General features: G+C 40.3%; 1 pseudogene; it reads right to left on the minus strand.

The window, feature by feature from the left end:
* Positions 1–37,551: 37,551 nt before the first annotated feature.
* On the minus strand, positions 37,552–37,905 carry LOC149997533 (ribonuclease P protein subunit p14 pseudogene; annotated as a pseudogene).
* Positions 37,906–72,089: the final 34,184 nt, after the last annotated feature.

Consider the following 72,089-nt stretch of genomic DNA (forward strand, 5'->3'; position numbering starts at 1 on the left):
GGGCTAGAATCATGATATATGTCCTCATTGAGCTGTTGCCAGTAGACGTTTGACTAGCACCCCTACGCATGACATTTGTTTGTTCAAATGTCACACAATTCATGGTCCGTAGGGAGCACAGTGGTGCTGTGACACTGAGCAGCTGAGGACTCCCAAGCTTGGCAGCCTCCCGGGCGTGCTGCGCTGTGGCATGCGGCCAGAGCCTTGCATAGAAGGGTGCGTGTGTACACATGTACACACACAGATGCACACACACATATACACTACACGCATGCTCACACATGCATGCATATGCACACACAAGAGCAGGTGAGAGGCACACTGTTTTGGGGAGATGCTTCATTTCTTTTATGTAGTTTATACCCCGAAACTGTGCTATGCACAATCTCGTCCTGGGGACTTGATTTCTTTCATGTGGTTCTTCGCGCTAACGAGATTAAATCAGTTCCAATAGGTACTGGTTTAATGGAGATGATAAACTTTTATTGAACTTGAGCACATTAAAATGAAATGTAAGCAATAGGTGATTTTGGCATTCTCCTGGGGTCTCTTCCAATTTGAATAAAGACAGCATGCTTTCTCTGGAAAATAGCAGCTCCTAGCCCAGCTCACTTTATGTGCTTAATTAAAATCTATTTTTGTGGTATAAAAAGAAGCTAAACAATGTCATGTTCCTTCTTTTCCATACAAGTCCAAAGAAATGATGTTTTCAGCTACAAAAGCAGAGATGGGCAAGGCTTTTCTTAAAAACAAGTCCTTTCTTAAAAACAGAGCTTTACACTTCAACAAAGAGCAGGTAACGCGCTGTTTTACAGCAAGCTGTCTGCTAATCTGTGATCTGTTTTGTCTGTGAATGGGATTATCATGGTGGTTTATTGAAAAAGAGCCAAAAACGATGTTAAGTAAACTGTTTACACAAAGCCACCAGGCTGAAATATTCAAACTCAGACTCATTTCAGGTTTTAACCAAAATAAACTTTATTGTCGTTTCAACTGGACAGTTAAACCTTTCAGGGTCTGTTCAACTTGCTGAGTGTGTAGAACACAAGACCACAGCTCTTGAAGAAATTATGAAACTGTAAATATCGTGGTTAACCTCTGGAGGTTGCCTCTCTCTGCAGCGCTACATTCGGCTTCTATTTGGGCCAGGACTTCAGCCAGGCTCCCGGGCCAGGCTCCTGTCACCGTCTCTGCCAGTCCTGTAAGTCAAAAGAGGGAGGTTTGGCTCCCCAGCCTGGCAGGGGGTCGGTGTGGAGCTGTCAGTAACCCCTAGCCTGACTCCTCAGGGAAGACATCTTTATTTCTCTGTGGGGCTGGCAGGGATATACCTGGCCTCCTCTGACCCCACTGGTGGCGGTCCAGTTCAAAAGGGTCAAAATGATTTTTTTTATTAATGTCCACTCTTGACCTTTGTGCATCTTAAATTCTAATTCAGGGCCAGAACATATCACAAGCCGTGCTTTGATCTGCTTGAAACAGACAGAAGACTTAAAGAATAGAAACCTCTACCAAGGAAGCCCAACCTGAGCACGTGGTTTTGTCCCCTTGCGAGTTCCTGTCCCTGGTTGCCACGTCCGCGGAAGTAACTTGAGAGATCCCTTCACCAGGCCTTTTAGTTTATAGATCAGGAACTGGGGCTCATGGGATGTTTCTGCACCATTACATTTTTCCCTCCTGGGCCTAATTTTTCTCAGAATTATCCTCTGGAGCCCCTTGGACTATAAAAAGGCTCTGTCCTTTTGACCTCTCACCAATCAAATCTTTATCTCATTCATTCATTCATCCATATGATCCAGTGTGACAGGAGTTACGTTAGACACGGGTGATGCAACGTAAGTCAGGACCCGTGCCCCCAAGGGCTCACAGGCCAGCTGAGTGTTGGGTGGACAAACAGGTGATTGCAATACAGAATGGCGCCTGGCTCAATAAAAGAACTAAGTATTGTAGGAAGATAGGTGCTTCTTGGTTTCCACCTCAGCTCTTCATCTTCCCCCCACCTCTAGATGCTGACCCTCCAGGCTGCATCCTGGGTCCTCTTTTCTCCTCTATCAACACGCTTCCCTTAGGCCATCTCATTCAGTCCCACAGCTTTGCCTATTGAAATTCTGCCTCCAGCCCAGACCCCTCCAGGGGGTTCCACATTCTTATAGGCCTCTGGCTACAGCATCAGCTGCACCTGAATGATCAGAGGCATCTCTGGCTCAATCACAAATAGTAACTCTTGACTTCCACCTTCCCACAGCACCCTGCCCACCTCCTGCCCAGGGCTTTCCCCATCTGCCTAGTTGCTCCAGGAAAAAGCCCAGGAGGCAGCCTTCACTCTTCCTTTTCCTCCCTTCTCTAATTCAAGCCCTCTCATCCCATCTCCAAAGGCATCTGGACCTGTCTTCTGTCTCCATGTTCCCTGCAAAAATCTAGCTTCAATACCATCTCTTCTAGCCTGCATTTTCCCTGCGTCTGGTCTCTTTTGCTCACTGCAGCCTGTAAGGTCACTTTAAACCTCAGCTGGTATAATGTCACTCTACCTAAAATCCTTCAAAGGGATGAGACTTCCATTTCTGAGAGACATGGGAAAACAGAGTCTAGATTTATCCTCCTATATAAAATGACTTTTAAAAAGGTACATAACATATGAAACAATTTTTTCCATAACAGTAGATATAAGCCAATGAAGAAGAGTGAGAGCTGAGAGATGAGAAACAAATAAAGCCCTAGGATTGCCCCTGCTTGCTGCCTGAAGGGCACTTTGAGGCCATGGTACAGCGACAAGGAAGCAGAAAGCTGGGTGGTCTCGCCGAGTTGAGGAGACAGTACTAGGAGTCTAAGAGGCCAAGGACACCAGAGTTCAAGGGCGAGTACTGGAGAAAAGAGAGTTTCACAGAGAGAGAGTTCCAGAGGCCTTCAGAGGGTCTTCCCTGAGTTTTGAGCTGAGTGCTGCTCAGTGAGTCCCTGTGAGAAAACTAACTGAGACGTGGATCAGGGGGAATAACTCCTCAGAGGCCACTCAAGACCTGGAGGAATCTCTCTTCCACTAGCCAGAGTGAAAAAGCCTGAAGGCGGGTCTTATATCTCTGACCATAGCTTCCTCCTTAAAAACAAAACATACACCCCAGAAAACCTAGGGGAATAAAACAATTTAACCTCAAGATAATAGAATAAAGAATAATAAGAGCAAAAATCAATTAAATATTTAAAAAAAAACACATAGAGAAAATGAGTAAGACCGATAACTAGGTATTTGTAAAGATCAATAAACTTGACCCACCTCTAACCAGACACGTGGAGAGCAGGGTGGAAAGAGAAGGACACTTGAATGATACCAGGAATGAGAGGGGGGACATCACTACAGGTTCTACAGACATTAAAATAATTACTGTTTTTGAGCAACTTTATGCCAAATAATTTGTCAACTTAAAAGAAATGAACAAACTCCTTAAAAGACGTAAGACTAACACTTGCCCAAGAAGAAATAGATAATCCTACATCTATTTTTAAAAATTGAATTTATAGTTTAAAACTTTCTAACAAAGGAAACTCCAGGTACAGGTGGCTTTTTTGATACGTTCTACAAAGCTTTAGGAAGAAACAGCACCCATTTGAACAAACTCTTAAGAAAATTGAAAAGAGGAAATGTTTTCCAAACCATTTTATAAGAACAGCATTGCTCTAATATCAAATCCAGAAAAGGATATTACAAGGAAAGAAAACTACATAAGGGCATGTTTTCTGCACAAAACCTTTGCATACCTAATCCAACAACATATAAAAAGAATAATAAATCATGATCAAGTAGGGATTATTTCAGAAATATCATTTTGGTTTTAATCAATTATGTTGTTTTTTTTAAAAACGATGATCATCTCAAAAAATTGAGAACAAACATTTGACAAAATATAGCACCTATTCTAAATTAAAAAGAAGAAAACTCTCAGGAAAATAAGAATAGAAAGGAACGTTCTTAACCTGATAAGATGTATGAATGAAAAACATATAAGCCACACATGAGCACAAAAGTGCAGACTGTAAAGACCCAAGTAATCAGTCTTATTTACATAAACTGCTAGAAAATGCAAACTAATTCATAGTAATAGGAAATCAATGGTTGCCTGAGATTGCAGTCAGGAATGGTTCTGAGTGGGGCTTGAGGAATATGTTTATCTTGAGCATGATGATAATTTCATGGGTGTATGTCAAAATTTATCAGCATGCACTTTATATATGTTCCCTTTATTGCATGTTAATTATACTTCAATAAAGCCATGTTTTAAAAATCCTTCAAAGAATTTACTTTGCTTTTAGATTAAAATCCAAAGTGACCATGATTCAACATGCTCTGGAGCCAACCTACAACCTACCTTGTCAACTAATCTTTTATCACTTCAACAAAAGTATCTCACACATATAAAGCTATTTTCTGCCACAGGACCTTTGCACTTACTTCCCTCTGTGTTTGGAGTTCTCTAGCACTGTACTTATTTAGCTCTTTCTCATTGTCCAAGTCACAATTCAAATATCACCTCCTTAGAGAGGTCTTTCCTGATTCTCTGTGTATTAAGTAGGTTTTTCCCAGATACTATCACCTGCTATTACCTTATTTATCACTTCTACATAACCTCTCTCACTAATTTTCTTAGTCATTTATTTACTGGCTTATTATCTATCTCACCATGAGAATGTGAACTTCTTGAGTGCAAGAATATGGTCTATCGTGTTCCTGCCAATGGACCTAGTACAGTGTCTGTCATATGGTACATTCTCAATAAGTATTAATAAATAAATATGAATGAATAAAAATGAGAGCAATAAACTTGAAGGAGAGTTCATAGAAAAGTGACATATAAGTTCAGCTGGGCAGAACTAAGTATGTGACATCAGTCAAGATTTTTAAAAAGTACTTATTTTCCTATAGTATATAAAATAGGGCCACAAATAAGTATTTTAAAGGACTACTAAGAGATATGAATGTATACACTTATCGTAGTACCTGAAACATAGCAGCTCACCAAATAAGTTCCCTTTCCCTTCCCTAATTCAGGGAACTACATGGGGAAAAGCATGTTCCCATAAAAGGGCATAGCATATTTAGAGAATCACGACAAAATAGAAAATTTTAGGGGGAGAAGTGAAAGTCAAACTGGAAATAGACTTTAGCACCAGGTTGTATAGGAACGTAGTGATATGACCATTCTGGACTTCTGTCTGAGAATAACACGAAGCCTTAAGGGTGAGGTGGAGGTGGAATGGGGACGGTGGGGTCGGGGAGAATTAGACTGGGAAAATATACGATTGGCAAGAGTAACTCTAGTCACTGTGTCAGTAGAGAAGTGCAATGAGGTGAATGCTGGGAAAGAAGACTGGAAGCAGAAAAAAAGAGGTACAATTTTTTAATTGTCTAGAGTCCAGGGATGATGAAAAAGAGAGGTATAAATTCCTCCTACCACCCAAGATCCTCACCTCCAGATATGTGTTCTGCCTTAGCCATCACCACCTACTTATCTTAGGAGACCTTCAAATAATTCTCAGCATCAACTCTGGCCAGTGTGGCTGAGGTTGTTGAGGTGTCATCACATAAACCGAGAGATCACGGGCTCAATTCCTAGTCAGGACATATGCCTGGGTTGTGGGTTTGGCCTCCAGTTAAGATGCACACAAGAGGCAATTGATGGACATCTTTCTCTCACATCAATGTTTCTCTTTCCCATCTCTTTAAAACCAATAAGCATATCCTTGGGTGAGGATAAAAATAATAATTATAATAATAATAATTCTCTGCATCAGAGCTGAGACTGTAAATTAGAACAGAGAGAGCTTTTTACCATTGGTTGAAGACAAAATCAAAATAGCAGATCAGGAAAACATTACAACGGTCATGAACTTTTGATGTAATTTTTCATACCCAGAGGATACTGATGGGAACCACAGAGAACTCCAATTCTCTGATTAAGGGGAACGAGAAAGGGGTGAAATGTTTAAAATCCCCAAGGCTACCAAGACACAAAACAAGAGAATTGGCAGCAGAGACCTAAGTAGTCAAGCCTAGTAAAGAACAAGTAGATAAACTGGTTAATAAGGGACTTAGCACTGGAACATAGAAACCGTGGGGTTGAAGGTTATGAGTCAGGCTTTCCTAGCAACTCTGTTACACAGGGACGTTCCATAACAACAGATTCACCAAGGAGCCAACTGGTCAACCTGGAGGCGGTTTCACTCTTTAGGAGCAGAGAAAACTAAGAAAGAAAAGAAAGCCCTCATGATAAGTACATAGAAATAAAACTTAGCTGGGATTTACTCCCCATGGGGTGACAGGGAAACTAATGTGTTGTGAGTTTGAATTTGCAGGACTTGCCCGTCAGAGGCTGTTGACATCCTTTGAAGGGGCACTGGAGTTTCTGACTAGCTAACCAGGAGGCCCGTGGACCTAGTTGTGTAAGTGAACCACAGGTGATGCTTGATAAAGATGCTGATGGGCTGGAGATTCTGATTTAGCGGGTCTGGAATAGAGTCTGACATCTGAATTTTAAATAAGTTCCTCACGTTATACTGAAGTGCTGCCAGGTTTAAGAATCACTAATCTAGATCATGGCCATATCCAAACAGAGAGATTTCTCATGGGCCTAGAAAACCAAATGTTATAAAGGCTCGCCAGATTTCTCTTCATAATACATTCGTAAGGAGAGCCATAATACCCACCTACCTCGCTTACATACAGTAATTTTTAATATATATAGTGATGTAATTGAAAGGAATATCATTAAAAACAGAGGTATATTAAGAATTCTCATTTTTATTTCACTCTTAAAAATAGCTTATGTGATGTTAGAATGGAAGTTTTGACAATGAGACCGGGATGATAAAGGGTTCAAAGGAAAGTTCTAGGGAGAGTGTTTCCAAAGCTCTGTTTCAAAGAGAAGGGAAAAGATTCCCTGGGAAAATGATGGCGCTGAGGTGAACTCCACTGCCCAGCAATGCGGCAGCAAGAGGGGTTCCTTCCAAGCCTGGTGAGAGGGACTCAAATTAAACCACTCACAGCGTTAGAGATGTGTCTGCTGTAGCTGGAAAGAGCAACATGGAACGGCGAAGCAGCCCTTGGTTCTGGGAGGTGACTGGGCTCCTCTCTAATGGGAGGGGACCATATGTAGCTTCTAAGTAGAATGTTGTCCTGGAGCTGTTTTAAAGCCTGTCCAACAGCACTGCTTCAAAGCGCAATGGAGTCCAAGAGAGAAAGTTTTGTTCAGAGTGGACAACCAGAAATCTAGGGGCAGAGTGTGGAGCAGCAGCCAAAAGAGGTGCCCAGGATTTAAAGTCAGAGGGCTTAGAAGCCGTAGAGTCTCTGGAGAGCTTATAAGAGTGCCCTTCGGAGGAAGAGTCGGCTTTAATCCTTGTCAGGTACACAGAGAGCAAAGCCATCTTGCGATAGTATTCGTCACTTAAGAAACTTGAGTATTCGTTTCAGTTCTCTCTTCCTGCATTCCGGCCTGCGTGGTACACAAGCTAAACTTAGTGAGATGATTGTTGAGATGAACCAGATATTCTTTTTAAGCTGACTGCACCTCGCTCCTAGGCAGCAGATAGTTAGAAGAACAAAAATGATACAATGCTAAGTCAAGTTTGGAGTTTGGGCTATCACATGAAATTGCTCCTTTAAATAACTGAACTCAGACTGGCACGTAAGAGAAAGTGCTCAACCTTGGTTGTTGCCAATGGCAAAGGCAAAGGGATTGTGGGAGATAAAATAAAGATGTTTTTAAATTGTATCTCACAGGTTGAGTGTGTTCAGTACATGGTTACTAGAGTTTATTCTGACCCCTGTCTTTCCTAAATGCTTCCTTCCCATTCCCGTTAAGAAAAACAAAAGCCAAACCATTTTAAATTTACTATCCACCTCATCTCACAATTATAAATCCCTTAGCTTGCAGGTATAACCCTGATTCCAGATCAGCGGTAAGCAAATCAGAAACAAAAATCTAATGATGTAAAACAAAAGGAGAAGAAGCAGAAAGACTAGAGAGCTGCTCTAAAGGCTAGAGAAATGACTTTCCAAAAAAAGATATATACTTTAAGGATACTTAGGTTTTGTTTTGACAGGTTATGGTAAGACGTAGACATTAAAATGACTCTCATGAAGAAAAGGGTCTTTTTTGTTTGTTTGTTTTTTAAGTGTATTTTATTGATTAGGCTATGACAGCTGTCCTAACATTTTTCCTTTGCCACCCTCTGCTCAGTACCCCCCTTCCCGCCAGAAATTCCCCCCTTAATTCATGTCCATGGGTCATGCATGTGATTCTTTGGCTTCACCCTTTCCTATACTATTCTTTTTGTTTTTTTTCAAGATTTTATTTATTTATTTTTAGAGAGATGAGAAGCAAGAGAGAAAGAGAGGGAAAGAAACATCAATGTGTGGTTGCCTCTTGGGTGCCCCCAGCTTGGGACCTGACCCACAACCCAGGCATGTGTCCTGACTGGGAATCAAACTGGAAACCCTTTGGTTCTCAGGCCTGTGCTCAATCCACTGAGCCACACCACCCAGGGCTCTAAACTATTCTTAGCACCCACCTATCTACTTTGTCCCTACCAATTACGCTTGTTGATCCGCATACCATTTCCCCATTTCTCCCCCTCCCCCCTCCCAGCTGCCCAGACAAGGTAAAGCTAAAGGAGTTCATCATCACCAAGCCATTATTATATGAAATGTCAAAGGGAGTTATTTAAGAAAAAGAAGATCAAAACTGCAAACATTAAAATGATGACAAACTCACAACTATCAATAACTGAATCTAAAAAATAAAAACAAAAACAAACTAAGCAAACAACCAGAAGAGTAACAGAATCATAAGTGTGGGGATCATTGGAGGGTTGTCAGCTGGGAGAGGACTTTATACTCACAGATCCAGAGAAGGGGAGGCCCAGTGAGCAGGCCCCGTGGGGAGCACCAGGATCCGTCAGGGCGTAGGGAGAAAGGGGAGCTGTGAGCAAGTCTTGTTGTGGTTTCTGTGGGAAAGAACGTGTGAGGTAGGTGAGCAGGCTTAGGCTGGCTAGTCTGAGTCATTTCAGCAGTCCCCGAGCCACCAGGGGTGCCTCTAGATGCCCCTGGGGTGCCTTGGCAGGTGGCGGGGGCCCTGTGTGTGAGAGCCTTACAGAAGAGGTGCTTGGGGTTTGCACTTGAAAGGTACCTTTGAGAGCAAGTTGTTCACTCTCTCTAGGAACTGGCAGCCCTGGGAGGGGCAGGCCCTCCAGAGTCAGGGCCAGCAAATCCCCAAGATCTCAAAGCATCAAAATAGAAAATAAATAGACATGGTTAATACAACTTAAAACAATATATACCAGGGTCAAATGATGCCTAGAGCTGGAGGAAGTGGTGTAGGCGAAAGTCACAAGCCCTTTGCCGGGGGGCCTGCAAGCGGGCCCCCCTACCCAGGTGTCCTGTGATCTCAGCCTGCTAGAACTTGTAAGCGAGTCTTGCTGACGCCAGCAGCTGCACGCGGCTCCTGGTGACTGAATCACAAAGCCAGGGAACAAAGAGGGCTGAAGACCTAAGCCTCCTTCCCATAGTGATAACATCGGATGTGGTACAGACCCTTGGATCCTTACCCACGCACAATTCCTGGGGTCCGGTTTACAAGTCTCTAAGAACAAAGAAGCTTGAAAATTAGTGTCTCCTCTCTCCCATAGCAACTATATCAGATGTGGGACAGACCCTTGGACTTTTTGGGATTTACCGCTTTGCTCTGTAGCCCTGTAGGTTAATGTTTGCCCCTCTTAATGGAATCACGTAAGCTTGTTAGCTTTGTGGCTCTGTAGGTTAATGTATATCCCTTTTAGTGGAAAGAATGTTTGTTACCATGTAAGCCTTTTTAGTTTCTATTTAGTTTTACCTTAAAAAAATCTTTTCTGCACCTCAATAAAAGGAATGGTAGGGCTGTGAACAATCGCTGGTCACCAGAGCGAGTGACAGCCCTCCGTTCGTCGCTGGCCACACATCCTGCTTGCTGGACTTAATCTCAGCGTCTCTTTCCACAAATATTAAATGCAACAAGTGGAGTTTTACAAAATAGGTATTAGATTTTCCAGCTAAGTGGCTACGGGGATCACTTTCAGGAAGTGATTTGGGCAGGGTATTGTGGACAGAAGGGATAAGGAAGAACATCGTTGGTTAAGAGACCATGTCAGATAGTGTAGAGTCCTCTGCACATATGAGTATACGATATAAAAAGGAAAGGAAGAAAAGCAGTGTGACTACCGTAAGATAGCAGGATAAGAGAAAAGTTACTTTGTTTTTGTTTCAGTGGGCAAGAGAGGTAAATATGCAAACCAGGGCAGAAGGAGACAGCCTTCCACCAGCTTTGACGTCCAACAGTGGGCAAGTGAATGTCAGGACTTTCCGCAAGGGGATGCACTTGTCCATCCTCACTGGCAGTCCTCAGGGCTAGTGCAGGTTCAAGTCCCCTGGCCGGTACAAGGCTTCCTTGAGGGTGTTTATCTGCAGATTATCCTTATTGTCAGTGTCTAGTTTTCTACAATTTTGGGTACAGACGACTCAATAAATTAAACAAAAGAGTGAGATTTTTCTCTGAAGTGGAAAGAGTACACTTGTGTCTTCATCCCATTTTTTCCATGTTGAGACTGTGTTTACAGAGGTCAAGCTCTTAGGAACCAAGTCCAGTAAAAAAAAAAAGCAGTCAATGTTTGTTTAGAGAAATGATGATGTGTTAGCAAAACCATACTGGTTTAATTAAGGGAGCCCTCTCAAGAACACCACCTCAACAGATGGACATCTTAGATGGCAGGACCTATATTTGTCCTCAGAGCCAACTTATAATTGAAAAATACACCCCCATCCCCATCAGAGCATTTCAACTCCATTATACCTTATTGCAAAAATATTAAATGACCTCACAACAGATACATTAATTCATCAATTACATGTAAGAAACAAGTCTTACCTATTTGTTTGAACAACCATTCTATAAAGATTTATTGTTTCCAGTTCATCAAGAAACCACACCAAACCTGACGATAAAGACAATATGAAATTTCCTTGTATAGATTTTTTTAAATTACCAAGCATTTGCCAATGTTATTTTATTTGAAGCATTGTGAGCATAGTCATTGATGCCATGATCTCCATTTTATAGAGGAGATACCTGTGATTTGGAGAGCTTGATCTGCAAAAAGCCCCAGGGCTAGAACTTAGTAGACGGTTAGGGTAAAGCTGGGATTCAGATGCTAACTAGTGGAACGGGTCTAGGAGATCACACCACAGTTCCCCTTCCTCAGAGGCTTCCTGAGACAAGAATAAATGTGGGGAACACGGCACCCAGGCTTGTGAGCTTCCTCTCTAAGGCTGAGCTCTCTGGGCTAATGCATGTGCAGTGGAAGAGGAGACTGGAGCCAGAGAGAACCCAGACTGTCAGAGAGGGGTGTGTGTTTGCTCTATTTGCCACTAATAACGAAGGCTAGTGTGGCCTGTTTGGCATGGGGGTGATGAGTATGCAGACAACTTCCTCATCCTTCTCCAGCTGCCTAGGAGGAGGAAGTAATGGGGACATACACACATGTATACATACATGCACTATAAACACACACATGCACACACAGGCTCTCACCTGCAAATTGGGCCTTTTTACAAGTGGCCCAGATGGCCCAGTGGCCCTCATCTCTGCAATCTGAGATAGCCGGATCAGGACTGCCTTCTCCTGGGAGGAGCTAGAAAGTGTATGGAGGGAGTATTTCCCTCCATCACATTAAAACTAGGATGCTAAGCCTGGTCCTCTGACTCAGATCTCGGATTTTTTTCTACAAAGAAGACAAAAAGAAGTGCAATGCAGGGCCTCTGCTGTCAAAAAATGAACAATCAGGAGAGGAAAGAATCCAGCAAAAAGGGAGCCCAACAAAAGTGCTCCAAGTCAGTAACACAAACCAGCAGTTCAGGAAACGGAGGGCCCCTTTGGCCCCAGCTGGTCAAGAAGGCCCACAGCAAGAGGTGGGGCTCATATTAGCATCTGCCTCAAAGCAATGGACACAGTCTCTGTTCACCCATTAAGGGCCCCAGCTTTACCAAGAGCGAAGCAGACGCTGGGGCTGGTTTCCCACGCTGCGTCCTGCCTCCCGAAGCTCTGTGAGAGAGTGCTCCTGCCTTAGGAAGCCTGAGTATGAACAGCAAGAAAACCTAAAGTTGGAGGGAGCTTTCCTCCTGGAGAAAACTAGCCGTGACAGAGTCTGGCACGGAGCTGAGCCCTAATCATCCACAGGCTTCGTCAGAACCAGTTCTGTGCCTTGGATGGTTCTCGAGAAACAAAGGGAGTGGATCTTCCTCCTCTGCAGGGCCCCCCGTGCCCTGTTCAAATTGGCCCTGACTAATTGTCTTCGGAGGTGTTGGGTCAGACTCAGCAAGGGGTCTGACTAAGGCGGCTTACTGGCTTTGTTTACACTGCTAATTCTATCACTGCTTGGAAGGCTAATGGTATTATTTATACTTTAACTATGGTAAATGTCCCGTTAAAGCAGGGTTGGGGCAAATGAAAGACTAATACAACAAACTCAGAAGATTTTTATATAGGAAATATTAATATCCTTGAGTTCCCCAATCTTTCCACAATCTTGTACTTGAGGAGGATAAGCAGTCCTTCTAGTCCAGTGGTTCTCAACCTTCCTAAGGCCGCGACCCTTTAATACAGTTCCTCATGTTGTGGGGACCCCCAACCATTAAATTATTTTCGTTGTTACTTCATAACTGTAATTTTGCTACTGTTATGAATCGTAATGTAAATATCTGATACACAGGATGTATTTTCACTGTTACAAATTGAACATAATTAAAGCATAGCGATTAATCACAAAAACAATATGTAATTATATATGTGTTTTCCAATAGTTTTAGGCAACCCCCGTGAAAGGGTCGTTCGACCCCCAAAGCGGTCACGACCCACAGGTTGAGAACCACTGTTCTAGACAGTGATTATCCCAGTCAAGTCTCTGGATAACCAGCATCAGGATCTGAGGAGTGCGAGCTGGGGCGGGGGGTGGGGCCCAAGAATGTGCCTGTTAATTCCCAGGTCTGGCTGTTGGGAGTGAAAACTTTTTTAAAAGATTTTATTTAGTTAGTTTTAGAAAGAGGGGAAGAGAGGGAGAAGGAGAGTGTGAGAAACATCGATGTGAGAAATATCAATAGGTTGTCTCTTGTACATGTCCCGACAGAGGACCAAATCCACAACCAAGGCGTGCTCTGACTGAGAAACCAACCAGTGACCTTTCAGTTTAGGGGATGATGCTCCAACCAACTGAGCCATACTGGTCAGGGCTGGAGTGAGAACTGATGCACCATCTCCATGGATAATGATGGGAACTATGGAGGAACGAAGAGTCCAGACAATGACTCAAAACCAAGTTGTTAGTTATGTTTGAAAGCCATCTGGTCCTGTTTAAGACTTAAAGGATGGCTTGGACTTAGAATTATCTGTGCTATAGAACCATGCTCGTCAAGATTTAATGTGTACATCAGTCACCTGGGACCCTGTGAAAATAGAGATTCAACAGATCCAAGGTGGGGCCTGAGATTCCTCATTTTAACAAACTTCCAGGTGGTGTCAATGCCATCGGGTCATGGACCACACTTGGAGTAACAAGTCAAGGAAGATTTTGGAGGATCAGGATATGAGTCAATGTATTATTGTGTGTTGGCACAACGAGCATCCCCAGCTGGATACTCGAGGTTGCTCTTTCCACAGCTCTCCCACTCATAATCTATTCTCCCCAACAAAATGGGCTACTCGGCGCATTACAAGCAAGCCATGTGTCTCCTTCTGCAAGTGAGTGCTCACGTTATTCTCCCTTTCTAGACAAGTTTTCACCTGGCTGGTTCTAATTCTATAACTTTTGCTCAACCTTCCAGATCTATCTCAAATTCTTCTTGCCTTGTGATGACCCAGCACCCATCCTAGGTGAAGTTTTTTGCTTTCTGTTCTTATTTATTTATTTATCTTTATAACCAGAAGTTTGTACACATACACATGACCTCTAATAACAACAAACCTGGTTTCTTTTTCTGTTTGTTTGAGTTTTTCTAAATTCCACATCTACATGAGATCATACAGTATTTGTTTTCATCTGACATTTCATTTAACATAATGCTCTCAAGGTTTGTCCATGTTGTTGCAAATGGCAGGGTTTCCTTTTTATGGCTGAATAATATTCCATTATTTATATATAATTTCCTGAATCTCTTCATGCACTGATGGGCATTTAGGTTGTCTCCATGTCTTGACTATTGTAAATAATGCTGCAGTGAACCTGGGAGTGCAGCTCTCTCTTCAACAAAGGAATTTTGTTTCCTTCAAATATATAGCCAGAAGTGGCATTGTTTGATCATATAGCAGTTCCATTCTTAATTTTGGAGGAACTCCATACTGCTTCCACGGTCACTGCATGCGTTTACAATCTCACCCACAGTATACAGAGTGTTCTTTTCTCCACATCCTCACCAGCATTTGGAGTCTCTTCTCTTTTTGGCGATAGTCATTCTTACAGGTGTGAGGTGATAGTTCATTATGGTTTGACTTGCATTTCCCTGATGATTAGTGATGTTGAGCTGAGTGAGGTTTTATAAATGCCACCCTACCGTGTCCCAGACAACAGGCAAGGAAACTGTAAAGTGGCAGAGCCAGATCCTTATTTCCAGCCTACTTATTGGGTAACTATGATTTTAAAAAACAATTTCAAGATAAAGCAGGATGAGCCAAGGGCTGAGTGAATTGTACAGCCCATGGGGTGTTCTGCAGTGTCTACATGGTCATTGAAGGTTGATGAAAGAGGTGGGGAGGGTGACAACGGAGGTGCCTGCATCCTAAGCCAAATGGGTAATGGACTACCGCTTTATTAGAGGGTGGACAAGAACCCCAAACCTGAACCTCACCCCACACCTCGCCCACTGCAAACACACACCAGAGCAGAACTCTGCTGAGTAACATGGATCCTGAGTTTGCCTGGTCAGGTGCACATGTTGTATTATCTCCACCCCATTTAGGCAGTCTTACTTCAGGAGAGAGAAGAGAAACCCTCAGGGAGTTTCCACCTCCGTCTACAACCCTTACTGAAGAGCCCTGACACTGGGGATTGTGGGTTGCTCAGCTGTGGCCCTTGTCCCTCGTGTGTTGTGACCGGATGGCAAGGGAGGCCTGTGACGTCTCTGGCAAACCCACCGTTCTTCACTGTATGTGCTCACAACCTCTTCTAGCCTCTCTGACCAGGATCTGCTGCAGGAGCCTGGCCGTCTGAAATTCAGGGGTCACATTCCCCAGCAAAGAATTCCGTTTTGGTGGGTGTTTGTGGCAGGTGGGAGTGTGGAGTGAGGTTGGGGTTCGGAGATCTTTTCCCAGCCTCTCATCAATCAGGACTTCTGTTACCATCTCCCCTAGCATATGAGTGCTCCAGCCAGCCATCAGACCCCTGGTACCTCCATCTGTCCTCTCCCATTTCACTGCCATTAGCCCTCAGTGACCATTTTCTCCATTCCTGAACATCTTTATCATCCGTGGCCTTCACCACTCACCTAGCCCTTGGCTAATTTTGCTTTACTTGAATATTGTTTTTAAATCAGGTTTACCCAAAGAAGATTACAAATCCATCACTCACAGAAACTACGTCTTAGACTTTTCTGTACCTTCAGTTCCCACCCCCATTCCCTGAACATGAACAGGGCTCAATAAATGTTTTAGTGACGATGAAGAAATCATCATCAGAGGACCTAGAAAACAACATACAATGGGTATCACATGAACTCGGAAAAGGCAATGAAAAAAATCTCTGTCTGAAAGATAAGAGAGAGCTGAATCAAGATGGGCATGCCGAAGGCACACAAGTGGCGGGTTTGTGTGTGAAATTCACGTTAGCCTGCTCTGGAGGACCGGCCGCCTTTGTATCCACACTCCCACAGGTTGGCGTGGTCCTCTTCTGGCCTGTGGGAGTTACATTTAAAATTCCAGGATCCTTGCTGTACTAACTCACATTGGAACCCCTGTTCCTGGACCAGATTCTGGGGTGGAAGAGTGTCTCCAATTCCTGCTAGATGACGAAGCAGCAGCTACACAGGACTCTTCGCAGGAAGCAGCTGCAGTCTGGCAATTGCTTATGTCACAAGATTGTTTTAGAAACACGGATTCCTTGGAACTAGACAGTCACCCTATGCTTTCGCACAGATATGTTATGTCTAATCACATGTCCTCCTTTCTCTGCCCCAAGTGCCAGACTCGTGGTGGGAATGGTTGTTTGCTCTGGCCTCTTGGGAGGTCCCTCATGCCTCCTTGGTGACCGAGCCATGGGAATTCCCGTGTATTTCATTCATGTGAGTCACCGTTTGGGCAAAAGAAGAGCTCTCTCCAGAATATAGAAGCAAGCCCACTAATAATACAAATTAACCATAGGCAATGTACTTGTTTATAAGTGTTCAGTAGTTAACTAAATATAAGCTAGGGTACTTACGAAAGTGTTCCCCATTGTTGAACACCACAGAGAATATTTTGGCCAAGACTTGCATAAAAATCATTCAAAGTACAAAAGTAATTCCTAGCAAAATTTTGTAAATTCAGCATCGGACTGCTCACATACTTATATTTTCCACAATCAAGTTGTGCTGACTTTATTCCTAAATCTATGCCTTTCTGTTCATTAAAGTATTCTTCTGTGTCCCTCAGGAAATTGCTGCTCTTTGTACTATTTTTGTTGTGGGTTTTATTTTGGTTTTAGTTTGTTAATTACTCATGCGAATGCGATCTTTTCTCTGTAAAATTTTTTAGAATATAATTGTTATATTATAATGATACTGGAATTTTCTATATTTATTTCATAATTAGCCTCATTACTGTAGTTTCTTTCCTATCGTCTAGTATTTTTAAATGTGTGTATTTTTTCCTTACATTATTATAGTCAGGCATACTTGTTATTATTACTTTGATTTTATTAGTTAAGAAACTGAGGTTCAGAGCTGTTTTTTCAATATACAATTAGAAAATGATAGAAAATAGAACAGATTTTACATTCTGGGGATTAACTGTCCCTTGAAAGTTTAAAAGAATTTACCTATATAAGTGTCTAGAATCGACACATTTATTGTTGGTAATAGCTTAACTTTTTAACTTTTTAAATATGTTTCTTGATTAAATATTTATTTCACATATTCTACATTAAACGTTTTTAATTTGTATTTTCTTAAGTTTTCAAATCTATTACAAAAACTTTGTGCTTTATAAATATTCACTTTCTTAGTATTTTATCTATTTGATATTTGTGATTATACATATTTTCTAAGGCCTAAAGTTATGTTTTTGAGTGATCTTTTTATTTTACATTAGACAAGCTAAACGTTTTTCCTATTCATTATTTATGAATCCTAATTTATTAATTTATTTTGTTATTTATATATTTTTAGTTTTTGATTTTTTTTATATTTCCATTTTTCTCTTGTTTTGTTATCTTGTTTATTTTCCAGTTCTTTGTGTTAGTACATTTTGTTTTCATTCCTATTTGTCTGGAAATGAATATGAATATGAATATGAATTTTTCTTTAATACTGTGCTAGCCATTTCCCATAAGCTTTAACTTGTAGTGCTCATATTATCATTGTTTTCTAAATATACATATTTTAACACTCTAAGCGCCATGTCAGTCACCGGTGACTGACACTATACTAAATGGAAAGGAAGACAACACAGGCTTGGCACTTAATTTAAGGATTGATGTTTCTTTTCTTCCAAGAGCTACTTAGGACAGTACATTAAAATTTCTGAGTGATTTTGAATTATTTTATTATGTTTCGGTTATTTACTTTTAGCTTTGTAGATTCATAATCAGAACGCATAGTTCATATAATTCTGTCTAATAGATAACATGCCTATGGAATTCACATTACTAATTGTATTATTTAAATTCTCTCTCTATTCTTTTCTCCTTTGTTTTCCTATTTGATTTTATAATGGTTATTGCCTCAAAGGTTACCAAGTTTCTGGCAATTGTTCCTGCAACTTAAAATAATTTTGATTTATCTATTTTAGTGGTGTTGGAAGGCACAAATATTCATAATTTTATATTTTCCTTGTGGACTATAACTTGAATTAAGAATATTCATTTGATATATTTTTGCTTTGAATTTTGCTTTTGTATTAACATCACAATGCTCTTACTTGGTTTATATTTGCATAATTTATTTTACCCTTTATGTTTAGAGTATCATTTTAAACAAAATATTTTATTTCAGTAATTTTAAAAGCCAAATAGTGTTAAAAGATACACACACACACACACATACATATATTTAACTCAATCTTACTCTTTTTCAAGTCCCCAGAAGCAACTTCTTCAAAGGGTTACAAGCTTAACTGTTACTGTGATTTACTCTCACAAAATAATAGAAATGCTCTTTTTATTCATCTGTTTCAGATGTTAACTATGGCTCCCTATTATTTAGCTCACTTATCCTCTTTGCCTACCCTCATTCTACCAGTATAATTACCATATTTTAATTTGTGTCAAATCCATATTCAATGTTCTCATTATTATAACTATAAATATTTTTTAACATCAAACAGATCTTGTACAACTTTTTGTTTTTTTCCTGAGGTTAATAATTGCTTCCATTTTTTAATTTGTTTTTGCCAAGCACTCGGGGTATCTGCCAATTTAGCAACACTATAAATAAAGTTCACAGCTTGAAGTTTTTTAACGACCCAGATGATGTTATTTTAAATAACAAATCCGTGCGAGTGCACGCTTGTGGTTTCATGCGTGGGGTGTGGAGCCTGGTGAGAGGTTTACTTCTGTCACCCTCCCTGTCAGGATACGGCTCCACAGTAAACTATTTCCCATCAGCATTCCACCATAGGGGGGTCCTAGGGCTTAATTCTGTCTTGCTGCCCCTTCCCTCTGTATCCCATAGGGACAACCTACCCTTCTCCTCATAGTTTAAGTCATTCATCCTTCCTTGTTCCGCTTTCCATCTTCATATATTGCAGTTGCATGTGTTACTCTTGTCACCTAGCTTTAACCAAGTAGAATTTGTGATTTGTTTCATGTCTTAGTTTTTGAAGCCTTTCTGAGAGGAAAAGAAAGCAAAAAATGTGTTTAGGTAACAATATTAACACAGGAATCCCCAGTCTCCTCATTTAAAAAAATTATAATATTTGTAAAATCATAAATATTGATCACTAAGTCATAAATATTTATTTTATATAAATAAGATAAAAATAACAAAGCAAATAAAATGCATGCTGCAGAACATTACATATAGTATTATATTATTAATGTAAATGTTTTCAGACACAATATACACATATGTTTACATATGAGGATGTGTACATATGTATTTACAGATTGTATGTACTCATATAGCATATATACACACAGACATATGTATATGTGTGTATATACATAGTTATATATGAAAGTATAGAATTGTAGACTGCATATTACCAAATTCCTGATGATATTTGCCTCTGAGGAACAAGTAAGGATGGAAATAGTTATTTTAGTAATTCAGACATGACAAGGACTGCCAATTAGTTATCAGCAGGAGTAAAGAGGAAATAAGTCTAAGGATTATTTGTAAGGATTAATGTGTAGGACTTGATGATACTCCATAACAGAAATAAAGAAAGTAGTATTTTTAGCTTGGAGATTAAGAGATATAATGAGACCTGATTTTAGGAGAATGGTAGTGAACTTAGATACGTTTATATTTTAATTACAACAGTCAGTCAGTCAACAAGTCTTTACTGAGCACAAATGTATATGCAGAGCCTAGCACAGTGCCAGGCACATATAGTAACTTTTCAAAAATCATGAACCAAGTGGTCAAGGATACAATGCGCTATACTAGTGGTTAGATATACAGGGGCAAAGCAGGCAGGCTTGGGGTTGTCCCCATGGAGCTTTAGAGCCTAGAGGATAAGAATAAACATTATAAGGACACATACAGATGTGTTGGGTGTTTAAAGAAAGACTCTGCAAGGTTTCTATAGAGGCCAATGCATGGGAGGTGAACCGGTCTGGGAGGCTCAAGGAAGCTTCAGGATGGAAGAAGCCATTAAGGAGAGGTTGACTGAGACCCCACCTGCCCTGTCCTGGGCAGAAGATCCATGGGAAAGAATAAGGGCTTGAGCCACGTGAAACGTGTGGTAGAAATGGCCACCAGATAGAGGGAACACCGTCATGAAGACCCTGAGGCAAAAGACAGCAAGAAGTGTAGGTAGTGCTGACTTGGAGAAGAGGCAGAGGACAGGGTCAGGAAGAGCTTTCTCTGCAACCTCCACCAAGGCCATTCTTGGTGCATGCCAGACGTGCGTTGACTATGAGGGTCCTTGCCAAATATAGCGGCACTTGAATGTCTGGGTGATGATTTATAGAAGAAAATTCAGCCTTCTTGAGGTCAGAGTCCCCGTGAAGAACCAAATGTTTTGTCCCGCTGTGCGAACACTACACTAGATGTGTTCTGAGGCTGTCAGTGCCTCGTCAGGGAAACGAGAGAGGGAAAGAGCAAAGGAGGAGAAACAGCTGGGTTCAGTTACACTTAAGATACATATAGTTTAGAAATAAATTATCTGTCAAAGCATGTTTTGTTTCTTGCTTATTCCAACATGTTTGAAAATGTTTGAATTGTTTGGCTGCGGCCAGAATCCTCTACGGATCAAGCTTTCACTTCACTACATGTGCCTGTTAACACTTACGGCCCTTTTCTGCGTGGCCTCACAGGATCTGAATCACACAAAGTAACTGTCTAACCTAACCTACAAGTGGATGAAGCCTGAGATCTCCAAAATAAGCTGTAGCAAAATTGACACGTATCCAACAGCAAAGACCAGTGGCTCTACCTTCCGAGATAATGCAGGATCCAACAATTCCTCATTACCTCCCTCCCTTCTGTTAACAGGGTGCAGACCACCATTAACCCTCTCAATTATTGCAGTGTGTTCCCAAGTAGTCTCTCTGCTTCTGCCCTTGACTCCTTTGTGGTCTGAATTCAGTACAACAGCCCAAGGTATATTTAAAAGGTTAATCAGATCCTATTCCTTCTCTATTTATAATCCTCCTGTACCAGGGTTCTCCAGAGAAACAGAATCAATAGGACATGTGCAAAGGTAGAAAGAGATGTCTTTTAAGGGATTGGCTTATGTCATTATGGAGGATGACATGATCAAAACCTTCAGGGTGGGAAAATCTATAGGCCAGAGACTTGGGGAGAGCCAGTTTTTCAATTCAAGTTAAAAATCTATCTGCTGGAAGAATCCCCCTTTACTCAAGAGAGGTCAGTGTATTGTTCTAGTTAGGCCTTTAACTGATTGAATGAGGCCCATGTTCATTATGAAGGGCAGTATGCTCCATTCAAAGTCTACCAATTGAAATGTAACCCCTATCCGTAAAGCCCTCATGAAATACCCAGAATATTGTTTGACCACATACCTGGACACCATGGCCCAGACAAGCTGACAGACAGGATTAGCTATCACATCTCCTAACAATGGCCTGCAGGGTCCTTAGGGATGGGTCTTAGTCCTGGCTGCACAAAGGAATCACCTAGAGGGGTTTAGAAACCACTGACTACTGTGTCTCAACTCCACAGAGTCTAGACAATGATATTTTTTAAAGTTCTGCAGGTGGTTTTCATGTATAGCAAACTTTGAGAACAACTGACCTGCATAACTGGCCCCTCCCACCTATATGACCTCCTTTTTTCCTCCATATTGGATTTCCTACAGCCAGGCCAGCCTGTTCTTTGAACACTAAACACACAGACTCACACACACATGCACACATACACCTACTGCACACACCTGCCAGGGAGGCATGGCCCTTCCTTCAGGACCCTTCTCTCAAATACCATCTTCTCTGTGAGACCTTTCTTGAACACGCCATACAACATATCAGCTCCACTGCCTACCCTGGTTTATTCTTCTCCATTACACTATCACCACCTGAAGTGTTATTATGTTTGCTTATTTATTGTTTTTATGTCTGTCTTTTTTTCTGCTAGAATATAAGTTCCTCAAGGATAGAGAATATGTTTGTTCGACTTATTGCTGGATCAATCCCCATGGCTTAGAACAATTGCAAAGCTTTAGTAATATTTGTTGAGTGAATGAATGAGTGATGGATGGTTGCAGATTTTTTCTCCTATTCAACTTTTATATACCCTAGAATGCCTCATTGTTACGCACTTGAACCCATTTCTGCTACACTCCCCAATGGAAAACCATGCCTTCAAAGAGAACAGAATGCTGGCTATCAGAGGAAGGATGGAGGGGGAATTGGGGAGGTGTTGGCCAAAGAGTCTAAAGTTTCACTTATGCAGGATGAATGAGTTCTGGAGACCTAATTACAGCTCAATGATTATAGTAATACAGCTGCATTACACACTGAAACATGCTAAGATCTTAAGTGTTCTTACCACGAAGAAAAAATGAAAGAGAATGGCTATTATGTGAGATGAGGAATATGTTAATCAGCTGTATTTTGATGATCTTTTCACAATATATACCAACATCAAAACATCAGGCTGGACTTCCGGCTAAGGTGGAGGCCTAGACAGACACCTGTGTCTCCTTCCACAACTAGGAAAGAATACAACTACTTCAAAACTAGAAACAGCCAGAAGTTCCAGAAAATCAAGGTGCATGGAAATCCAACAAACAAAGATATAAAGAAGAAATACTCAACCAGACAGATAGGAGAGGTGGAGCCAGGGAGGAAAGGATGTGGTGGTGGTGGTGGTGGTGGCGGCGGTAGCAGCAGCGGCAGCAGCAGGCCCGCAGAAAGCACAGTCAAACGTTTTAAAAAGTTGAGAGGGACACTTGGGGAGGGATCCCAGCACCAGACCAAACCACATGGCTCACGGTTCCAGTGCTGGGTAAAATAAAGCCCCATTGCTTTTGACTGTGCAAACCAGTGGGGGTGAGGTGGAGGAAGAAACTGCTGGTTTCCCAGCAGAGTCTGTTTTTTTTTAACAGGCCCCCACAGTCCTAGAACATCCGCAGAACCACCCACTTGGGGAAGGATGGCCAGGGCAACAGCTAGAGAGGCACCAGTCCCATATAGAAGTGGGAGAAGTGCCTGGAAAAGGGGTGAGTGCTGAGCAAGTGGCATTGTTCCCTCTCAGACCCCTCCCACACACACGGTGCTACAACATGGTGAAACAGGTCACCCTGTACTGATGAATACCTAAGGCTCCACCCCTTACAACATAACAGGTGCGAAAGCTCTACTTAAGACACAGAGGCAAACAAATACAGGAGCCTGTCAAGATGAGGAAACAGAGAAGTATGGTCCAAAAGGGGGAATGGATCAAGGTTCCAGTGGGAGAACTAAGTGATGAGGAGATAGCCAACTTAACAAACAAGGGGACAGACAACCTAACAGATGCAGAGTTCAAAACACTGGTGATAAAGATGCTCACAGACTTGACAGATACACTTAAGTATGACAAATGCATAAGGGAAGAAGTGAAGGCTATGCTAAATGAAACAAAGGAAAACCCACACAAAACCAATGATGAAGGGAAGGAAACCGAGGTTCAAATCAATTATTGGAATATAAGGAAGGGAAAAAAAAAAAAAACAGTCAGCCAGTACAGAATGAGGAAGCAAGAACTGAAAAACATAAGGAAAGGCTTAGGAACCTCTGGAACAACTTTAAACATGCCAACATCTGAATTATAGGGGTGCCAGAAGGAGAAGAGGAAGAGCAAGAAGTGGAAAGCTTGTGTGAAAATATAATGAAGGAAAACTTCCCAAATTTGGTGAAGGAAATAGACATACAAGTCCAGGAAGCACAGAGAGTCCCAAAGAAGCTAGACCCAAAAAAGGACCACACCAAGACACACCATAATTAAAATGCCAAAGTTTCAAGATAAAGAGAGAATCTTAAAAGCAGCAAGAGAAAATCAGAGAGTTACCTACAAAGGGGTGCCTATAAGACTATCAGCTGATTTCTCAAAAGAAACTTTGCAGGCAAGAAGGGACTGGCAAGAAGTATTCAATGGGATGAAAAGCAGTGATTTACAACCAAGACGACTATATCCAGCAAAGCTATCATTTGGAGTGGAAGAGCAGATGAAGTGTTTCCCAGACAAGGTAAAGCTAAAGAAGTTCATCATCACCAAGACATTATTATAGGAAATGTTAAAGAAACTTATTTAAGAAAAAGAAGATTAACACTATGAACATTAAAATGACAACAAACTCACAACTATCAACAACTGAATCTAAAAAATAAAAACAAATACAAACTAAGCAAACAACGAGAACAGGAACAGAATCATAGGTGTAGGGATCATTTGAAGGTTTATCAGCTGAAAGGGGGAAGGCGGAGAAATAGAAAAATGGTGCAGGGATGAAGAAGCATAATTGGTTGGTACAAATTAGACAGGAGGAAGTTAAGAATAATATAGGAAAGGGTGAAGCCAAAGAACTTATATGCATGACACATGGACATGAACTAAGGGGTTGAGATCGCTGAAGGAATGGGTGTTACTGGGAAGAGGGGAGAGAAGGGAAAAGAAATTGGGACTACTGTAAAACATAATCAATAAAATATACCTAAAGAACACATCAGATTGTACATCTTAGACACGTGCAATTCCTATTTGTCAACTATATGTCAAGAAAGCTGAGAAAAAAATAAAAATAAAAGTCACCATGATATCAATATAGAATCTTGAGTTATTTCATTAACCCTTAGTTTAGCAGAAGCAGAGGCTGAATCAGGAAGAAATGACCATTTTTTATTTGTATTCTAAAGTTCTGTCTTCTTTAGCGCAAGAGAGGAACATCTCCATTATACAAAATACCACAGCTGGAAATCTAAATTAACTAGTGACCATATTTCCATTTTATTGCAGTGTGGGTTGGCTGGTTGAACAGGTATGGCTGCTGTGCCGACTGAAGAACCCAGCTTGTCATCACAGCTGGGAATTTCCCAAAGGTAGCACCCTCCCTTTCTGCAACTTATCCCCCCTTCTCACCCTATGGAAGGCTCTCACTGGGCACTTGTTAAATTTATGTGTTATTCTGTTTAAATATTTCAAAAACTTTCAGAAAAGCTTTGGAAGGAACTAATAACTAGTTAGAGTCAGAACTAGAGCTTGGATGGAAGAATCTCGGCTGTCAGTGGACACGCAAAGAAACTTCTGGGCTCAGAGAATCCCAACCCCCCCCCTTCAAATGTACCCCAGGAGGACATTCCTAATAAAAGATTTGCACAGGATCCTTGACTCGGGTCTTCGAGGGAAGAAAACCTGAAATGTCTAGCGCCAAATAAAAAGCAGTTGTTCAGTATGTTTTTCTATATGAGTAAACAAATGAATGAATGATTTTTTAAATGCAGACTCAGTGTAACCTTGTAATAAAATTCCTTTCTTAGAAAAATTGGCATAAGTGATAATACACATATAATTGAGGAAGAGATACTTTTTCACAAGCTGTACATGATTACATGCTACTTTCCTGAAAACTTAAGCTTTTCTTTCTACCCTGGTTTGTTCTTCAGTGCATCAGTCAGGTACTGCAAATTCTATCAAATTACCTACTCATGTGCATGAGGGACTTACCCATTCCAACTCATGAAGCATAATAGCTCCTGAAAAGTCGAATCCATGTGAAGCTGTAAAATAAGTGCTTTGGAGGTACCTCCTTCAGACTCTTGCTGCACACCCTGACTCAGCTCTCCCTTGGTTCTAAGACCTAGGGAACCATCCCATACCTCTTTCCCACTCTCAGCCCTTACTGTCTTCTGCAGTGGCACTTTGGGTCACCACGTCAGATATACCTGAGTAGGATCCAGAGTCTCTGTGTGAATGTGTTTATGTTGGGGTGATGTGAGGATATTAATAATGCATAGAGAAAGACGGCTGAAATCCCAGAGCCTCACAGTTAAGGAGAAAAAGCAGTGAGTTCTGGATTGGGGTCTTGAAGGAGAAGATGCTGTGGGTAAAGACAAAGATGAGGGGAAGGTAATTTTCAAAACCAGCAACCACATGTGCAAGAATTTGGGGTGTGTAAAAATGACAGAGGAGTTGGGCTGGAAGAGAAAATGAAATAGCTAGAATTTTCCCCTAAGTTTATTCCTGCTCTCACATTTCACTCCTCTTTGCCCCGCATTTTCATCAACTACCCAGCTTCTTTTTCAACTCTTTCTCCCTCCACCCCCAAGTATGGTAACATGGGCTGAGAATTGTCCCGCACACACATTTTTGACACCACATTCTTGTACTTATGATGTGACCCAGATCACACTTGCCAGCACAAGGCAGGGAGGAGACACAGAGTCAGGTGGTAAAGAGCAGAATGTCCTGTGTCAAATCCTTACAGTGAGGGGAGAAGTGTAGACCCACGAAGGGAAGAAGGGGCCAGCCAGAAGTTTGTGGTGACTGTGGGGCCAGACATCCAGCAGAGATCTAAAATTATGATGCAGCCCTGGTCAGGTAGCTGAGTTATTTGGAGCATCACCCCATACACCAAAAGGTTGCTGGTGCAATCCCCAGCCTGGACACATACCTAAGTTCTTGGTTTGATCCCCAGTTGAGACTTGTACAGGAGGCAACTGATTGATGTTTCTCTCTCTCTCTCCCTCCCTCCTTTTCTCTCTCTCTAAAATCAATGGAAACATATCCTTGGGTGAGGATTAAAAATAATATTTAAAACAATTAAAAAGAGATGCAGTATTAAAGGATACTGGCTTCTGAGAATACAGAAAAGACTCTGAAGTCATATTGGGATAATTATACTGGGAAAGTAAGAAACGACATGATTCCTAATATAAACTTCCTTGGGACCAGGAGTGAATAACAGCGAGAGAGAAGTAGGATGGTATGCATTAGCATCTCTAACGGCAGTAACTGTCTGGAGCAAAAAAGATGGCAGAAAGAAACAAGTGAAGTCCAAGGCAGAGGATGGCAGTGTCTCTTCATGGAGGGCACCAGAGGGTTGTACCTTGCTGTCCCATATCTACTGAGCATGACAAAATAATCCAAAACTCAATAGCTAAGAACTGCAACCAGTCCATTTATTTGCTCCTGATTCTTCACTTAGAGCGGGGCTCAATGTGGACACTTTGTAATGGACTAAACTGTGCTCCCCAGAAAGATACGTTGACATCCTAATCCCCACTACTGATGAATGTGACTTAATTTGGAAAATGGGTCTTTGTAGATGTAATAAATTGAGATGAGGTCATTGTGGTGAGCTTTATCTGATGACTGCTTTCCACATAAGGAAAAGGAACTTCAGGCACAGACAGAGGGAAGACGGCCAGATGGAGATGGTGGCAGATTGGAGTGATGCTGCCACAAACCGAGAAAACCCCAGGGCTCCCAGACTTGGAAGGGGTGAAGGAGGCTCCTCCACTAGAGCCTTCAGAGGGCACATGGCCCTTTCATCTTCTTGACTTCAGACTTCCACCCTCTGGAACTACAAGACAATAAACTTCTGTTTGTTTTAAGTCACCCGGTTTGTGGGTCTTTGTTCCAGCTACACTGAGAAACCCGTACAGAGTTCATCTGTGGTCCATGTGGCATGAGCTGAGGAGGCTGGAGTAGGACACGAGGCTCCCTCTCCAAGATGGTCCCACTCACAAAGCTGAATAGTTGCTGTTGGCCACCAGCTGGAAGGTCTTAGGGTAAGACTTGTTACATGGTGGATGGCTTCCCCCAGACCCAAAGAGCAAAGCTTCCAGGCCTTCTGAAGGCATAGGTGAAGAACTGGGTCTGCATCAATTCTACCACATGCTGTTGCTCACCGGGCAGCCAGATTCAATGGGCCAGGACACACTGCAACATGAAAACCAGGACAGGTTCACTGACAAGGGTGTGTACAGACAGCCAGGATGCCTCGCTAAAAGAAAATAACAGTGATGGCTACTTCTGCGTGAGTGCTCCCTTCACTTGATGACCCATAAAGGGTTAAGTCCACTGCTCAGGGGCACAGTGCCAGTAATCAGCAATAACAAGATTGGTACCCTGGTTTGTCGAATTATGAAGCTCATGCTTTTGACATTGCAATGCCTCTTAATATATCATATATTATTCATACCCACCAAACATAATTATGTTTGCCTTTTGTGCATTACTGTTGATCCTCACCATAACTCTGAAAGATAGTTTTCACAGGTGAAAACTCATAGATCTCCAGTCCTTAAAATTAAACCAGATGAGCATGTCCAGGCCTTGAAACAAATTGATCCACATTTTTCTCTTGGCTAATGTTCAAGAAATGAAAGAATTCATTCCCTTCCAACTTGATAATTAATTACACTGGATCAGTGGAGTCTAGGTAAGATCCGAAAGCATTTCTTCCCATTCAGAACTATGGATGATTGTTTGAGTAGCTGAAACATGTGTCACGCAGAAGCCTCCACTTGCAGCTAGATGGTCCAGGTTTCGAATCTAAATCATACAAACTACGTCACTCAGGGCTGATCAGGTAGCCTCCTTGAATTTCAGTTTTCTGTTCTGTAAATGAAGAAAATGATGCCTGCCTTAGAGAGCTCACCAAGAGGCTTAAAGTCTGAAGTAAGATAGCACAATTTTGGGATTACAGTGATATTCCCATAATGTTCACTTACTTACGGTCCAGGGATAATAACATTTGCCCTGTCTTTCCCCAAGCATTGAAAGAAAAATAACATGTTGTAGCAGCTATAGAAGTATGTGTATATGTCATATAAATGAGAACTATCACTGTTATTTCTTTCCTAGATTATAAATGAAAAAGTATATCGGAGTTGGCACATTGGATCAGGATGAAGTCTGTGAAAATGGCAATAAGTTAGCTTTTTTTTGGTTGTATTCTTGAAGTTCCAATAAGAAACAAGGCTAACCAGAGCTGGTTTAGACAATGAAAATGAAAATGAAAAGGAGTCTCTCCTTCACCAGGCGTTTTGAATCCATGCCAAGTGACAGAGTTTCAATGAGGGGATGAGAATCCACAAGAGGTTTCCCAGATTTTGGGCTCTGCATCTCCGACCAAGAATTGCCACAGCCTCTTCTCCAGGCTGGGGCCACAGTCCTCCTACAGAGGTCACATGTTCATTCTCTCAGCTGCCCCTACCCGGCACCCCCCACAAGAGTGCTAGCACACTGTCACGGTCATTTTCATAGATGTTTCTCCCATCTTTTGTGCCCTTTGCCCCAATGTGGCTTCTGAGTGCCTTTAAATTTCAAATGAGAATTGTTCTCTTTCTGAAAGGTTTTAAGAGGTTTTAGTCAATTAAGTTCAAGAAACATTTGTGACCACCAACGTGGTGTCAGGCACTTGAATACTCTCCTTGGCCAAAATAAATGTATAAGTCCCGTCTGTGATAGTATCTAGCAGCCTCAGAGAGAAAGGCCATGAAAAATTTACACTTTTCTATTCAGGGATCACTTTCTCCCCCCAGCCCATAAACATCCATTTCACATGTAAAATGTTAACATTCCACATGACTGAGTGACAAATAAATATTTGGAAGAAATCAGGATTCGCTTGCACCAAGAAGAGGCCCAGGCAAAGGCTTCAGAGCGCCTTCCTTCACGGCCTTCGGTCCCAGGAGTGTCTGTTCCTTCCGAGGCTGACGACCTAGCACAGTGTGTCCCCCGAGCATGGCGCTGCCGCGGTGGAGGATGTTTCAGAGGTCCGCGGACATTCTGGTTGATAGTTCTGTACTTAATTTAGGGTGGGTCTAAACATTATTACGAGCAAATGAAGTCAATTTTATCTTCAACATTGTTACTTAGAATGAGGTTAATAAAGTTCGTAGGTTCCTACAGAGAGTCTGCTTCAGGAAGAAGATTGAGTAAGTAATCTCATAGGTGGCACAAATGTAAGAAACCATGAAGGTGGCACACCGGTGACGAAAGGTTTGGAACTGCCGCTGTAACGATTTTGCTGGAAGTTGCAGTATCATGTCGGCATCTCTGAAGTGGCCGCAACACCTGTGATACATGTGAAAATACCTCTGTTATGGTGACTATATAGGTCACATTTTTTTCAATCTTGATTTTAAATTTTCTATGCATTATCCCCATAAATTATTGAAACATCCTGGAAATTTAGACATTTCAACATCTAAACTACAGTTCTGAAGCAGACAGTTCAAACAGAACATACATCCTTAAAAATCCCTGCACCCTGAGTTTTGGGAATGTAGACATGTCCACATGAAGTCTTCAAGTGTTTGCTCATGAGAGCTGGGATTCCAGTTCATTCTAGTTGTGCATGTGGCAAAGTTTCATGTACCCATTCTACCCCCCTCCACACGGGAGTTTTCCATTCCTCTCAGGCTCAAGATAAAAGGAATTTTAATGCATTTTTTTCAAACTAAAATAACTGTCTGCTTTACTTATTACAAAAGAAAATTAATATATAAAAATTAGACAACCAATATGAACAAAAGGGAAAAAAATTAAACCACCTCTTAACTCCAATACCCAGTTCACCACTTTAAAGATCTTGGTGATTCTTCTTCTTCTTTTTTTTTTAATTAAAGATTTTATTCATTTATTTTTAGAGAGAGGGGAAGGGAGGAAGAAAGAGAGGGAGAAAAGCATCAATGTGTGAGAGATACATGGATCAGTTGCCTCTCGCACGCCCCCAGCTGGGGACCTGGCCCGCAACCTAGGCACATGTCCTGACTGGGAATCAAACCAGCGACCTTTCAGTTCACAGGTGGGAACTCAATTCACTGAGCCACACCAGCCAGGGTGCTGATTGTTCTTTAAGATTTCTTACTACACATGTGTTTCATACACATGTATTCATACAGATCCTTTTAATAAGGCCCTTCTGAACTCGCAGCTTTGTAACTGGCATTTCTCACTCAGCAAAATGTTATGCAAATCTTTTCATGTCCTTAAGTACACTTGTATAACAGATTGATGTTTCTTTCATATGGATGAACCATACATAATTTAAGCACACTTTCCAGTTGAAGTCATTTCAGTTTTACTCCATTATAAACAATATATCAACAAAACCTTTGCACTCCTATTTATTTTCCCCTGATATATTTCTTTTTTTTAATGTGTTTTATTGATTATAATGTTACATTTGTCCCAATTTCCCTTCCCTCTACTCCCCTCCACCCGGTGGCCCCCCTCCCTCCAGTTGTCCCCCCCTTTTAGACCATGTCCATTAGTTGTGCATATAGTTCTTCTCAACCTCTCTCTGTCTATTCCATTCCCTCCTACCATGATCCTTAATTTCTATATCATCTCCCTCCCTCTCTCCCTTCCCCCTCCCTGCTGACCTCACCCCAATATGTTCCCCATACCTATAGTTCTTTTTCCACTCTCGTTGCCTGTTTAGTTTGCCTTTGTTTCAGTTCCCTAGCTTCTGTTGTTGTTTCTTGTGATGCAGTTTTCATTTTAGATTTCATAGTTTTGATCCTCCTTTTTCTAAACCAGTCCCTTTAACATCTCATGTAGCAGTGGTTTGGATCTAATGAACGCTTTCAGTTTTGTTTTGTCCTGGAAACACTTTCTCTGCCCTTCTATTCTGAATGACATTTTCGCTGGATAGAGTATTCGTGGTTGTAGGTTTTTGCTTTTCATTACTTTGAATATTTCTTGCCAGTCCCTTCTTGCCTGCAGGGCCTCCCTTGAGAAGTCAGCTGATAGTCTAATTGGGATCCCTTTGTACATGATTCTTTTCTTCTCTCTTGCTGCTTTTAAGATTCTCTCTTTATCTTTAACTTTTGACATTTTGATTATAATGTGTCTTGGAGTGGTACTCCCTGGGTCCAGTTGTTTTGGAACTCTCTGTGCTTCCTGGACCTGTAAGTCTATTTCCTTCCCCAAGTTTGGGAAGTTCTGCTTTATTATATTTTTACTTAATTTTTCAATTCCTAGTTCATCTTCTTCACCCTCTGGCAAACCAATGATTCTTATGTTGGGCCTTTTATAGCTGTCCCAGAGGTTTCTGATCCTCTCATCATTTTCCTTGCTTCCCGTTTTTTCTCTCTGCACTGGTTGACTGTTTGTTCCTTCTTTGTGTTCTGGTTTGTTGATTTGAACTCTGGATTTTATTTCCTCACCATCTGTCTCGTATGTGGTTTTGTTCCTTTCATTATGAGTGTTTTTCGATTCTTTCTCATCTTTTTCCAGATCTTTTGTTAATTCTGTAAGCCACCTGATAACAATGGCCCTGAACTGAGCCTCTGACAGGTTTCTTATTTGTTCATCTGTCAGATTCTTCATCTGTTGCCTGGTGAGCTGCGCCACCGGGATTTCTATAGTTGTCTGCCTCATTTTGACAGATGCGTTTTGTTTTCTTGGGCCGGCTATAGGGGGCGGTGCCTGTGTACTCGTCACGACCCAGCGACCGGCGCCTATCCACAACCTATTTCGCAGCCCTGTGGCGCCTTGTGGGGGGGCAGGGGTCCAAGATGGATTCACACAGTTATTCCACTAGGAGACCGGGATCCGTCCTCCCTCCCTCTGGGCCTCATTCTTCAAGGCGATGTGGTAGATGCTTTCCCCAGTGTTGGGGTTGCAAGCTGCCGGGGTTCGACTGCAGCCGGGATTGTTCTCCCTGCCGCTGTCCCTGGTGCGACCGCAAACAGCTCCGCCCCCTTTCGCTCTTCCTACCTGCCCAAAGGGCGCCGCTGGTTTACAACTTCATACGTTGGGCTTCCGTGTAGTTTTATTTTCTGGAATTTCTAGTTATCTTTTGTTTCGAAGGAGTTGTATTCCTCTCTAGTTGTAGAGGGAGACCGAGCGTGTCCGTCTAAGCCTCCATCTTCTCCCCTGATATATTTCTGAGAGTAGAATTGCTGAAGCAGAGGGTCGTTGGGTTGGGTGCCCTGGGAACTGGGCTAGGAGTGCGATGTGAGTGCAGGAAGGTGTCTGAGGGGAGGACATCTGTCCGGTGCTGAGGAGAGAAGGAACCAGAACTGGAAAAAGCAAGTTGTGGAGCTGTGATGCAGCAGATCGCACAAGGAGCTCGAGACCTCCGATGGCCCTTCAGAACTGCCCCACACTGCGGCAAGGAGGGCCGGATACACACCCCACACGGACCAGCCATAGCTGCAGGCAGCTCCCAACTGGGTTGGCTCTTGGGCCACAGGCAGTTCCCACAGTGCAGCCCAGCTGAGAACCAGCTGTAGAATCAAGAGTCCCAGCAGCTGGGGAACTAAGCGTCCGCGTCCTGCGGAGGTGCAGGGTCCTGGGGGGGCAGCTCTGAGCTGTGCATCGCGTTACGGTGTGTAGAGAGGCAGATATATTTAAATTTTGATGTTATCAAACTGCTCACCCGAAAGTTCAATCAATTCTCATTGCCATTACTGCATGTATGAGAATGCCCTTTTTCCTGCTCCTCCATACAATCCAATGAGTGGAAGACAGAAATCTGCCCGGGGACCGGGTAGCAGAGAATCCAAAATTACCAGCAGCCTCGCTCATTGGTCATCTTTAATGATAGATTTATGGGTACTACCTCGCTGAAATAAATGTATGACTATAAACCTCAGATGGACGCTCAGTGCTGTTTCCAAGCAATGGTGCAAAATTCAGTCGTTCATTCTCTCCCTCACTCTCTGAGGCAAACAGTTTAATCCTCTCTCTCTTCTCGGCACCCAATGTCATAACCCGTCCTACTGCACTGAGAAAACCGAAGCAATCAGTATAAACTTCCAGAAACTCCCATCCAAACATCTCCACATCTACCAGGATCTATAACCTGTATCTCTTTCATTAAGGGGATGAACTCTGCTTGCTCTTATCTAAGGCAGAAATGTCCCTGGAGATTTATGCCCATTACTTCTTGACCACAGTAGGAAGCTATTGAGGCGATAAGTCTCCTCTCTGTCCTCTGTATTTTCCATTTCCTTCCCTAGGGGCTCATTCCCATCAGTAGACAAATTACAATTATTTCTCACAATAACAACAAAAAAGATCCTCTCTTGACTCCCCTTCCCATCTAGCTATTACTCCACTTGTCAACTCTTCTTTGTAGCAAAATAACTCAAAGAAGCTGCTTCTCTTCCTTGTTTCCAATCAATTACTCTCCTTCAATTTCCTCTGAAACCTGAGCCAATCTGACTTCACATCCACAGCTTCTTTTGGCTTTCCTCCTTCTTCTCTGGCTATACTTTCACTGTCTTCTGTGTTGGCCTCCTCTTCTCCTGACTTACAAATGTTGCAAGGCCTCAGAGTTCAGACTTCGGAGCACTTTTCTCCCTCTCCGTCCCTCCACTGGTGATCTCACTTGGTCTCACAGCTTTGAAGTAAATCCATATGCTGAACATCCCCACAATTACATCTCCAACTTGGGCCTCACCCCTAGACTCCAGGCTTAGGTCCAACTTCCTACTTGGCATCTTTTATTTTAGGTCTACTATTCACTTCGAACTATAAATATCCAAAATGGAATGCTTGATCTTCCTCATCAAATCTTTCTTCTACTTCCCTCCCCGTCCCACTTAATAGCAGCTCTATTAAGTGAGACCAAAATACTTACAACCCTCCTTCACTCATCTCTGACTCTCATAATTCACATTCATTCTACCAGGAAATCCTGTGGGCTTTACCTTCAAAGCATACCCTGAATCCATGCACTTCCTGCCACTTATGCTGCAGCTACCTGGAGCCCAGGTATCCTCATCATCTCTCTTACAGTTGATTCTCAACCCAGCAGCCAGAATGATGTATTTAAATGTAACTCAAGTTTACATCACTCTTCTACTGAAGACCCTCCAACTGTTCACCAAATGTCTTTAGAGGAATGCACAAGGCCTACATGATCTCTTTCCCACTACCCTTAATTTCACCTTTTATCGCTCTCATTAATGATCATGTCATTCCAGCCACCCAGGCAAACCTAATTAATATTCTCCAACCATGCTAGACATCCTCTCACCCTGAGGCCTTGGAACTGGGTCTACTCCAGCATGGACCCCTCTTTTATCAGCTCATCCCTGACCTCTTTCAAGTCCACTTAAATATCACTTGCACAGCAGGGCCTGCAATGACCTCTCCACTTTAAATTTCAACCCTGCAGTGGACACATTTGGGGGTATACGATGCCAATGCCTGTTGCCCCCTTGAATTCAGCATATTGAAAACATTTCCAGTGTTCTAGCCAAGTATGCGCACTGACACCTCAGTGCATTGCTGCTGTGGAGCCCCAGAAGACCTTTCCTTCTACGCATCTACAACCTGAAAGTTTAGAGGAGTTTAAGTGCACCAGGGGCAACCCTTAACCAACGAAGGGTAAGAGCCCCACATTCTCCATTTTGCCACAGCACAATTCCCCAGAGGGTCCCCAGTTGGGCCAACCAGTTCTTCAATGTGCTTTTTATTGGCCTTTCTCCCTACTTTAGGTCACTTTCCCCACTCCCTCATTTTCCTTCCTAAGATCACCTCCCAAATAAACTACCCACTATCAGGTGCTAGTGGCAGGCTCGGCTGGGGGAACCCAAACTAAAGCAAAACCTCCTACAAAATTTCTGAACTCCACACCTAGCTCTTTTTGTTTGTTTGTTTGTTTGTTTTTTATAACACTCACTGACTTCCTACCTACAATGTAACTTACACATTAATTGTTCATTGTCATTCTATCGCATTAGAATATAAGTGACATGAGGACAGGGAATTTTGTTTGTTTTGTCCATTGACCTACCCTTAGCACCTAAAAGACTTCCTTGTACATAGTAGGTTCTCAATAAATATTGATTGCATGTTAAATTATCTTGCCCCCTCTTCAAGAAAGGATACCCTATTCTAACACAATATTAGATAAATTTCATATCTATCACTTATTAGCTGGATGACCTTGAACAAATTGACCTCTCTGATATTTAGTCTTCTCCTTAGTGAATGGGGACAATGGTGTTTACTTGGCCATAAATGCCTTTATCTGAAAAAAGAATCTAGGAAAGGTTTCAGCCAACAATGACAGTTCCCTTTTTTCAACCTGCTCCCCTTGACCAATAAATCATGGCTTAAGAGAGTTAAACCCATGACACAGCGTCTTCTCCTTCTGTGAATTTTGACTGTGAAGATTCTCCTAGAGCATCTTCTTCCACACAGCAGAGGTCAGGAAGCCAGGCTTCTTCCAATCCCCCAGTGAAATGCCAATTAGAAGGACATTACCAGCAGGAAGAGCTACTGGAGAAAACCACACGCTTGTTCCAAAACAAAGATCACTCTGTATGTCATAAAAGCTCAGAAATGTCTTCCAGATGTTGCATACTGGGCCTGCACAGATGTTTCCGATGTCAAACCATAAATGTTGGAAACAAAACATTTGTGCCCCACAGATGTAGAGATTTAATTATATAGTGAATGTGATAAATCTTTGGGTAATAAAAGAAGACCACAAACTGGCCACATTACATTTTTTTAATCTGATTTCTTTTCCCCCTCCACCCTAGAGTTCTGGGTTACCTTAAGGTATATTTTGTTTGTTGGTTGGTTTTTTAATTGGAATGGACAATCACAGGGGAAAAGTTGCATTTGCATGAAAAGATGTATTACCAACAGTTCTGAATCCTTCTGGCTTGATGTCTAAATGGTCTTTGACAGCTAGGAAGCAACATCATGACTGATGATGGGTGGCTTCGTGGCTTCCCGATGTCAGGCAGTGTCCCTCTGTGAGAGTGCCCAGTCACGTACAATGCCATCTAACTGGACTCCCTGAGCACTGGGAATGGGTTCCACCATGAGCTCAGCCCCAGCTCACAATTCCCTGTTGAAGCCACTCGGTTTCTGACATCTAGAAAATCAGACCTTTCATCACCTCAAAGTATGTAAATACATGTGTGTGTATCTATGAAAAGGAAAGACAATATATGTATAATATGGAGTTGGTGTGCACTCTACCGCCTACACACACATGCATGCACACACACACAAACACTTCACATGGAGCCAACATAACTAAAGAAATGTTACCCACCATGCACATGGGAGGGTAAGACAAGAAGCAAATACAAATGTTACCATATGACCTAGCACATTTTCTCAGTGATCTCCCTCTATCCCAACACATTCTCTTCTCCTTTGACCAATGAATGTCTAAAACACTGCATTTATTCTTGCATGCTTTTGTACAGCTTCTCCAACCTATGACGGGGCTGGAAAGTTAATTTTCTGGGAAAGATATGCACAGCCTGGCCCTGACATTTTATATTGTACCTAGGAGAGCTGAAACAAGTCCATTGATCAAAACTCCATGTACAATGATCTTTCCAAACTTGATGTGTTTTGCAAAATCTTCATTTAAATGCAAAGGATTGACATCACCCCTTAATTCTCAGAAGGCAACCACATCCCTGTGTGTGGAGGCCCTGCTGAGTTCCACCTAGTCTCCTTCTGTGGTGTGCATGTGATGAAAGAGTGGCCTGCTTAGTTAGCACTGGCTGGTTCAGGCAGACTCTCCTCTGAAGCCCACCCCACCAAAGAGATGGCTGGAAGTTGCTGAGAACATCTTCAGCACCCTCAAAATCCATCAACAGGTGCTCTTAGCCTGCTTCAGTCTTCAAACACTATGCTGGCACCAAAAAGTACTTTTGAGGTCAGAAAAATGTTTCAAAATTGAAGACTATTCAATCCAATACTAGTTTCTTACTAGCACCAGATAACGCAAGTGGAAAAGGGGAACCTAAGTTACTCTGAAAACACATTTCTTGCCTCTGTATGATCTTAACAGGGTCGAAGAGCGCCACAATTTGACAAGACCATGGCTATATATTCTCAAGATGGCTGACAATGTCTTCTCTTGTCGGTTAGGATTGCAACGGTGAGGCACATCCATCTCCCAATACAGGTCCTTCTGGGCTGAGATAAGCAGCCATTTGTGCAGTATTCAATCCAATCCCACGGACTTGAAGTCCTAGGCTGACTTGCATGCAGTGCTGCTCAGAGGGATTCTTGTCATACATGGCAGCTGGGACTGGCATCTTTTACAATGCTGGGTACACCTGGTGCCAGGCACCTGCACTCTGCCACTTCAGCTTCCATGACCGTGTGGCGATAATTATTCTCTTGTTCTTCATTATAGTCAGTTATATGAAAGAAAAAGAAAAAGAAAAGAAGGGATATGCTAAAAACACAAAGAAACACCTGAAGAGATACTAACAATGATACTTGGCATGGGTTGTACCGGGCACAATGGCAAGGGTGTCAAAAATATTTTTTCATTTATTTCTTGCCTTCTCCCCCAATCTTCTGTGATTTAAGGCATGAGGAGAGCATTTTACAGATGAAGAAACTGGGGCCCATGAAATAATAAAGACATTTAATAACTTACCTTCAGTCACACAACTAAAATGTGAAATGTCACAGACAAAAAGAGATAGCCCTTTCTGCAAAGTATCCTTAAGCTGTCACCTGTTAAAACACTGTAACTAAGGGCATTCCTTTTTATTTCTTAACAAGAGAAGTTGCCAAAGCGCGTCAATCCCCCAGGAGCTTAGAACCTCCACCAAGACACTTGCTGTCTCTGTTGATTGCTGGCAACACCACCTCCCACCACACAATTACTGGCATACAACAGTCACTTAGAAAATGTTTACTGAGTCAATAAAATATTATTCATTAACCTCTTAAGTCTCTTTTGGTAGCCCCTGCACCAATTCTTCCAACCGCTCCTTCATTGTCCCTCTGCTCTGATCCTTCGTTCTGGTGCGCAGTGTCATCACTGTCCCAGTAAGATGCAGTCCAAGAAGAAAGCAGTTACAGGCTGTAAAAATGGTAACACCCCAAGGGCTCTGCACATCTGTTAGCCAGTGCTGCAAAGAAGACAATTTGGTGACAATAAAATTCTTGACCCAGTAGTCGCTGTTTTCTTTTTGGTTTGATCCTGGCTGGGAAAGGCCAAACAAACATGAATAAGAGAAAATCCAGGACAGATGCAAACATGTAAGGGAAGTGTCAACTCTGCAGAACTTTCTCTGCAGTCCTGAATGAGCCCTTCTCCCCAGCTCCAGCCACATACCTCAGGACAGAAATTTATAGCCTAAAATATATGCATCAGAAAAGAATAAAGACTGAAGACAAATTAGCGACCCATCACAAAAAGCTAGAAAAACAACAACAAATTAAATGCAAAGAAAATGGAAGACTGAAAGTATCTGAGATAAAAAGGCAGAAGAAAATAGAAAGGTTAAAAGTACAATACAAAAATGATATGAAAACTTTGTGCCAACACATATGAAAATTGAGATAAGCAAGAATTTCCTAATAAAATCAAAACTATCAAGTGGTCATAAAATATAAATAGTTACATAGCTTCTAAAGAAATTGAGTCTGTGATTCAAAATCTACTAGCACAGAAAACTCATTCAGATAGTTTTAGCATTTTATGTTGTCAAATACAAAGATAAAATAGATCAGTCTTATAATTCTTCCAGATAATTGATAACATGTCGAACTTTAGAGCTCCTGTTGTTATAAGACCAACAAAACCTTGATGTTGATGAAGACAATCTCAGAAAAGAAAATTATAGGTCAATATCTGTCATTAATATAGATACAGTAATCTAGATAAAATATTAGGAAAATAAGTAAACATTGATTCTGAAAAAGAATAGATTACGACCAAGCTGAGTTTATTTCAGAAATGCAAGCTTTGTTTAACATTCAAACATCAATCCAAGGGGGACAAATGTTAATGTAAAAAATACAATAAATAACATTTTAAAAATCAATACAAGTAAATAATATCATTAGCATAATAAAGGAGCAATTTTGTGATCATCTCAAGAAAGACAATAAAATTTTGACAAACTTTACATTTCTTCATGATTAAAAAAAACACTTGGCAATTCAGGTACACAGGGAATTTTCTTAATCTAACAGAGGGTATTTATTGAAATACACAACGAAGATCATACTTAATGGTGAAGTAATGAAAATTTTCATCCAGAAATCCAAAACAAAACAAGCTTGTCTAGACATATTATACGAGAGCTCATCTAGGTCAATAAAGGGAAAACAAGTACACAGATTAGAAAGAAAGAAAGAGGAAAAAACTATTCACAGAGAACATGATTTTGTACTTAGACAATCCTAAGGCATCTACAGCCACTCTACCAGAATTAAGAACTGATTTCACCAAAGTTGCTAGATACAAGATTAATATATTAAAAATCAAATGCATTTCTATATATTAGTAGGAAGCAATTTTTAAATAATATCATTCAAAACAGCATTAAAAAAAACTAGAAACCAAATACCTAAGAATAAATTTTACAAAAAGCTGGGCAAGACATCTACACAAAATTAAAAAATAAAAAAACTACAAAACATTGAGAGCTAAGTAAGCTTAAGGCAATAAAGGGATATACCATGGTTGTGTATTAGAAGACTCAAGAGTGTAAAGATTTCATTTCTCTCCAAAGCAATGTATAGATTTATTGCAGTCTCAATCAAAATGCCAACAAGATTTTGTGTAACTTAACAAACATATTCTAAACTTTGTATGGAAACATAAAGGGCCAAATAGGGCCAAGACAATCATGGGAAAGAACAGAGTCCAAAGACTAACACAACTAGATACCAAAGTTCATTATAAAACTTCAGTAATAAGACAGTGAAATCTTGAGAAAAGGATAGAAAAATAGAACAATGGAACAAAATGGAGGTCCCGGAAGAGCTTCACATATACGGACACTTGACTTGTGACAAAGAACAGGAGAAACAGTCTCTCCTATAAAATGACGCTGAGTCAAATGGCTATCATCCCAGAAAGGAAAATATTGACTCTACATATCCTACTCTGAACTCAGAGCTAGCAAGCAATATTTACATTGCATTTACATTGTTATGTACTTTTCAAGAAATAGTTTGTTTCCAAATGTATTTTGTCAATTTCCTTTGTTAATGTACTTACTAATTGAATTAAATAATGTGTACTGGTACACACACATGTGTACAAATGTAAACAATACTACATAATAGCCCAAACCTAAAAGCAACTCATAGGTCTATCAAAGATAGAATGGATTGATGAATTTTGGAATATTTACTCAGTAGAATATTATACTGCAATGAAAGTAAATGAACAACCTCTATTGCAAAACATCGAGCAAAAGCAGCCAGACAGGAGAGAATTCATACAGTATGACATCTGTATAAAGATCAAAAGCAGGCAAAACTAACCTGAGGTGTGTTGAGTCAGAACAGTGGCAGCCTTTCAGGACAAGGTTCATAATAGCAATTGGAAGGGTTGGCCATAGGGCTACTCAGGTGCTGCCAATATTCTATTTATTGATCTGGGTGACATTTAGATGACTATTTCCACTTCTGATCATTCATCAAGCCATAGACTGAAGATCTGTATACTTTTCTAAATGTATGCTACACTATAATTAAAATGTTTATTAAAAACTAAGTTCACATTTGTCCTATTCCTTTCAATGTTATTTTCTACTATGCATGAGAGCAGTTTTTGAGACTAGTTTACCTGTGTGTTCATGTCTCCCAGTGAAACAAAGATGGCTCACTCTCAACCAAACCTGCATTCCCCTTCAATGGTACACGACAAAGCTGAGAAGTGACTGTCAGCTAGAGATTACATTTTTCCCACCTCCCTTGCAGCCTTGACTGACCATGACTGGTTTCCACCAATAATCAAAGGGAAACGTGCCTCTTCTGGGCCAAAACTTCAAAGAAACAAAGTAGATGTGTCTCCACTACACTCTTGTCCTTTTCAGCAGCTGGACACAGACGACGATGAAAAGTGGTAAGAGAAAAGTCTGAACTACCACACAGAGGAGAGCTATCAGCTGACCAGAAACACCTTGCTGGAATGGTTATGTGAACCTACTGAATTCGGAGTATCTTGGTGTATTGGGGACATTCACTGTAGCCTCTCCTACTCAAACCAACTTTTCAGATTTTTTTTCTTTTTCTTTCCTTCTCTTTCTTTCCCTCTTCCTCTCCCCACTATCCCCATCCCCCAAACACACACTTCTTTTTCTCTCCTCCTAGCCTGGTAGTCTCACTGTGCTGCACTGCTCTAAGGTCTGATTCACAGTCTAGTTCACAAACCCTTCAGTCATGGCTATTCTGCTATTAAACTCATTGATTTAATTTCTACTGTCAATTATTTTACCCTTTTCATTGCTGTAAATTCCATATGGTTCCTTCTTGAGACTTGAAAGGTCAGGATTTTGGAGTGTTCTATTCCCGAAGGATATTTCTAATCTTGTCTTTTTAAAAACTAAATAGAGAACATTTTTTTTATACTGTGTCTGGTAATTCCAATATCTAAACACATACGAGTCTGTGTCGGCTGTTCCTGCTACTGCTTGCTCATGGTATCTTATTTTTTGTGTGTTTAGTTAGTATTCCTGTAAGCACTTACTGGAACTTCATGAGGCAGGTTCAGATAAAGAGAGAATTTGCTTTTTTTTTGCCTGTCAGAAGCCTGGAATACTACGATTTCTGGACAACTTTGAACTAAATTAACAGAACATGTTGTTTTTGACCATCACGTATATTGGATGTGTGTGAAGCAAGGAGAGAAAAAAATATTTTCTACTATCTGCCTAAATTCTGCAGCTGTGGCCCCACAAATGGAACTGACAAAGACAAATGAACAGGGAAAAGGGGAAAACAAACAAGTGTATTAGCATGTGTATTGCGTATTCACATGGGAGTACCCGGAAATGGTGGTTAGAACTGTACTTACCTAACATCTTAACAAATATATATATATATATATATATATATATATATGTTTTTATAGAAATGAAAAAAAACAAAGAAAGAGGTCTCTGAGTTTCTAGGGTGGCAATTGTGGAAAGACAAACATATGGGAGAATTAATAGGAGATAGGGCAAATTAGTAAGTTTTGTTATGTGGATTCTTCTGGTGCTGTCACTGGGTGATAAAGGTCTCATGTTGTCTCTGCTGATTAACTTTGTCCTTGGTAAAGAAGAGGGACATTTTTACAAAGTTATGCCCTGTTTTTAGGCAAATAGGGAGAGGGAAGACAGCTTTCTATTTTTTTCCTTTTTATTGAATTGATTGGGGTGACACAGGTTAACAAAGTGACACAGGTGTCAGGCACACGGTTCTACAACACATCAGGTACACTGTATTGTGTGCTCATCACCCAAGCCACATCTCCATCCATCACCATTTATCGCCCTTTATTTACCCTCCTCTACCTCCCCGAACCCTCTTCTCCCCTGAGAAACCACCACACTGTTGTCTGTGTCCATAAGTTTTTGTCTTTTATTTTTCTTCTTTGCTCAATTCCTCCATCCCGCCGCCCAGCCCCACCTCCCTGACAGCTGTCAGCCTGCTCTCTATCTTTGAGTCTGCCATCATTTTGCTTGTTGGTTCATGTTGTTTATTAAATTCCACATATGCGTGAAATCATATGGTATTTGTCTTTCCCTGACTGGCTTATCTCACTTGGCGTAATGTTCTCCAGGTCCATTCATGCTGTAGCAAAGCGTAAGATATCCTTCCTTTTTACGGCTAAGAAGTACTCCATTGTGTAAATGTCCCACAGTTGTTTTATCCACTCACCTACTGATGGACACCTGGGCTGCTTCCAAATTTTGGCTACTGTAAATAACACTACAATAAACATAGAGGTGTGTCTATTCTTTCAAATTAATGTTTCAGTTTTCTCCAGATAAATTCCCAAAAGTGGAATCACTGGGTCATAAGGCACTTCTATTTTTAATTTTTTAAAGTATCTCTATACTGCTTTCCATAGTGGCTGCACCAATCTGCATTCCCACCAAGGGTTCCCTTTTTTCCACATCCTCGCCAACACTTGTTATTTGTTGATTTATCGATGATAGCCACTCTAACAGATGTGAGGTAATACTTCATTGTGGTTTTAATTTTTCATTTCTCTGATGATTAGTGACATTGAGCATCTTTTCTATGTCTATTGGCCATTTGTATGTCCTTATTGGAGCAGTGTCTATTCAGTTCTTTTATCCATTTATTAATTGGATTGTTTGTTTTTGGTGTTGAGTTATATGAGCTCTTTATAAATTTTGGATATGAATCCCTTATCAGATGTATCACTGGCAAATATATTTTCCCATTTAGTGGGTTATCTTTTCACTTCGTTGATGGTTTTCTTTGCTGTGCAAAAACTGATGTAATCCTATTTGCTCATTTTTTGTTTGTTTGTTTTCCTTGCCTGAGGAGATATATAAGAAAAGATACTGCTACAAGAAATGTCTGTGACTTCATTGCACATGCTTTCTTCTAGAATTTTTTATGGTTTTGAGTCTATCATTGAAATCTTTAATCTATTTTGAGTTTATTCTTATATAAGAAGGTGGTCTAGTTTCTTTTTTTTGCATTTATCTGTCCAATTTTCCTAACACCATTTATTATTAATAAATATATTATCTTTACCTCATTATATGTTCTGCCTGCTTTGTCAAATATTAATTGACCATAAAGACATGGGTTTATTAATCAGTTCTCTATTCTGTTCTATTTTTATAATTCTGTTTTTATGACAGTTCTTTGTTGTTTTGATTACTATGGCTTTGTAATATAGTTTGATACCAGATAACATGATTCCTCCAACTTTGTTCTTCTTTCTCAAAATTGCTGTGGGTTATCACTTCTTGGCCTTTTGGCTTAGATCAAGTGAAGATTGCTGTGGCTATTTGGGGTCTTTTGTGGTTCCATATAAACTTTTGGGATTTTGTTCTAGTTCTGTGAAATATATCATTGGTATCTTGGTAGAAATTGCATTAAATTTACAGGTTGCTTTGGAAAGTATGGACATTTTAATGATGTTAATTCTTTCTATCAATGAACATAGTATGTGCTTCCATTTATTTGTATCTTCTTCAGTTTCTTTTTTCAGTGTCTTATAATTTTCTGAGTACAGATCTTTTACATCCTTGGTTAAATTTATTCTAAGGTGTTTTTATTTTTTTAATGCAGTTATAAGTGGGATTGTTTTCTTAAGTGCAACTGCTTTCTAGGTATTTATTTTGTATCCTGCTACTTTACTGAATACATTTATCAGGTCTAGCAATTTTTTGGTGAAATCATTAAGCATTCTCTATATACAGTATCACATCATCTGCAAATAATGACAGTTTTACTACTTCTTTTCCAATTTAGATGCCTTTTATTTCTTTTTCTTGTCTGATTGATGTGGCTAGGACTTCTAGTACTATCCTGAATAAGAGTGGTGAAAGTGGACATCCCTGTCTTATTCCTGATCTTAAGGGAAATGCTTGTAGTATTGCCTATTGAGTATGATGTTGGCTATGGCTTTGTCATATATGGCCTTTCTTATGTTAAAATATGTTCACTATATTCACACATTGCTGAGCATTTTTATGATAAATGGGTGCTGGATTTTATCAAATGCTTTTTCTGCATCTATTGATATTATCATGGGTTTTTATACTTCATTTCGTGTATGTAGTGTATCACATTTATTGGTTTGTGGATTTATACAAACCTTGCATCCCAGGAATAAAGCCCAATTAAGCATGGTGTATGGTCTTTTTAGTGTATTGCTGGATCCTGTTTGTTAATGTTTTGTTGAGGATTTTAGTATGTATGTTCATTAGGGATATTGGCTTACAATTTTCTTTTTCTGTAGTGTCTTTATCTGGTTTTAGAATTAAGATAATGCTAGCATAATAAAATGAGCTTGGGAGTATTCCCTCTTCTTGAATTTTTTGGAATAGTTTTAGAAGAATAGTTGTTAGTTTTAGTTTGAATGTCTGGTAAAATTCACCTGTGAAGCCATTGGATCCAGGACTTCTGTGTTGGGAGTGTTTTTATTATTATTATTATTATTATTATTATTATTATTATTATTATTATTATTTCAAGTTCACTAGTTGTAGTCTGTCTATTCAAATTCTCTAACTCTTCCTGATTCAGTTTTGGAAGATTATATGTCTCTATAAATTTATCCATTTTCCTCAGATTGTCCATTTTGTTAGCATATAGTTGTTTGTAATATTTTCTTACAATCCTTTGTATTTCTTTGGTGTCAGTTGTTAGTTCTTTTTCTTTTCTTTTTAAAATTTTATTTAGGTTCTCTCTTTTTTTTTCTTAATGAGTCTGGTTAAAGTTTTTTCTATCTTGTTCATCTTTTCAAAGAACCAGTTCTTAGTTTCATTTATCTTTTGTGGTTTTTTAGACCCTATTTTGTTTATTTCTGATATGATCTTTGTTATTTCCTTTCTTCTACCCACTTTGGGCCTTGTTGTTATTTTTCCAGTCCCTTTAAGTGTGAATTTAGATTGTTAATTTGGGATTTTTCTTGTGTGTTGAGGTAGGCCTGTAATGAGTTTCCCTCTTAAGACTGCTTTTGCTTTTGCTATATCCCATAGATTTGGGGTGGTTGTGCTCTCGTTTTCATTTGCTTCAAAGTGTCTTTTGATTCCTAGCCTGATCTTATTGTTAACCTCTTCATTGTTTAGTAACATGTTATTTACCTTCCATGTCTTAGTGTGTTTTTTTAGTGTTCTTTTGTTTTGTTATCGATTTTTAGTTTTATACCATTATAGTTAGAAAAGATATTTGATATGATTTCAATATTCTTAAACTTATTGGGACTTGTTTTGTATTCTGTTATCTATCGTAGAAAATGTTTCATGTACACTTGAAAAGAATGTATATTCTGCAGCACTGAAATGAAATGCTCTGAAAATATCAATTAAATCCGTCAGATCTAGTTTGTCATTTAAGGCTACTCTTTCCTTGTTGATTTTCTGTCTGGAATTTCTATTAATGTCAATAGTGTGTTAAAGTCCTCTACTATGACTGTATTACTGTCAATATTTCCTGTTACGTCCATCAAGATTTGCTTTATATACTTAGGTGCTCCTATGTGGAGTATATAAATGTTTACAAAGGTTATATCCCTTTTTGGATTGCTCCCTTTACCATGATGTAATATTCTTCTTTGTCTCTTACTATAGCTTTTGCTGTAAAGTCTATTTGATCAGATGTAAGTATTGCTACTGCAGGTTTTTTTCTTTCCATTTGCATGAAATATCCTTTTCCAACCCTTTACTTTTATTCTGGCTGTATCTCTTGTTCTGAGGTGTGTCTCTTATAAACAGCATATATATGGATCTTTTTTTTCTTATCCATTCAGCTACCCTAAGTCTTCTGATTGGAGCATTTAAGTCATTCACATTTAAAGTGATTATTATAGATACAAATTTATTGCCATTTTATTTTTTTAACTATTTCTTCCTCCTCCTCCTCCTCCTCCTCTTCCTCATCCTCATCCTCCTCCTCTTCCTTCTTCTTCTTCTTCTTCTTCTTCTTCTTCTTCTTCTTCTTCTTCTTCTTCTTCTTCAAGAGGACACTTCAACATTCCTTGGAATACTGGTTTGGTGGTAACAAACTCCTTTAGCTTTTTATTGTCTAGAAAGCTCTTTATTTTTCCTTCAATTTTAAAGGATAGTCTTGCTGGGTAGAATAATCATGGTTGTAAGATCTGGATTCTCATATCTTTAAATATTTTATGCCAATCCCCTCTGGCTGGCCTGAAATGTTTCAGTTGGGAAATCAGCTGACAGTCTTATAGGAGCTCCCTTATAGGTAACAGACTGTCTTTCTCTTGTTCCTTTTTAGATTCTTTTTCTTTAACCTTTGCTGTTTTAATTATTATGTCTCCTTGTGTGGACCTCTTTGGGTTCATCTTGTTTGGGACTGTACACTTCCTGGACTTGCATGTCTTTTTCCTTCACTAGGTTAGGAAAGTTTTCAGTCATTATTTCTTCAAATCGGTTCTCAATCCCTTGTTCTCTCTCTTCCTCTTCTGATATCTTTATGATGCAGATGTTTTTACACTTCATGTTGCCTGAAAGGTCCCTTCAACTATTCCTATTTTTTCTTTTTCTTTTTCATTTTGCTGCTCTGATTGGTTGTTTTCTGCTACCTTGTCTTCCAAATCACTGATGCAATCCTCTTCTTTATCGCATCTATTTTTATCCCTTCTAGAGTATTCTTCATTTCAGATATTATATTCTTCATTTCTGTCTGATTCTTTTATATGGTTCCTATTCCTTTCTTGTGCTTTTTATCTCTTTATTGAAGTTCAAACTATGTTTCTTGAGTACCCTTATACTATTTTTTAACTCTACAACTGGTTAATTTTATGCTTCCATTTCATTTGACTCTTTTTCTTTTTCTTTTTCTCCTGATTTTGATTGCCTCTGCTGAGCCTTGGTGTGTGTGGGAAGGGCCAAGCTGTACACCAAGGTTGGCTTTGACAAGCATCAGGCCCCAGGGCTGGCCAGCAAAAGTTTCATGACACCTTGAGATTCACCTCTGTGTGCCTCCATCTGCTGGCTGCCGAATAGGCTGTCACTGAAAGTGCTTCTTGAGGTACTCAAGTTGCATGGTAAGTTCTCAGTGAGTCACCAAATACAGGTGAGTGGTGTTCACCAGATTGATGCATGTTAAAACTCAGTGCCAGTATTGTGCAACCACTCTATAAATGTCCCGGAGTGTACCAATGTAGCTGTCATTTGTTAGGTGCCTGCAGAGCTTTGTAGTGGACAGGGTTTCAGAGAGCCATCGGGGTGAGGTTGACAGCACTTACCAGGCCCAAACAGACCAGCATTTGGCTGTGTTAAGGGAACTCTGCATCAGATGGTTATGCAAATGAAAAATGGCCCCCATCTTAGAGCCACACAACTTAAGTTTGTTCAAAATTCTGCCAGGATCCCAAGTTCAACAGAGTGGAGCTGCCAGGAGTTGAGATGGTGGGGCTAATGGATCTCTCATGAGGGGGATTTGCTGGTCAAATCTGGGAGAAGGTAGGAAGAGTGGCCCCTTCCCCAGAGCCACACCACTCAGACTGTCCTGCATTCTTCCCAGGCCTCAGCATAGCAGGGCCACCAAGAGTCAAGAGGGTAGGCCACCTGGTGCCCAGAGGGTGGGGCTAGAGGACCTTCCATGGGGGAATGTGTCAATCAGGTTCATGGGAAAGGGGGGGTGGCCCCTCCCCAAAGCCACATCACTCAGTCACTGGCAACCCCGAGCCTACCCAGACTTCTACATTCTAGCCCAGACAGCTGACTCCTCAGTAGGGTATGAGCTCTATAGAGTGGGATAACAGGGAGTCCAGAGAGTGGGGCTATTACATTCCTCCAAGCTGATGTCATAAGGAAGGGGTTGCTCTACCCAAGAAAGATGGTATCCCAGAATGAGAGGGACTCAGTACTGGGGTCCCAGCTGCTGTCACCTCAGCTCTCTCCCAAGAGCCATAAACCCCAGTCTCCCCTCACAGAGCTCTAGTCTGCAAATGAGATTTTGTGCATTGGCCTTTTAAGAGGGCACCTGTGTCTCTAGCAGACTCCTGCCTTTCCTTGGCAGGTCCCCACTAATCTTCAAAGACAGATATTATGTGGGTGCCTCTCCCCAGCTCGAGTGCCCTGGGCTGGGAAGCATAGTATGGGGTTGAAACCTCTACAGCTGAGCTATCCCTCCATAATCCCAGCTACTGCCCATGTGAGCAGAGCCAGCCCTTTATGCATCTCTGCCTTTCTTACCAGTCTCAATGTGACTTCTTCTGTAAATAGTTATAAGATTTCTCTTCAGTTAGTCTTCAGTTGGTTTTCAAAGTTAATTGTTCCATATTTTAGTTGTAATTCAGGTTTGTCCTGGGATGAGGTGAGTGTAACTTCCACTTAGTCTGCCATCATTTTGGATCTCTCAAAAAATACAGAACTTTTAAATTGACTTTTAATAATAGAATGAATGAAAAATAAAATCAAATATCTGGCCAAGACAGATATGTAGGAAGACACACTTTGCCTCCTTGTGCAACCATAGAAAAAATTAAAACCAGATACCAAAAACAAATAACACCCAGAACCATCAGAAAATCAAACTGTATGGAAGTCAGATGACCAAGGAGTTAAAGAAGCCACATTCATCCAGACAGGTAGGTGGGGCAGTGTCACCTAGATGGGGAGGAAAGGCAGTGTAGCATGGAGAGGGGGCAGCAGCGGCAGTGGCAGCAGCAGCAGTAGAATGGATGCTCCCACATTCATATATGATGAATAAAAATAGGGAGCGATACCTTGGGAGCAAGCGATCCCAGTCCCTGGCCAGACCACAGCCTAGGGTTCCAGCACCAGGAAGATATGAACCCATTACCTCTGACTGTAAAAACCAGTGGGGGTTGGGGAAGTGGAAGAAACTGATGGATTTTCACTGCTTAGAGGGTCTGCATGGGTTAAGAGCATATGAAAACCCTATAGCAGCAGCTGGAAGGGTGCCAAGTGCATATGGGAGATGGGTGAGGTGACCAGAGTGGGTCAAGTGCCCAGAAGGCCTCCAGAAGCCAGGTAAGTGGCATTGTCCCCTCTCCAAGCCCCCTCCCCACACTGAGCCAAAAAGCAGTGAAGCAAGTTGCCCTACCCTGGCAAATACCTAAGGCTCTGCCCCGCACAATTTACAGGTGCCTTTTCTACATAGGCCATGCTCCTAAGACAGGGAGTAAAAGCAGCTCTACCTAATACACAGAAACAAACACAGGGAAACTGTCAAATTGAGGAGGCAAAGAAATATGGCCCAAGTGAAAAAAACAGAAGAAGAACTAAACAAAATGGAGATAGCCAACCTATCAGATGCAGAGTTCAAAACACTGGTGATCAGGATGCTCAGAGAACTCACTGAATATGGCCACAAAATAAAGGAAGAAATGAAGGTTACACTAACTGAAATAAAGAAAAATATACAGGGAACCAACAGTGAAGGGAAGAAAGGTGGGATTCAAATCAATAATTTGGAACAAAAGAAAAAATTAACAATCAACCAGAACAGAAAAAAGAAACAAGAATTGAAAAAAACAAGAAGAAGCTCTGGGACAACTTTAAACGCACCAATATCCGAATCGTAGGGGTGCTGAAAGGAGAAGAGGCAGAGCAAAAAATTGAAAAATTATTTGAAAAAATAATGAAAGGAAGCTTCCCTAATTTGGTGAAAGAAATAGACATACAAGTCCAGGAAGCACAGAGTTCCAAACAAGTTGGACCCAAAGAGAACCACACCAAGACACAACATAATTAAAATGACAAAGGTTAAAGATAAAGAGAGAATCTTCTTTTTAAAGATTTTATTTATTTTTAGAGAGATGGGAAGGGTGGGAGAAAAACATCAATGTATGAGAGATGCATCAACAAGAGAAAAGCAGAGAGTTACCTACAAAGGAGTTTCCATAAGACTATAAGCTGATTTTTCAAAAGAAACTTTGCAGGCAAAAAAGGACTGGCAAGAAACATTCAAAGTGATGAAAACTAGGACCTACAATCAAGATTACTCACTCCAGCAAAGCCATTATTTAGAATTGAATGGCAGATAAATTGCTTCTCAGACATGTTAACACTAAAGGAGTTTGTTATCACCAAGCTCTTATTATATGAAATGTTAAAGGGACTTAAATAAAAAAAAGAAGAAGATTGAAACTATGAACATTCAAAGGACAACAAACTCACAACTATCAACAACTGAATCTAAAAAACAAAATCAAAAACAAAAACAAACTAAGCAAACAACCAGAACATGAACAGAATCATAGATATGGAGATCCTTTGGAGGGTTATCAGCTGGGAGGGGGAAGGGCGAGAATGGGGGAGAAGGTCCAGGGATTAGGAAGCATAATTGGTAGGTACAAAATAGACAGAGGGATATTAAGAATAGTATAGGAACTGGCTGCTGTAGCTCAGTGGATTGAGCATCGGCCTGCGAGCCAAGTGTCGCTGGTTCGATCCCCAGCCAGGGCACATGACTAGGTTGCACGTCAGGTCCCCAGTTGGGGGTGCAACTGAGAGGCAACCACACAGTGATGTTTCTCTCCCTCTCTTTCTCCTTCCCCTCCTCTCTAAAAATAAATAGATAAATAAACAAAACAAACAAACATAAATTAAAGAAAGAAAGAATTTTAAAAAATAATAGTATAGGAAATGGAAAAGCCAAAGAACTTATATGCATGAACTAAGGGGGTGGTGGTTGCTGGAGGGAAGGGAGGTACCTAGCAGAGAGGGCAAAGGGGGAAAAATTGAAACAATTGTAGTAGCATAATCAATAAAATATTTAAAAGAGTTAAAACAAATAAAGATTCATAAAGTAAAATAAGTAGTAAAGATAAAAATGAACTTAATAAAAGTTATCATATGTTAAACTGAATGTGAACAGGATTAATTATTATATAAATAACTGAGATTGTCATATTGAATGAAAAAACAAAATCCAGATATAAGTTGTTTATAACAAACACTCTTAAAAATGAAAAAGAAACATTAAAAATAGAGGGATGAGCAAAGATATGTCAAGCAAATGCAAACAAAAAGAAAGCAGCAATGGCAATATTAATATCAGACAGGGTAGAACTTAAGGTTAAAAGCGCTAAACAAAATAAGGAGGAACATTGTGTAATAATAAAAGACAATTTATGAAGAAATAAATAAGATCATCAACCTGCATGTTCCATAAAAACATGACACCAAAGCATATAATATTAATTATTAGAGATTCAAAGAATCTTTGATTAAAAAAAATAATAATAACTTGCCTGGAAAATTTTAAGATTTTTCTTTCAAAATCAGGAAGTTTTAATATACAGAAAAATAAGGGTTTCTTTTTTTTTTTTTACCCAAAATAATTGAGGAATACTCAAAGATTTTTTTCCCCTCACATTCATGGCCCTTTTACAGAAGTCAGTTACATACTTGGCCACAAAGAAAGCTTAACAAATTCAAAGAAGCAGAGAGTTCTCAGGCTACATTCTCTGATCATAATCCAATAAAATTAGAAATAAAAATATGACTGAAAGACTTTCACTACTTGGAAATGAGGAAACACTCTCCTAAATAACTCTTTGATCAAAGAAATAGGAAATCACAATTGAAATTACAATCTAGTTAGATAAAAAAAGAAAAGAACACATCATACCAAATATGTATTGCAGTGGAAGCTATACTCAAGAAAATTAATAGCCCTAAATGCTTTTATTACTGCAGATAAAATTAGAATTAATTTGTTTAAAAATAGAAATAGAAGAAAAGTAATAAATAAATCAACAAGTTTAATTTGGGGGGACTATAAACAATAAAATAGGCAAACTTCTGACAATTCTAATCAGAAAAAAAGGAAATAAAACTAATGAAAGTGAAATTAGAATCAAGAAGTGGAACATAGCAATAAATACTAAGTATAAATAAATACCACATTCCAATCAATCCAAGAGAGTTTTACAACTGATGAAATTTATAATAACATGGAAAAAGTAAAACTGTTAAAAGACCTCCCAAACCCTGAAAACCTGAATAGACTAAGAGGATTTTTTGAAGTTTTCAAAATATTTTCCATGTAACAAGGCCCAGAGCTAAAAATGTGTCGAGATGAGAATCAACGGATCAAGCTCTGAAAACCCCCAGGAATATATAAACTCTTCCGAACCCTGATTCACTGTTTGAATTAAAAAAATACTATAGCACAAAAGAGAAATTATAGGCCAATCTAATGTATATAAGGCAAAACAAACAAAACCGAAGAAAATTCAATTAAGTACTCTGAAAAAGAATTCTTCAGAATATTAAAAATACATCCCTCCTTAACTGATTAAGATTTAGTTAAAGGATGCAAACGTGATTTTCAAAACAGAAATCTGACAATTAAATGTATTACTTATATTTCAACAATGGGAAAACCATCATTGAAATTAACATCCATTATCATGAGAATAGAAACTGTAAAATGCTATATCAGGATTATTACTCTCACATTACTTGATATAATTCTCTGAATATATGTTGGGTACTGAATAAACATTCACTGAAGGGAACTGAATGCTGGATGCAAATAAGTGGTCTAGGCAGTACATGGGCTCACCCAAGGCTGCGCTGGTCAGGGGAGGGGTTGGTCGGATTTACATTTTCAAAGGAAAGAGGACTTCATTCCCTTAAGAGGGACGTTAGGAGCACAGAATTCAGAGCAGCAGGATGAAGTAACAGTTATGAGACTGTTTTTTTCTCCTGTGGGCACAGAGAGCCCTTAAAGTTTGGTCGGAAGTGTGAGATGTACTGCATTGTGTTCTACGGCTCCTCGCCTGAGGGGAGTACATAGTGAAAACACGAAGCGTGCGGCAGGATGAGCAGTGAACAGTCTACACTTAATAGTCTCTGTGGAGCCCGCAGCCGAAGCAGCAGGGAGGGGAGAGGAAGGGACGGAGGTCTCTGCAGACACTTCCCTCGCTCAGTTCCCACCGCCAGGCCGTCACCGAGCCTCCAGACCCAACGTGGAAATCGCTCTCAGATCGTATTCCACTCCTCTTCGTTACCGTCACTTGCACCGTCTCCCACCTCGACCTTCTCACCTAAACTGTCGTGATGTTTTCTCAAATGTTTTTTCTGTATCTACGCCAGTTCCCATCAAGTCTGTTCTTCAAACCGAGGTGTGGACAATTTTTAACTGAAAGTATAATATTCTGTCTCTAGGTTTCTCTGAGTGTCTCACTGTCCCACTTTTTGTTTGTCTCCCTCTCTGTCTCTCTCTCTCTCTCACACACACAAACACACACAGACAAGCACACACAAGCACACTCAACAAATATTTGTTGAGTTTCTAATATGTTCCAAGCACAACACTAAACATTGGAAACGGCCATTACGATGTTCTTTTCCTTCCTCACAGAGGTTATCCCTAGTAGAGAAGCAGCATCTAAATCCATGAATATAAAGTACGTCAGCTACATACAACTACCATCAGGAGCGACTGAGCAGGGTAAGAGGCTGGAGCAGGATGACGGTCCTTCTTTTAGACTGGGAAGCAGAAGGGGGCTTTCCTGAGGGGGTGAACTTGAACGGGTCCTAAGTCGTCGTCGGCAGCCGTCCGTCTCGAGAGACGATGGTGTAGCTTCTTAAGAGTCTATCTGCACTGCCGAGAATGGCTGTGCAGTCCGACTCGGGAGTGACACGGCATCTGTCTCCTCCCGTGTTGAATCGACATCTTGTGATGACGCTGGAGTGTCCTCTCCAGTGAAGCTGAAGCTACAGAGCCTGGGCAGGGTGACATGGAGGGTCTGCTGTTGCCCATGCAGCAGACCCCCCCTCTCTTCGCAGCTGAAGGGTCCAAGGGAAAGACAAAGTCAATACAGCTTGGCTTCAGGTGCGCCGCAGGAGTTGGCGGTGTTGACTACAACGTCAAACCGCCTTAGGGACTCCGGCTCCAGATTTTCTGTCGGGGTTTACTCCCTTAGCCTTTCCCCTGAAGAGGTATGCCGCAAGGCAGCGGAGGTTTTTTGGAGTCAGAGTTTTCCTTCTCTGATGTGCCCTGACTGGAAGATCGAACCAGCGACACTTAGCTCGCAGGCCGACGCTCAATCCACTGAGCCAAACCAGCCAGGGCTTACGGGTCCTAAGTAAATACTTAGTAATGCTGTAAGCACAGGTGGAAAGAGGAGGGAAATAGGGGGCTGCAGAAGAGTGTCCACCTTTCCTGCCTGAGAACATGTAGTTTCACAAGGGCTTACCTGTTTCTTGGAAGATTTTTAAACCTGCAGCTTGATTCCAATCACCCTAACTGCGTATCCTCCAAGGCCTGCGAAGATAATAAAATTCTTCTGGGGATCAAGTGATCGGGTTTGCCTTGCTAATTTTAGAATGTTAAAAAATGTTGGACCACAAGAATAGAAACTATATTGGAAACTACATTCTCAAATAGACTCTTTTTTAGGTAAATAGAAGTCACTTGGCTCTTAGTGACGGTATTACACATAGTTTCCTTAGATTTTTCTAGTACTAAACCCTTTGGAAATATATATAACTGGCTTAGAAAAATAAAATGTGGCTCTCTTTCTGTCTATCTCTTTGTTGTTGTTGGTTTTTCCACTTCTAGAAGCTTTTATAAAGAATTCTCAGGGCAATTTGAATTAGGTAGAGAAAGCCGCAGCCTCTGGCCTGACCTCAGCTTCCAGCTTAATTCCAAAAGATTTGTCACAGTCCAGATGAAAAAATGAACCTATAGGGATTCCTTGTCCTCCACTAAAACCCTAAAACCGGTTTTTGGCTACAGGTATGTAAATGAAATATACATTTGAATATTTAATGTGTGAATGAATATCTTGGGAGCTTTAATAACTTACCTGTTATACTAAAAAATGGGGCCTTTTCTCAGAGAGTTGGCATTCTGAAATGTTGATAACTTTGCAGTAAATTCAATATTCTATTTTTTACAGGCTATCCTGGAAAAGATCTTTTGTAAAGGTTTTTCAAGTTCCCAAAGAGGAACCATAGTAAAGTGTGGAGTTTGGGTGAGGTAAAAAAAAAAGGAATGGTTATGCTCACACTGATTAACATCATTGGGAAATTTGGAGGCTGTTGTAATCACTATATAAATTTGAACTAAACACCGAAAATGCCAGGAGCTTGAACGAATGATTCCAGGCAATAAAAAGAAAGGCTAAAAGAAAAAATGAATAGAAATGCAAATGTGGACAACAGCCAGAACTCCAGAGGTGATTTCTTACAAATATGCAGCCTTCATAAAATAAATTTTACCTAAAAACTGTGTTTCCCACGGTTTGTGGAGTTTTTCTATTAATGCATTAGTAGGAGAAAAGTTATACCAAAAATAATTTAAAGAACACATTGCAAAAAACTCCAGAGAGCCAATAAGAAAGGGCTATTTTGGGGTGGGTTTTGTTAAACACATCAAATAAGTCTGCTTTTGGGGGTGTGAACATGTTCTAAAATTGATTGTGGGAGTGGTTGCCATTGAATTATATACTTGGAGTGAATTGTTTGGAATGTGATTTGTATTTAAATAAAGCTGTTAAAGCTGATATGGATATCAGCTTTATATCATATATAAATACATTCCAGTTAATGTGGTTAGAAGCAAAGTTTAGGCTGTGAGAGTTTCAAAGATCTCAGAAGCCTACAGGATTTTTAAAAAGATTTTATTTATTTATTTTTAAAGAAAGGGAAAGGAGGGAGAAAGAGAGAGAGAGAAACATCACTGTGAGAGAGAAACATCGATTGGTTGCTTCTCCTTTACTCCCTGACTGGGGATCAAACTCTCAATGTAGTCATGGGCCCTGATGGGGAATCCAACCTGCTCCGTTTCACTTGGTAGGATGATGCCCAACCCACTGAGCCACAGCGGTCAGGGCCCGGACTGGGTTTTTAGCAGCCTTTGAGTACAGTAAACATTAAGGCCATTCGAGTGGGTATCTTTTCCTCTTGCTCTCCTTCTCTGTATCTTATCCACCTTTTTCCCTGAGTGTCTCCTCTCTACTGTCCACCACCTCTTCCCAGAGGTTTCTCTTCCGAGCTACCAGTACGGTCCTTATTGCTTGTTCATAATATTAAATTAAACTACGGATGTACGACCTGTTACATATATTTTTCCAACTTCTTGATTCCCTAGTCAAACTTGAACATTTTTTATGATATTCTTTTTCTTGTTTTGTTTTGTTTTAATGCTATTTTTCTCCTAGGCAATAATAGAATATGTGTGTATGTTTCAGGAAACCTCAGTTCAGAACCCATGCCATGTTAAACAACTCAGAATTTGATTTTTTTTTTTTAATCCACCAACAGGTTATGTCAATTGTCAGATTCAGTCAGGTAAACTTGATTTAAAAGATGCCAGGATTCTTCCTGGGTCTCAAATATTATACTTATAAGGAATAATGAATATTTGGGGCTTTGGCCACAAGAAACTCACTTCACATCATATTTAAACTTCTTTGTCAAAATTTCTCTTTAAATAGGACTCTTTTTTCCCCAAAAATTTGGAGTTTAAACTTAGAAAATAATTTCAACCAGAGGGAGAATACTTGTGAGGTCAAAGGAACTCAAGGTCATAGACATCTATGGTAGTAAACTTGTTTCATAAAGCTTTGCCATGTAAATGAAGTCACTGAGCTTACTGGAAAATGTAACTAAAACCTCCTATTTTATAAGATTGTGGTGCATTTTTTGGAAGGAGAATGAGAGGCTCTCCTCCTTTTCTCCTTCCCTCCTCCATCCAGAACAAACTGGCTCCAGGAGAAGCCCTCCCCAAAGGTCTATCATTTCATTAAGGCCCTTTTTTCCCTCAGGCATGAGCTCATCGCTTTCAGTTAACTAGTAATAAATGATTTGCAAGGAGCAACTTACATCAGTGTCTTATAAATAACCACCAACGGCCACATCTGACTTACTTAAAAGATTGACTCAGACTCTGGATGCGCACAAGGTCACCAGCTCTGCAACCTCTCAGTCCCTTTATGCCAGACAAGTCAGAGTAAGTCCATGGAGTCTGCCCAAGGGACAGTGGCACAGCATTTCACAGATACAGAAGCATCACCATGCCCTGGATAGGAAAGACAAAAGTGGGGAGACCATGTTCCTGGTATAGGTCAGTCCCCATGAGTTTTTCCCATTCATTCTCTTGTAAATAAGCAAACAAGACTCTCCTGTCCCACTGTCAATGCCCCTGGCATACAGCACCCTTCCCAGGCTGCTCTCAAGAGTGCCTGCATGGCAAGGGCAAGGGCAAGTTTGCCATTGTCAAATGCTCAGGAGACCGGGCTTCTTCTCTCTGCTGCTTGCATGTGAAGAAGAATGTATTTACTTGCAAACAGGGATAGAATGGAAGGGGTTGGAAGGGCAGGATATGGTTTTGCCACTTATCATCCAATGACCCTGAGAATGTTAGTAAAAATAATTATTTTTAGGAAGAATGGGAAGGATGGAGGCTAAGAGTCAAAAGATTTGAGCTTGAAAACTGTCTACTCTTTACTAACCAAGGTTCTGAGTGGGCTTACTCCAGCTTGATCAAGACATGCAAGCCCTTGACAGTTTCCTCAACTGTCAGCTGAGATCACCTCAAATGCCTCTCCCACCCACTTCACAGACTTGTTGTAGGGATCCAATGAGAATCCAAAAATGCTTTGAATATATAAAGTGCTGTGCAGATGTTAGGGAGACAGACCACATTTCCACGTAGAGCCTCAAGCCATTCCCAACACATGGGTATGCAACTCCTAGCAATGGAACCGTATCTTTGGTCTTGTGGTAGACTGAATTATTGACCCCAATCTCTTACCCATTCCTGCAGCCATGTCCTCCACTATATAACTTTGCAGTTCCTCCCACTGAAGTCAGAGACTGCTTCCCTTAGGGTGACCAACCATCCTGGTTTTCTCACAATGTGTCTTTCAATACTAAAACCAGGAAAGTTACCAACATACTGGAATTTTCCCAGCTCTTGCCTTTGGTCCCTGCCACTTGCTTTGATCAATGAGATCTTAGCAGAAATGTCACAGGCAAAGTCTGAAATATACTTGAGTGGTGATATTTGAGTTCTTGCACCTCTGCCATTTCTGTAAGAAAAGCGTTCTTCCCCAGATTTCCTGCTGCTTCTTTAGCCTGGGTTCCAGACTGAACATATGTAAGCATAAGCTGCAGGAAGAAGCCACACCCAGGTGGACAGTCTGGATATTGTTTAGATCAGTCAACGCCTAACTGACCCACTGATCTGTGAATCAGAATCAATGATGACTGTTTTAAGATCTGACTACTGGGATGGTTTGTTACACAGCGATAGCTAATTGATATATATCATATGTTTCTTCTACTTCAGTCAATCTTATTTTTTCTATATTCAGGTATTAGTCCCAAATTCTGTTCCTTTTGGGAAGAGTAGCTTTAGTGGTGGTATAGACCTCTCAGCAATTTCCTGTCTTTTGTGCAGAAAGATAATGGCAACTTTGCAATTATTCACTTCATAAACTGAAAGTATGGATATATGCTTCAGTGAGTGCAAACCTCAAAGACACTTATGGTAAAGGGTTGTGTTATGTTCCCCTCAGAGGACTATTTTGAATATCAGAAACCAATACATCAAAGAAACAAGCTTGTGATTTCAAAAAAATGGTAGAGGATGAGGGACATATGCTTGAAACCCCACTCCATATCCCTCCACAAAGGCCTAAGAAATACAAAATACGGGAAGTTTTACATCAGTGATGGAAGCACTAAATGGAGGGAGCTGTTGTTTGTCCCTAAAACATTCATCTTCTCTTTTTAAACCCTTTTGTTCTTTTGCAACACATGAAAGTCTCTAAAATTTGTGCTTCACTTCACTTATATATTCGTGATGTCAATTCTAGCTTTCCTAAACAGCAAATTTCTGTAAGTTTTTAAATACAAAATAAGCACTCTACACAACTAATGATTGTGATATAATTATTAAAATCATGCCTTGAATGTATATGATACAACTTGTTGAGGTGTTCATGACATACTCAGAGAAAAAGTAGGTTAAAACCAGGGTGCCCCCCTTGGGGAGCTGGCTGTGCCTGTCACAACAGCACAGACAAGTGACAGCTAAAGATGGCTATCACTGGGAGCCACAGAAACATCTCAAGTTAATTTTTTTCTTTTCACATAATGTTACTTTTTACTTTCCCCCCAAATTATGTATAAAATATTTATACTTTAGGGAATGAATTTTTTTAAAACAAGGCATTTTAATGAGTTAAAAGTTAATTTCTTGTTCTTTTCTTCCCCAAGATTCCCAGAGGCATGGGGGCCCTTCCTGCTCAGCTGTCTGCTGTGCCAGGCCAGGTCTCTCTCCAGCTCAGGCTCCACTTTCCTCAACCTCCTCCAAATCGTTCCAAAGTTTCACTCCGCAGCCCAGCAAGGCTCAGAGCTTTGGCAATTGTCTGCTCCCTAATGGGACTAAAAACCACCGCAACTGTAGAGGGCAGGGTCTCTGTTATGGGTGCAGAAGGACTGGGTACCCTTAAGTTACATGGCGATTGCCCAGAGAGGGTCAGCGTAGGGCAAGGGGAGTCCGTTTTCAAGTAATCAAACCAGGACCTTTGTCTTTTAAGGTGTGCGTGCGTACATGTTTGCGTGCGTGCGTGTATGTGTGTGTGTGTGTGTGTGTGTGTGTGAGTGTGTGTAGGATTAATTTGGTGTCACAGAAAATTGTTAACATTGGCTTTGTTTCTGGGTTATTGGAGTCCTAACAAAGAGGAGAAAAATCTGTAAAGGCTCAGCTTAACTGTGTAAAGAAACACAAATTACAAGCATTTATGTGATCTGGTCACCATTCATTTGTAAAAGCCTCCCCAGCACTATAACAATTATCCATATTGTTAAATATGTGGATGTTGCCAGATTAACTCTGTTGTAAATTTTAATTAATCGCAACACAAAACTGTTGGCATGTGCTCAGTCATCCTAGTCGGCTGTCCCTGCAGCATTATCATCTGCTCCCAACTTGAGAAACTTCAGAGAACATTGATCCTGATGGCAAGACGGATCCCAAGACTTAAATACGCTTCATCGCTTTTTGTGTGATTATCGCCACGAGACCAACCTGGTAAATTTCCCCAAATTTTAAATAACAAAGTTGTCTGAATTCTTCAAAAGCTAAAATGCATTTCTTATTGTTTTCGACATGTTTCCCGCTTACTTATTGTTCATCATTTTGCACCAATATACCAACCAGATGGCTTATTTTCATCTTATTTACACTATTTTTTCCAGCCAAACAGTATTAATCCAACAGTATAAACTTATCCATGTAAACTTCTTGCTGCCCAAGACCTACAGCAGCCTATGCTCCCTCTTCTTGCCCTGGTAGGGTAGCCTTGTGGTCCTCCATCCCTCTGTCCAGACTCTGCACCCTGAGAACTGTTTCATCTCCTTCCAGGGTCTTCTCTCCTTTCCACTGAAGCCTTGGTGGGTGGTCTTCAGAGTCCAGGCTTGGCACCACCTCTGTTTCAGAACATTTCCTTGTCTTGATGTAGCTGTTAAAAAGATTGTGTGCTAAAATAGAGTCACCCACATGTACAGATGTCCTGACCCAGCGGACGGGAGAATCTGGAACTTAAAACATCCATCGGTCCTTGTCTTATACTTTTACTGCCCCTATCATTGTGTAGCTTAATCAATCAATCAATCAATCCACATTTACTGAGAGGCTAAGAGGTGTCTAGTCTTTTGCTTGGACCTTAGGGAATACTAAAAAGCAGAAGACCTAACCTAGAGAACCATATATCCATATATTTATTTGGGAAAGGGAAAGTAGGGGGGCAGGAGATTAAACTGCATAAAACAAAGAAACACACATACACACACATGCATATGTGCACACACATACTGTTGGTTGGATTGACTATGCATATGGTAAGATACAGTGAACTAAGACGGAGTGATCTTAGGTTAGAGGAAGCAGATGGAGGAAGATGGATCTGACTGGACTCTGAAAGGTGGGTAAGATTTAGATCTGATTCCAAAAGAAATTTATCTTGATGGAAAAAGTGATAAAACCACTTTAGGCTCATGAGTAAAGGAGTATCATATAACACGCTGAATTCAGTCCTAAAATGACTTCTGTGGTAGTTCTCCGCATGCAACAGTGGAAGTAAAAGAATTACGGAAACCAATTTTAGACACACCCCTACTAAAAAAGTCTCTTAACATCTAGTCATTGCCCACCTACTCAAACCCTTATCTCCAAACATTTGAGGCCAATAGAAATGGTGCTTGGTTTTTAGCACTGAAATTGAAGCAATTAGATATGGATTTTTACAAAACACCATAGGTCACAGAGCTTTGGCATTTAAATAATAAAGTGACCAACTATTCATCTCATTTTGCAGGTGAAAGGAGTGATGGACAAAGAATTTAAACACACCCAACGTCCTGAGCGCTAGGGATCCAGCACTCTGCATCCATAATATTCCCCGAGGTAACATGCGGATGACTCTCAGGGTCAGAAGGGAAACACACTTGCAAGGAAGATTCTTTATATGAATTATCCTGATATGAAGTCTTATATGAATTTTCTTAATTAAAAATCCATGTCAAGAGCTTTCCAACAAAAGACAATAGTGATTTCAGCTCTTATACAATAGATAAAATTTTTGATGTAACCAATATTGCTTTTGGTTAAGATAAACATCTATAAGTCTAAACCCAAGTGTAACTTTATGACATAAGGCTAGGGGAAAAGAGAAACAATTTAAAGAATATATGCTAACAAAAATATATAAGCAAAAAGCAACGATAGACAAAATAGAAGGACATCTTGGGAGACTAAATGAGAAAAAACACTAATCAAAATAATAACATCTTATTTTTACTTCCATAAGAAAAAGTGCCAAGAAGCAAAATTCTTCTCCTCTTAGCTGTTCATCCTGAAGCCAGAGTACATTAGAAAATTACTAAGAATTCCTGACACCCAAACAAGAAGTTATTTCTGATAACAAGGGTCTTCCTTCACCTGGCTCTATCTTACCTGTCTGCCCACATGTCTCCCAAACCTCCAGATGGCTCAAGCTTCCATCTAAGCAAACTTTCTACCTATGCTCTGCTTAGATCCCCAAGACTTAGCCAGCCTTCCTCTTCCAAAATGGCTTGCTCTCTCCACTCTACCTGTTTAAAACTCCTCGGTGCTAGCTCAAAACTAACTCTCTCAGGAAGTTATAGCAGTCTGCCCACCCACAGCCAACACTGGTTAAAGGCATCTTGTCACCCTGTGTTCTTCCTTGGCCACACGTGCCCATCTTTCCTGCTCAGTTTATACACTCTTCGCAGGCAGGAAGAGCAGCTAACATATATTCCAAATGCCCCAGTATTACGGGGCTTAGGATTAGTGTTCTAATTCCCTTTAGTACCAGACTGGTGCATAAATCCCCTCAGGTATCATCTGGTAAATACTCTCTAAACAGCAACAATGAAACTTGAGCAGCTTTGAATTTGCTGGGTTTTCCAAATCTTGCACAGAGTTTACTGCAAAACAAGTAATTGGCCTAGATCCTTTGTTAAACCTGCTTCAAATCTACAAAACTACGTTTAACTCCTTGTTTTTGTAGCAACTCACAGCAGTGCCGGACACTAAGACACGGCACATAACCGACCACTTAAAGGTCAACTAGAAAACTCTTGGGAAACAGAGCAGACACTTAGGAGAATCTGTCCAGCTCATGAGCAGGAGCCTGGAACGAGAGAGACTTGATAAAGAAGAACGAGTCAAGAGGGAGAGAATCATTATATCAATATTTAGACTACCACAGGGAGACAGATGAAACCTGGAAGAGAGGGGTGAATTTGTGGTCCAAAAAGGAAGAACTAAGCCACCCGGGACCTGCATGGAAGGAAGTGAGCTGGTTGGTGCGAGGCCGACTTCAAGTGGGAGCATTTGAGAGCCTCACTAATGCCTTAAGCTGCCCTAAGCGAGTACAGGTAATAATACTGTGGGGTTGGTTTGCACCTCCCAGACTTCCTCCAACTATAAGGCTTTTTTAGATCCTTGGATCGTGGAACAAAACGTAGTGCACTTTGGGGTTTCCCTGAGCCCTTTCCTCCTAGAAGTATCTGTTAAGAGTATAAGTAGCAGCAGCTGTATGTCGACACTGGTATTAATGCTCCCAATACTGTTCTGGCATCTTCGATTACGGCATCAGCACCAAAGAGGACTCCGGCCGCTCCGAGCAACACACGCTGGAGCGTCCTCAGACGGGCTGGCTGCTGTCCTGAGAAGGGCCGGGACCCAGAGCCAGCCACACAGGCTCTGGCAGCGCGGCTGGCCACCAGGGCAGCGTTCTGTAGGAATGAGCCTGTGATGAAACCAATATAAATCTCTGTTTAAAAATTCTTGTTAAGTTTTCTGTTTTGTTTTGTTTGAATGTTGCTTAAACATCTTCGGTTCTGGAAGAGAGGCGAGCTCTTGAGTTCCTCAGTTCTAAGGAACTCCCTGACTGAAGCCCAGAGTGTCTGACGAAGTATAAGAATCTTGATTAAAAAAACATTAAGCAGAAACTAAATTTGGCAGCTGTGTGTTCCTTTTACTTAGTTCTACCTGTCGCGAGATGGAGGATTTCCCTTTGTTTTGGTTGGAAAATTCCTCTCTTTTGATTGGAAAGAACACTGTCACTGGGTTCATTTTTTTTTCCCGTCTAGAGATACATCTTCCTAAATGTTACATGTCCTGTTTGTACACCTCAGAGAAAATGCACAGGCTGTCTCGGGGAACACAGGAGCAAACCTAATTAAGGGCCAGTTAATATCTGCCCAGACTTACTTTTGTTACTTTGATGGGAAAATGTACTCACATTACAAGAAGACCAGAAAAAATAGGGACAGCTATGAGATTAAAGTCAAGACAGTGTCAAAGCTTTTGATGCCAAAATGACCTCTAAGGTCAAAGTCAGAGTTGGTGCCTAGAACAGCATCTGGTCTACAGTAGGTGCTCAATATATGTCTGTGGAATGAGGGAGAGCTTGAAGCTTGAGAATCAAATAAGTGATGCTATGCCCTATTGAAAGGACTGAGCTGGGAAAAGGTACAGGGAAGAATGATCTAATCACGAGGTTAGACGTGGATGAACCTTTTAGAAAACACTATGTACATTATTGCATATGCAAACACTTCCTCGATGTTTTCATGCCAACGCAGAAACAGGCTTAGAGGAGATGGAATTCATTCAGCCAGCACGAGAGTGGTAGCCACCCCGGGCCACAGTCATCACTCCCAAGAGCTGAGGACATCAATATCGCTGCCCCTCGGTTACCTGGGCCACAACAGAACTCCCTGTCCCCTGGCCCCATGGACTCACAGCTTTATCCCGGGCCCATTCAAATGAGTGGAATCTCCCATCTGTTTTATTGGCTGACACCGTAAAATGCCATGACCTCGAATGAATTTTATGTATTTCTACAAACATAACATTTCTTGCCATTGTTTAATTTGAGATGTCTTGGGGATTTATTAATAGTTTCATAAAGATATTTTCTGTTTTATCTGACTGAAGTATTTGCCTAGGATAAAAAATATTCTTTTTTCCATGCATTTTTTATTCTCTATTTGCTCTTGGCATACATGAGGCATTAACTCCTCTCTTGACTCAAACCCTAGGTAAAGCACCTTCTTAGGAATACAAAATAAATGGGTCAGACCCCAGAAGAAAGAAAATGAACACTAAAAGATGACTGTTTTTCATAGGATCACTGTAAAAATGAAAATCATTTAGAAGGAAGCTGAAATGAGTTATCAGAACTGTCCAAGGCTCACTCCTCCAAGCGGGCTGGTATCTCGTGGGAACAAGTGAGAAAAGCAGACTCTCAGGCCTTTGGAAACAGCTCTGCACTTGAACAAAACCCCCATGTGATCATGTTGGAGTGTGAGAAGGGCTGGTCCGTGCGCCAGGAAGATCTGAGGGTGTGACTGCCCTTCACACCAGGTCCTGTCCAGCATCTTTACTCTGAATAAGAAAGAGCTCACCGCCAGGCCTCTGTGTAACTGATTCTACTGAACTTAACTCTCTTTGAATGAGCTCAACCTAATTAGCCTCCCTATAATTTAGATCCTGCGTTGACACCTTAGAATTATTTCCGTTTAAAAATGCAAAGTGACGAGTTAAATCACTGATTTCCTATCTTTCTGTTGTCCATATACACTTGAGGAAACTGTGGATCAGATCTGCGGGAGAGATAGAAACTAATCTTATGGGGAGGAGGAAAAGAGGAAAAAATATTATAAACATGGCACTATAATTTGTCTAGATTTTTAAATAAGTATCCTTAAATGGCAAAATGTGTACATAGTGTTTAAATTATTTTTTACTTAACAATATAAAATTAAATTTTTCCTGTATAAATAAATATAACATTTTTAGTGGCTATATGGTATTTGTCCTATGGATTTTCTATGATTTCTTAATCCATACCCTAATTCCAAAGTTGGCTGCTAATTTCTCACTGTTCTAAAAATACTCAAAGGATCATCATTGCATAAATTTTAGCCCACATCTCTGATTTCTCCTTTGAGATAAATCTTTAGAATTTTTTATACTGAAACTTTAAAGCCCTATGAAATTTACCTTGTTCTGATATATAAAATAGCTTTCAATTATTTTTTGATACTTGCTCCATCACCTTTATTAGATAATTCACAAAGTTTTATGACAGAATCACATACTAGGTGCTTTTGCAAGCAACCTCATGCATTTTCCATTCAATTTTGTTTATTGTATATATGGATCACATTTCCACTTCCAAATGAAAAGATTTATTTTATTAAATTTGTTGGTGTAACATGGGTGAATAACATTATCAGTACACAAGGTTATAATTTGATATCTGTGTGCTCTGTTGCATGCTCACCACCCATTACTATATTTTGACCGGCTTTACCCACTTCACCCTCCCTCCTCTCCTCCCCCTTTGCCAACCACCATTTTGTTGCCTCTATGAGTTTTTTTTTTATTTGTTTGTTAGTTACTTTCTGTTTTATATTCCACATACAAGTGAAATCATACAGTTTTTATCTGTTTCCTTCTGACATTTCATTTAGCACAATACTCCATGTTGTCACAATGGCAATATTTTATCTTTTTTATGGTTGAATAGTATTCCATTGTATACATACACCGCATCTTTGTTATCCAATCATCTGTCAGTGGACACTTAGGTCTTTTCCATGTCTTGGGTATTGTAAATAATGCTGCAAGAACATTGGGGCACATAGATAGATATAGAAATAGATAGATATAAAGATAGAGATACAGAGATATAGATATAGAGGTAGATATAGATATATCTTTACAAATAATGTTTTTATATTTGGGGGTCAAATACTCAAAAGAGGAATTGCTGTATTATATGGTAATCAATTTTTATTTTTTATTTCAAAATACTCTTTGGCTATTTTGTCAATCTCTAAAAGAAATTACTAGAATATTTTTGGAATTATATTAACATGCCAGTTAATTTAAGATGCATTGTCACTACTATGCCTTCTCATTCAGAAATGTAATATCTTTCAATGAAGTAAAATCTTTCATGTAGCACAATGCTTCATCATATTTTCTGTTCCTGAACATTTTATTCCTTAAATTTAATTTTAAATGTTTATATTGTTTGTACTATTGAGAATGAGATTATTACTTAAAGTTTACTGCTGACATATAGACAAGCTATTGATATTTACACAATTTATTTTGTAATCGGCCACCTTACAGACTCTTTTCACAGTTATTGTTTTTTATTGATTTGCTTGGGTTTCCCTTAACTTACCTGCAAAGCTCTGACAATTTTGACTTCTCCTTTCTAATATTAAAACCTCTCTCATTTTTTTCTTTTTTGTTTTCCTTTCTTATGTTTCCTTTAACATTTTCACCATACTTATTTGACTTTGGTTTTCAAAACAGGATTTATATATGGGATAAGGTATTGGCCATTGATGTGTTTGTTTTCAAGTTTTTATATTAGGATTTTGGTATTGCTGGGAAAATATCATTTTGATACTCTTTGAAATCATTGCATTAACATGAAAATGTTTTATTCATAGAATACTTTAAAGAACTTGCCCAAATGCCATTTGATTGAGACTTTTGACCACATTTAAAATTATATTAATGGCTTTAGTGCAGTTATCTTCAGTCTCAACTTGATTCAACATAGATATATTCTAATACTGGGGAACCAATTTTAGTTGAGTTAGATCTGACACTTGTTTTTGACTGACTTTTGGCATCTGAATCCAAAAATGATACCAGGTTTTCCTTATCACATCAACTTTTTAAGATACAGGATACCCTCTCTCTGTCTCAAATATCATACAAAATGTACATACGAAGGAAATTTTTGAAAAATTACCTGAATATACTGTTTATTTATAGTTATTTTATTCATATAAAGACTATATATTGTCCCAATTAAAAAATGGGCAAAGGACCTGAACAAACATTTCTCCAAAGAAGACATACAGAGGGCCCATAGACATATGAAAGTATGCTCAACATCACTAGCCATCAGAGAGATGCAAATAAAAACCACAATGAGATACCACCTCACACCAGTCAGAATGGCCATAATCAACAAATCAACAAACAAACAAACAGAAAGACTATATATTGTTACTGTAAGTCAAATTGTGTACAGGTAGTAAAGTTCTGCTACCAAACATACATATTAGCATATTTTATCTTTTCAAACAACAGGCTAGAAAATACCAAAATGAGATACTTGAAACAGTCTCCTTCAGTTGGCAAAGTTTTAACAAATTGCTTCATGAGACCCAGTTTTATGTGCAGAGGTGGGAATATAATGTTCTTTCTGTCAACAAGTGGCTCATGTAGGATGTTTGGATCACCAGGTTTGAGGTCAGATCTTGGAGGCCAATTCAACTCCACCCAATGCTTCTCACGAGCTCTGCTGTCCCACATACACAGAAAACAGGGATACTTGGTGTATCTGCATTGCTGACCAAGAAGGGAGCAGACCATTTTAAAGTCGACACAGATGATCCAATTGTGCTTGTGATATTGCAACAGACCAATGACTCTCTTTATGTCTTCATATTCTTCATGAAAACAAACTGAATGGCCAATTGGAACTGCACCAAATAAATTGCCATTGTGGAGGAGGGCACACTTCAAGCTCTGCTTTGAGTTATCAATGGACAGTCACCATTAAGTTGCATTATAGATCAAAATTCCCAATTCCTCCATTAAACTGTGCATGTTATGACAATACACAAAGCCACCATCACTTCGAAAATACTGCAGAAATGCACTTTCTCTTGATCAGAAGTAGGATACCTTCGCTCCTTTTTAAAGCAAGTTTTTCTCATGCAGTCTTGATGCTAAGAGTTCTGGAGCCTTTTTGGATAGTCCCAAATCTCATGCCAAATCATTCAACTCATGCTGATCAAATCCCTTACAAACTGAGTCATCTTCAATTTCAAAATCTTCATCATTGCTGTCACTTAGTTCTTCACCACACTCCTGTTTTTCAAAAGAGGGTAGTTCAGTGAAAACTGGCACTGGGATTTCAGCTGAACGAGGCACTGGGCGTATAGCTGATGGTAGACTAGGATACTCTATTTTACATTTATTTTTCTTGTTATATCCTGATGTTTTCACTATGCAAAAGTAATAGTCACTTGAATAATCTCTGGGCTCTCGCCAAACCATAGGTATATCAAATGGCAATTTATCACATGTTCCCTTCGTCCACATCCATAAACTCTTGGCACACTGCTTGCACACCTTGTGAGGGGCTCAAGACTTATCTGAATGACCAAGTTTTACTTTAAAATATGAAAAGTAGGCTTGCCTGACAAATGCGCGGATGTTTGTCCTTTGACTGGCAATGGTGAAACTGCCAGAGATATAACAAAATGAATCAGGGTTGTTTAGACACTTACATCAAGAAATAGCAGAGGCAGATGTGATCTGAAGGAAAGGAAATAAGTACATATGTAAATAAAAAAATAAATTCTGCTAACTCCTTGTATACAGACAAGAACTCGGACTACACTTCGGAATATGATTCACTATATAGAGCGGCACACAACCCCTCACCACACTGTCTCATGTGTAACTGAAGAGCCTAGACAAGTGTGAACCTGTCGCTGGTCTCCAAGGTCATCCCCCACCCTCCCCACTCGAGGGAGGTTTGCTCTCAGCCAATAGGAGAGCACTAGTGCTTCCCTCCATCCAGGCTCTATCCAGCCTAGAGTGGTTGCATTAAGATAAGCTGTACAGCAAAAAAAGCCTGATGTGATAGAAGGAAACTAACTGCAGTTTTGAGATCAGCATGTCTATTTAAGTCTAAAATAGCTGAAAAATTGAACTCAACGGGAATTATATTAATACTTTTTCCCCTGTGTAATCCTCAAATCTGGACAACCTAGACTTTTAAAACTTTTTAATTATAAGCATAATGTATTTTAGTTTTCTCCAAGTGGAGTTTATTTCTCTTTTACATAATATAGTGTATGTTGTAACTGAACAAAATAGAGGTTCAGCTGCCAGCCACAACAAAAGCCAAACTTGTAAGGCAGGTGCTGGCACAAGAGGAAAGAGGTTTAAATTCAGGTGCCACTCGACCTGGGAGAATGGTGGACTCTTGTCCCACCATATCTCCTCTTCCTGCTCAAGCTGAGGTTCTTATAGGAACAGCGGGGGGAGGGCTTTTTCCTATCCAATAATCTTTCTAGCTTTCAGTGTGCTCAGGTCCTATCTATTCATAGTTCTAGTTTTCTGTGTGCTCAGAGTAAGAACTTCCCCCTTTTGCTATTGTGGTCAATGGGGAACACCCCCCGCACACCAATTGACTGTTTTTATGGTAACATTTTCTCTGCTTTTCTTTCTCTTATTGCTCTGTTCTTCACCATGCTTCTTCTCTAGTTATGTGGTTCATTTTTCCTGAACTGATCATACATATGTTTTATTTATCTAACAGGGTTTTATGTTTCTTTTCTTAAATGGACTCTGGTCACCAATTGTAATGTGTGGACAGAAGGTTTTTCCCATCCCACCAAGTAATTCTCTGCACAGCATCTGAGTGTCCTACAATTCAACTTAATTCTGATAATCCACTTGGAGGTATTTCAGATTCCACAGGTTAAGGGCTCAGTCCCACAAGACTGTCCTCCCCTAACCCCATTTCAGACACAAATCACAAGTCCAGGCTGTCACTTGTGCTCTTACCGATTGTGTATGGATAGGAGGTTCCAACCACCCACCCCCTAACTTACTAATTTATTATAAAACTGTATAACTTAGGAAGAACGAGGTGAAAGTGATGCATAGGACTAGGTATGGGGAAAGGAGCAAGGAGCTTCCACGCCCTCTGCAGGCACACCGCTCTCCCAGAATCTCCCCCCCCCCCGCTCACCAACCTGAAAGCTCTCCAAAACCCATCGTTTTAAGGTTTAGTGGAGGCTTCATTTTACAAGTGTGGTAGACCATTGGCCGTTGATAATCTCTCAACCTTCAACTCCTCTCTCCTCCCCAGAGGTGGGGGGGCAAGTGGTTCAGGGACTGAAGACTGGTTCTCCTAGCAATTGTTCCTCATTCTTTGGTTCTTCCTAAATAACACCTCATTAGCATAACAAAAGACACCTTTATAGTTCTAGTGGATTAGGAAATTCCAAAGGTTTTAGGAGCTCTGTGTCAGAAACAGGAAGAAGACCAAATATGTATTTTTATTTTCAATCACACTGTCACACTGTTCATGGTTTTTAAAGGGAATAAATGGAATGTTTAGTATTCTTTCTCTTAAATTTATATATGAATATACGTGTATATAATCTATATCACACACATTAAATATATACGCTCATATTTTTACGAAGCAAGATAA

The sequence above is a fragment of the Furipterus horrens genome, unplaced genomic scaffold (genome assembly GCF_987537825.1).
Source record: "Furipterus horrens unplaced genomic scaffold, mFurHor1.1.pri manual_scaffold_11, whole genome shotgun sequence".
NCBI classification, from domain to species: Eukaryota; Metazoa; Chordata; class Mammalia; order Chiroptera; family Furipteridae; genus Furipterus; species Furipterus horrens.